Source organism: Homarus americanus, unplaced genomic scaffold (assembly GCF_018991925.1).
Source record: "Homarus americanus isolate GMGI-L3 unplaced genomic scaffold, GMGI_Hamer_2.0 scaffold52806, whole genome shotgun sequence".
Lineage (NCBI taxonomy): Eukaryota > Metazoa > Arthropoda > Malacostraca > Decapoda > Nephropidae > Homarus > Homarus americanus.
The window spans coordinates 5,511,968-5,584,056 of record NW_024720773.1 but is presented as its reverse complement, the minus strand read 5'-3'; the positions used below and the strand labels follow the sequence as shown (position 1 = coordinate 5,584,056).

The window sequence follows — 72,089 nt, the reverse complement described above, 5'->3', positions numbered from 1 at the left end:
ATATGACACTTAAAGGAAAGGAAGCACAAAGGGTAAACCAGCAAGGGCCCCAACACTGAAAGTGACTGAAGCAAATGATTCCATCTTTAATAAAAATACCTATCTAAGGAACGGGAAATCAACAAAAAAAACCTGTTATTACCAGGCAAAAACACTCACCAGCAATAGGTTTAGAATATTCGAAACAAAGCAAAAAAAAAAATCGCGACACATACAACTGAGACCACACAGGAAAACACTCCGCAACCCTCAAGAACTGGAAAGCAAATGAGTTAAGTAAGGGCGGATTAGGCGTGCTACTTAACTCCTAGGATGTTGGAGACGACAGAAAATGGATTGAGGGTTAACTGATACAGTTCTTTTAGTAGTTTAGCGCCTTTCCTCTTTTGTCTTTCAGCCACTAAAATGGTCAAATATGAAACTTATTTTATGTTCGATGGCCGATGCCTTCCAAGAACTGTAGGTCTTAAAACACCACTTTATCAAGTCCAGTATTTTCCTTACTAAGTTTAACCTGTTTATAACTTCTCCAACTACCTGATACCTCCCTGAAATTTGAGGAAAATTTAAAAATTGCTGAAGAGATGAATTTATTAACACTTACAGTTTCCAGGAAACTGCACACTACTTAATTTACTGTGAACAATAATATACACAATAGGGGAGTGGGCTGAGAGAACATTCGCAAATGAAACAGGCAGGAGCCGACCAGCAATAACAAAAAAACTGTAAAAATAGTTTCCCTGTTTAAAAACTTTTTATTGACCAAGTAATATTACATTTAATAATTTCCAGAGTTAATACAGTATTACACTTAATTCTTTCTGAGAGTAACAAATGAGGGTTAGAAAATCTTTGCGCAATATCAATCAAGAATGGTTATATCCAAAGGTATTTTCTTATATAACAAGTCTGTACTTTTCGGATTACCTGTTACCTCCCACGATATTAAGTGGGGATTAGCCCACCCGGGCACAGGTCACTGACCCACATCAGGGCCTCGGGGGCGATAATGTAATAATAATAATAATAATAATAATAATAATAATAAAGAACCATAAAGAAACACAAAAATGAAAACAAGATCAAAAGTGAGAAACAATATATGTATGTTGTGTTGTCAATAGTAAGAGAAACAATTGAGACCCAGCAATTGTGTGTAAATGAGGCAAAAAGTCAGATCAGCAACCTGAGACTTTGTCACAATTTTTGTGATGCCATGTGGCAGCAGAGTCTACCATTGACAATACATTATGCTTCCATCATCTTCCCAGGCGGTAGTACCTCCCTGTTTTGGTAGCTGCCTAATACCTACACGTATTAATGGGCAAAGTTGGGGGTAGTAGGGCCAAGGGAAGGCAGAGAGATACAAAACTTTGGAGGTTTGCTAAAAACAACCCGAGAACGCTTAGAGTGGAGGACTGTGGTCGCCAACCCTCAGATATTAGGACGGCACGCTGAATGGTTGATTGTCTTCAGGTAGCTCTTGGGCTTGTTCTAATAGGAGTTGGTAGTTTGTACACCAATCCGCACGCAACGTTGTGTGTCAGCTATACAGGTCAGACCAAGGTCACATAGTCAACGCACATTTGACCTGGCTTCACCTGAAGAATGTCCACCCAAGCGCGACCTGAGTACAGATTCTTCAGGTAATTCGTAATTATTTACGGTTATAATCTCATAATGACCTAAGACTCGGTATACACGGTTCCTCTGTGATCTCGACATCATGATGATTATTTTGACCTGAGTTAGCCGGGGGGCATCTCCAACCAACTTCAGGTTGCACTTCACCCACTAAGGCGGGCTACGAGTTTGTTTTTAATTGTTTTATTTATTTTTATTTTTTATTTATTATTGTTGTTTAATTTCGGGAGGCTTAAGAAAAGGAGTAGAAAATAACTGAAAATAAACTCCTAACCCGCCTCAGCTAGTATACAGTACTGTTGCTGTTTAAAATAGTTACTCAAGTAAAATTAAGAGTTAATACACTACAGTATTATATCCAGTACTTGAGTAGGTATCAAAAGTAAAGTATTAAACTACTGATAAAACACACATAAAAATCTTCATTACCTATGGTAAAGTTCTTCAGTCTGTCCACTTTAGTTTCAGCAATAGTTGATTTCCAAAGGTGACCGACCGCCCAAGCGGCTAACGAGCCGAACAGTGGTGAAGAAGATAAAGGTTAAAAAAAAAGTAAAAGCCCAGTGGAGCTAAACAACAGACCGTAACACAAGTCTGGCCTTGAATAGCTCACACTCGGTACCGTCACAACACTCCCCAGCAGATTGTTCCAAGAGTTCACAATTTCCTCCAAAATAAATTTACCTTTGTTACAGGACAGGAAACAGCGAGTGAGCATTAACGGCACAAAATCAGATTGAAGTAACGTCACTAGTGGAGTATCCCAAAGCCCAGTACTTGGACCATTATTATTTATTATATAAATAAACGACATAGATATCGGCAGAGACAGTAACATAAGTAAATTTGCTGATGACACTAAAATAAGGCGTGTAATTAAATCTGACGAGGACTCCGCAAAACTAGAGGAAGATCTAATTAAATTTTTCGAATGGTCTGAAAAATGGCAGATGAAATTCAATGTGAACAAAATAATGTAAAGTACTAAGAGATGTAAACAGAGAAGCCAGATACCTAACCTAACCTAACCTAACCTAACCTAGCTTAGTATGCCCTTAGCAAAGTTGTTTAACATGTCCTTAAAAACAGGTGTAGTACCAGAATCCTGGAGGATAGCGAATGTAATACCGATTTTCAAGAAGGGGGATAGATCATTATCTGCTAACTACCGCCCAATCAGTCTAACATCAATAGTAGGCAAATTACTGGAAGCAATCATTTCAAACTCTATTCGAAATCACCTGGAGAAGCACCGATTGATCAATGATTCCCAGCATGGCTTCACAAGCGGACGTTCTTGCCTAACTAATCTATTAACATTCTTTTCATCAGTTTTTGAATCAGTGGACGAGGGGCACAATTATGATGTGGTATATCTCGACTTTAGCAAAGCCTTCGACAGAGTCCCCCACGAAAGACTAATTAGAAAGGTAGAAGCTCATGGCATCAAAGGTGGCATCCTTAAATGGATTAGGGCGTGGTTACAGGACAGAAAACAGCGAGTGAGCATTAACGGCACTAAGTCCCATTGGAGCAACGTCACAAGTGGAGTTCCCCAAGGCTCAGTACTTGGACCATTATTGTTTATTATATACATAAACGACATAGATATCGGCATAGACAGCAACATAAGTAAATTTGCTGATGATACTAAAATAGGACGTGTTATCAAATCTGACGAGGACTCGGCAAAACTACAGGAGGATCTAAACAAATTTTTCGAATGGTCTGAAAAATGGCAGATGACATTCAACATCGACAAATGTAAAGTACTCAGTATAGGAAATGTAAACAGGGAAACCAGATACCAGATGAACAACGATGCCATAGAGAAATCCGACTGCGAGAGAGATTTAGGAGTAATGATAAGTAGGAACCTTAAGCCAAGTAAACAATGTGTTTTTGCTCGTAACAAGGCTAATAAAGTACTTGGGTTCATACAAAGGAGTGTTAGTTACAAGACTAGCGAGGTCATCCTAAAACTGTATCTTGCTCTTGTGAGACCACACCTGGATTATGCAGTTCAGTTCTGGTCACCGTATTACAGAATGGATATAGAATCCTTGGAAAGAATTCAGAGGAGAATGACAAGACTAATCCCGGGCATTAGGAACCTTGAGTATAGAGACAGGTTAAAGCATCTTAATCTGCACTCCCTTGAGAGACGTAGAGCGAGGGGCGACCTGATAGAGGTGTATAAGTGGAAGGCAGGGCTAAACAAAGGGGACATTACAAAGGTACTCAAATTATCCAACCAGGAGCGAACTCGTAACAATGGTTTTAAATTGGACAAATTTAGATTTAGGCGTGAAATAGGTAAACACTGGTTTGGAAACAGAGTAGTGGATGAATGGAACAAGTTACCAAATATCATCATTAACTCGAATACGCTGAATTGCTTCAAACATAGGTTGGATGCTCATATGAGCAATAGGGGTTGGGTGTAAACGGGACTGCCCAGTATGGGCCAATAGGCCCGCTGCAGTTTCCTCCATTCTTATGTTCTTATACCAGATGAACAACGATGTTATAGAGAAATTCAAAAAATTAAATCTAACCAATATTATGGGCATTTTGAGGCCATTTTGAAGCCATGTGCACACTTGATATTAAGAGATATTCTGAGGTCAATAGTAATGACTTTTATGTATACTAAAATCTTGCACAATAACCCCCCCCCCCTGTCCTAATTGATGAATTACTTTCTCTCGCTAGTTTTGGCACCTTAAGGAATTTATAGGTTAGGGGCTAACCTAGCCTTTACCCCCTCACATCTGTCCTGAACCAACATATAGTCGTGAGACATAAGAACATAAGAAAATAAGGAGTCTGCAATAGGCCGGTTGGCCTGTGCATGGCAGCTCCTGTCGAGAGTTACTACCACTCTCTATCATCCATGAATCTATTTAGCCTCCTTTTGAAACTTTCCAGAGTTCCCGCACGTACTACAAAGCTGCTAAGCTTGTTTCACTCGTCCACCACCCTATTTGTGAACCAGTTTCTTCCTATCTCCCTCCTAATCCTAAACTTATCCAACTTGAATCCGTTGCTCCAAGTCCTATCCTGCTCGGATATTATAAGAACTTTATCTATATCCCCTTTATTGATTCCTTTCACCCACTTAAATACTTCTATCATATCTCCCCGCACTCTTCGTCTTTCTAGGGAATGCAAGTTAAGTTTCTTTAACCTATCCTGACATGGAAGGTTTCTAAGTCCCGGAATCATTTTTGTCATTCTTCGCAGCATCGACTCTAGTGAATTTATATCCATTCTATAATAGGGGCACCAGAACTGAACCGCATAATCGAGGTGTGGCCTGACTAGCGCAAGATATAGTTGCAATAAGACCTCTGCACTTACACTTCTTGATATAAAACCCATACTCGCAGTAGCTCCTTTTACTGTTCAGTGGAGTAATCTCATTTAAGATTTTGGTTAATATTATGTCTTTAGAATAAAATTTGATTACGTTACTCTAGTTAGTACAGGTGATGCTAGAATTGGTCACCTACTGTCAGGGTAGTTTATCAATACCTGTCAGGTAGTGTCCTGGCGTTTTATTCTTTCAGTTCACAATTTATTTGTTTTTTACTCTACTGAAGGTACCGTCAAATGATTATTTTTTCATATTTCAGGGAAAGAAAGCATGAAGGAAGCCAGGAGGGGACGAACTGGTGTTAGCAGAGATAAACATGATAATCAAGAAACACACATTGTCAACACATGTTTTCATTTTGCGTATGTGACATAATATGTAATGTTTTCATGCAGCTTCAGATTTATTGCAGTAAGTGTTTTATGATGAATGTAAAATCAAGCATGAAAAAAATCGTGCTTGTATATTACGTAAGAGAGCAGACAGCCCATCCTGCTGAGATGGCCCCACACACAGCATCACTCCGCGACCTCCTGACAATGACACGATGCTTATCACCTGCATGCTGGCCAGATATTTTATAAATAATACTGATGTTATTTTGAAGGAATAGTCTGCCCCAGGCTTTAATAACACCATTTGTATTACACTGTTTAATTTATTTGTGCTTGACTCCTGCCAAATGCTACTGGTAATATTTATTGTACACAGGTACCTTCTGACAGCACTAGGAATGCTGTTGAAATTGAATTGACTAATGTTACGTCTGGACCCCTAGTCATGAATCATCCTGCAGCATTAACATTATTTCCCCCAAGACATGTATTCTAAGGCAATGTTCGACCATACTGTACAGTGTTACCAGATCACCTGGCTCATATCTTACATGTAGGGTTGGGGCGAACTTATGCCTTTGACTACACAAATTATATCTCAATAAGACTTATATATTTTTGTTGAAGTTTGGATTTCATTTTGAACCTCGAAATCAGAATCAACTCCTTACAGTCATGCCAGGAAGAGTAAAGTGGCACTGCTAGAAGTAATTCTTTGACAGATGGAGTTGCTATACAACTATTATCTGTCAATATACCAGGTCATACTCAACAAGGGTTTGAAAGGACAAAATGGGTAATTAAAAGAAAGTTAAGTGAGTAAAATGTCAGAAAGTTTTCATATTAACACACTATAATACAGATTTGGGCTTCAATGGCCAGCACATTATATTTCTAGCTAAAATGTATTCACCTGGATTTTTTTTAAGAAAATAAAATAAATATATTGGTTATGATCACAGCATCCTACAAGGTGCGTCTACTCATTTACAGAAACCTATCATTCACTTATCTTGTAAATATACACAAATATTTGTCACATAATAGACACGTCTCGATTGCGTGAGTCTCGTCGACGTCAGCAGTAACACTTCAGAGTTCGTTATCATCATGTTGTTCACACACTGTCAGCGAAGCCGTAGTCAGGAACGTAGGGAAGTTACCATGATCACAACATTGTTCCTCCCTGCTACATGTTTCCATTACTGCAGGAGGCGGACTTCTCGGTGTTGTGCTTCTCTGGCTGATAAGACACAATTTATGTATTTTACGAGTCTCCCGGCGCACCTCCCGTTTCTTTATCTCGAGTAGTATCTGGTCGAGAAGGTTCTTTATCATAACTCTTTCACGGAGAGATGTTTTCGTGGAGTTAAGTTTGTTTTCCGAAAGACGTTTAACCTTATTTCTTTCCCTCTTGGTTGGAGGAAATCTACGACGTGCGTAATTCTTACTTGTCAACATTTGGCTACCCATTGTTCGAAGCACTGTGTACACGAGGAGCTGTGCTGTACGGCCTGAGGGACGATCACCAAGAGACTGATGTAAAATGAGCAAACCCACATGCCTTATAAACTGTCCTTCTGTGAACGAGACATAGCACTGAACAAATGCGTCCCCCTCATTGGTTGGTGGCGAGGGTCAAGTGAGGTGAATACTTCCCGAGTTTGAGGTTATCAGGTCAAACGTATGACCCACCTGAGACGATCACGACTTCCCGTGGTTTCTGGTAATGTCTTTTTACTCACTTGACAATTAAATATATTAAAGATTTATTTAACTAAAGTAAATTCAATCTCATTAATGATGTTTAATTAATAATCATTTATTCCTCGCTTCAGTGCATCGGTACTACCAAAATAAAACAAGAGATTACCTTACACATAGTATTGTAAATCGGTAATATTTTCAAGCATGTTCAGGTAATTGGACTAATTTAATACTCAAGAAATATATCGACAACGAGTGTATCAGAGACCCTCCAGCTTGTCCTTAAAAGGGAAAGAAAAATAATGTTGGAAATCACCAAACAAATGGGTTTTATAAGGATTTAGTCAAGCTACCCCTCTGGTGTGTACCCATCATTACTTAGGTGCTCGGACAAGATCGAAGCGGTAATTCTAACATGGTACTACTTGTTGCATAATAAACGTGGTACTACATGTTGCTTAATAAACGTGGTACTACATGTTGCTTAATAAACGGGTGTCGGGAAGGGCGACGAAACTAATTTTCACGTCAGTCAATATACCTTAATTTTCATCTTCACAGAAAGTGTAAACAAGGACAACATCTAGTGCAATTATCACTTATGTTTACGACACTTGATCAACTTGAATAAATATATGAAGGATCACCTGAAGAACCATCACCTCACCCCCTAATGAATGTAAGCTGTATAGTTAGGTTAGGTTAGGTTAGCACCCCGGGTTAGATTATGCATGATCTAACCTACAAATTCCGATTGGATTAATATAAACTCAGTGGAGTCACCGCTGGATAATGGGAAAGGCAGTGTGGGACCTTAGCACCTCACCTCGCGGGGCGCTGTGCAAGGCCACTGGTTGGTAAGTAAACAGGACATTCAGGTAACTTAATTTTAACTACAACATATTCCTCTGTTCTGATTATTATTATTATTATTATTATTATTATTATTATTATTATTATTATTATTATTGTTACCTTGGTAGTTTACAAAATAATATTATAATTTATTTCATTGACAGTTCACATCGACAATATATTTATCCTGGCGTTTCCCGTTAAAAGTTTTATTCGCATTTGCATTGTATCATCTGCTCTTAAGTTTCATTGTTATTTTTCATCATTAATTCATGTTCTAGTTCATATAGGATCACCTGACGAATCATCACCACACGAGAAAGATTTAGGAGTGATAATAAGTAGGAATCTTAAGCCAAGTAAACAATGTGTATTTGCGCGAAACAAGGTTAACAAAGTGCTTGGTTTCATACAAAGGAATGTTAGTTACAAGACTAGCAAGGTCATCCTAAAACTATATCTTGGGCTTGTGAGACCTCACTTGGATTACGCAGTTCAATTCTGGTCACCGTACTACAGAATGGATATAGAATCCCTAGAAGGCGTTCAGAGGAGAACGACAAGACTACATTTGGTACCCTCCAGGATTCTGGTACTACACCCGCTTTTAAGGACATTTTAAACAAATTTGCTAAGGGCATACTAAGCTCTTCCTTACATTCCTTTAATACTCTGGCAAATATCTCATCAGGACCTGGCGAGTTATTAGGCTTTAACTAGTCTATTTGTTTACTAATGTCGTTACAAGTCACTACTAAGAACATAAGAACATAAGAATGGAGGAAACTGCAGCAGGCCTATTGGCCCATACTGGGCAGTCCCGTTTACACCCAACCCCTATTGCTCATATAAGCATCCAACCTATGTTTGAAGCTATCCAGCGTATTCGAGTTAATGATGATATTTGGTAACTTGTTCCATTCATCCACTACTCTGTTTCCAAACCAGTGTTTACCTATTTCACGCCTAAATCTAAATTTGTCTAATTTAAAACCATTGTTACGAGTTCGCTCCTGGTTGGATAGTTTGAGTACCTTTGTAATGTCCCCTTTGTTTAGCCCTGCCTTCCACTTATACACCTCTATCAGGTCGCCCCTCGCTCTACGTCTCTCGAGGGAGTGCAAATTAAGATGCTAAGATACTATCTCGCTTAATCTATTTTCTTCACTATCTCTGTATAGAGTCGGTGCCTCGGGTGCCATGTTCAAATTTTCGGTGGTGAAAACTGTTGAAAAATATTTATTCAGATTATTGCTCATTTCTCCGTCGTTATCAGTTAGCTCGCCGGTATCTGACTGTATTGGTCCAATCTTTCCTCAGGTTTTAGTTTGATACATTTGAAAGAATCCCTTGGGGTTTGACTTCGCCTCCCTTGCTACCTTCAGTTCATTATTCCTCTGCTTTTCTTATCTCGGTCTTAACCCTACCGGCCAATGCCTTATAATAATCTCGGAGGTAAGCTTCACCACGATTTATTCTTCTACCTATAGCCTTCCTTTGTCCAATAATATTCTTTAAATAATTATTTATCCATTTAGGGTCATTGTTGTCTGATCTGAGTTTTCTGTATGGTATGTTCTGCCTTTGTGCATTAAGTAACTCATTAATTAAATTGCTGTGGAACTCGTCAACCTCAGATCTCGTGATCAGGCCATCCTCAACCGCCATATTTTGTGAGGATATCGTTGTCAGGTCTCCAGGTAAAGTGAGGTCGCCCTCTGTGGGTACATCGTAACTTATACATACATACAGTAGTTACCATAGAAAATTGTACTACAATATATCGAGGTTGTCACTAATATTTGCAAAACCTCAAATGAAGGGGATATAAATTCACAGAAATTCACAAACAAATGAGTTTGTAACTGATACATTTGTGTGCAAATATAATTTTTTTAGATATAAAGTGTGAAGTATTATATAACTTGTATGTGTGTACAGTACATGGAACTCAAATATCCATGTACAGTACTGTACAAACGTACAAGTTATATAATACTTCACATTTTGTGCTTAAAAACTCTACTTCCAGGTAAATTGAATGAAAAATATGATAATTTCAAGAGTTTATTTATAATGAGATTCCAACAGGATAGTATTGGCCAATTACTGTATCTAAATTCAAATTATGAAGGATGTCAGCAAAGATGAAACAGCTCTACTGTGCATGTGTCAAATTTAAATTGAGAAAAAGTTTTACAACAACCCAATACAGTAGAAGTCAATATTCACTGGAGACAAAAATACTAAATGGGATAGTCTAAACTCTAAACCCTACAGTTAAAAAACACTCATGCCTTATTACTAGGTATTATATCTTACATTACAGGTCTCTGGTCACATCAACAAGCAATAAAATGTGGTGTTGTGGGATACAGGTAGACCCTGATTAACAAAAGGGCTTTCTTCCTGAAAGACTTTTTGCAAATTGATATTTCGTAAATCGAAGCAAAGTTTCTTATGAACTCCCATATCAAAAACTATGTTCCTACGAAAATAACTTCCACAAAATGTCTTAAAATGTCAGTAAACATGTTTAAAAAAAAATGGTGTACACAATGATTATAAGCCAATAATAAACATAAATGAAATATATGCAGTACAGTAGTTATAATTTAATAACTGTTACGCGAGTGAAATAGGACACGATTAGGAGCAAGTGAACAGTGTGAAACGTTAAGACAATATATATAATAATATTATCATAGTTATACACTGACTCCCATTATATAATTGAAGATTATGTTCACTATGTGAAAAATATCCACCCCTTATGAGTAACTTCATACCAAATCCAGTGTTGTGGGTACGTATTCTCAACACCTGCAAACTTTTCTTCACTTCCAAAGTGTGGACACTTTCTATTACAACTCTTATAACTGTATTGTACAAAATCGATGAAATTTAAGAGTGCAGAATAATTTTATTTTATATAATTTTCCACGTATTACATATGAGTAAACGGGGAGAATTTGGACAGACAACAGGCTCATTGACTCCGTGGTGGTGTGAGTAATGAGACTTCCCTGTACAGTACTTTCCCTCACGTGAGTTTGAGGAGTAAGTTGCATTATATGGTCATTGTAGGAGATTGATGATACATTGAAAGCTCATTTGCAGACTTAACAACATTGCAAGCATTGGGGAACAATGAAGTTAGTGATATAAATATGTATAATAGTAATGAAAAAGTGCCTTATTTTATATTATTTTCAATATTACTATTTTTTCGCATCTTTGGGGGTTTTGCTTGTAAATTAAAGCATGAGACTCTTTTTTTTAATATTTTCAAATGTTTGTAAATCAAACCCTTTTAATGGGGCCTGTCTGTACTATTAATAAATCATTCACACACGCAGTAACCCACTGTACTGCAGCCTGATCAGCTGCCCTAGGTTATGGGTCTGAGCACCACTATTGAGTGCAGTCATTCAATGATAGGTTAAAAGTAGCCAACAAATTATTTTTACATCTTTGCTGATAAATCCACAGTCAGCAATCAAAGGTGCAATGGGATCTGTATATTGTACCTCCGCTAGAGCTGTGTGGCAGTGGTAGCAGCTTAGTCATTAAAGAGTAAATGATAAGAGCACAAGAAAATGTCTCATTTATTGTCAACCAAATGTACATTCAGAATATCAACTACCTATTTGATTATCTGTACTAAATACTTCCCCAAAATTTGCTTCTCGTGATTGATGTATTTATTACTCGGGTAAGTTAGGTGGATACAACTTAGCCAGTTCTGGATGTGGCGAGAAGCACTCTTCCCTGATAAAAAATTCTAAGGTGACACAGTTGCCAATGTATACCTATTTTCAAGGGGTATATCTTTTAAATATAATTAAAAATAAGTGGGAACTTAGTCCAAAGTACAATAGTACTAAAATCCTCAAATCATATTCTTGGATCAGATTTGACATTTGTTGAGGATTTTGGTGAAACTTCTGGAGGACAGAAATTTCACCCCCCGAGAAGATAATGGATTCACATTAACTGTCAACATATGTGCAATTATGTTGCAAGTGTATTATGTACAGTAAATCATTTTCGAAATTCCAAGTGATCAATACTTACAAAAACCCAACCAAATATTTATACAGTATTTTTAATTATTTTCACATCTCACTGTGTTCAAGGTCAATAAAACCCTTGAACTCTACATACAGTACAGTGCTGGCTCGGTTACCAAACAAATGATGTAGTTGTCAGCTCCTCTAACACTGTATTGTACATTGCCTGTATTTAAAAAAATAAACAATCAGGCATTAAGGCACGTTGACTACTGCTATGTGTTCATGTTGAGTCAGTGAAGGTTTTAAGCAATCTCAGCACCTCGTCTGGCCTTTTTACTTTATGAAGGCAGCAGTAAGATTATAAAAATGCAAAACTGGAACATACTAAATGCACACAGTATTACACTGTTATGCACTTAAATAAAATTTATTATTTAAAGAAAAGTAAAATTTTATATATATATATATATATATATATATATATATATATATATATATATATATATATATATATATATATATATATATATATATATATATATATATATATATATATATTAGACTGTATCAAAAACTTCTTAAAAAATTAGCCACCAAATTTAGGTCACAGGTTTGACAGCCAACAAAATGGTAAAAGTTTTACCAATCACATATTTCCTGACAGACATTTATCATGCTGGAATTCCAAAACGCGAGTTTATTTTAAGTAAAGCTTTCACTAAGACACCAAAGTTTAAAATACTTTAAGAGTTTCATTATTCATTATTCTTTAACCTAGCCAATTGGATTGGGGCCTATTAGGACTGGTTGTCCTTAGGACTGGGGTCCATTAGCATTGAATACCATTACAAATGGAGCCTGCTAGGGATGTTTCCTGATTATAATGGTTAGGTTAGAATGAGGCCCGGTACGAAATCTATAAAAAGAAAGTATGAATTAAAACTTGCAATATCATAAGTGAGATTCCTTGTACACCTCACAAACAGCAAAGTTATATGCAGTACTGTTTGCAGAAATCATTTGCTGGAAAAAGCGCGTGTATAACACTTGGTAAAAATGCAAAAACATCAACATGAAGCAGATTGAAACCTAAGCTGAAACATGCTCTTATAATAAAGTACAGTTTTCATTTGTATTATCATTACACGTCGTATAAATGCCATGTAATTATACCTAAGCCAAAATGCTCATATATAAGAGTACAGTATCAGAAAATGTCTAACACTAACTCAGTTACAACTGATTCCAATGTTGCTGTATATGAACCTTAATAATACATTGAAGCAAATTCGTACATTACACACATTTTCTTGTTACACTCAGGAGAGCTCTGCAACCAATATCAAGAATGGCATTTGTAGTCTGAAACTACCAAGCAAATTATTCAGGAACATTTTCCCCCTCGAACTGTTAATAGAAGAACTGATTTTACACCAATAAGACGGAGCCCCATCATTCAAAAGAATTTACTATATACAGTATAATTATAATACAGTACCTATGGACTCAACGCCTACTTATTTGCACCAATAGTCAGCAATATTTTGTCTCAAGAATTGTAAAAATTAACAAGTGTGTTATAAACAGCACAAGAAATAATGCCATTCCATCCATCGGGGTTTTAGGAAATGAGCAAAGAATCTGCCCTAAAAACTATACAGTATCTCCAAATACAGTATATACCTAGAGAACATATCAGCATTAATTGTATATTGTACAGGCATCCCCCAGGTCATGGAAGGGTTCCATTCCTGAAAATCTTTCTGTGACGCGAAACCAATTTTCCCATACACAGCAGTACTTATATTATAAAAGTTGAGATGCATTCCTAAGGGTAGTTTTTGAGGTCCAAAAATGTGACACAAGCATATACAATGAGTCATTCATGATGTAACATGATAATAAATGAACAATACACTTGAATTTTACTTGCCAGAAACGAAGTTGAGTGCTGCAAGAAAAGGTGAGATGGTGTGGTCAAAGTTACTAGGAGTTACTCCGTAAAACATCAAGTTAATGTCCAATGCAATTCCTTTATGAAATCTTTTATCACCACTGTTTTCACTTGAACTTAATGGTCTTTTTCCACTCATCTTGAATAAGGGTTCACAGTAACAAAGATACATAACTGAACACAAACTGGGGAAAGAATTCTAACTGAGCATCGCCGTTGTTGTTGTGACTGCTACCAACTGGGCCTGGAGAGCTAAGCCAGAATCTACACAAAATTAATTTTATAATTTCGATGAAATTTTTGTTCTACATAGCGATTTCTTCTTTTGAAACTCTTAATAAATTAACCAAAATTCCATAAGAGCGAATAGAGTCCTGAACATAGACACATAACTGAACACAAGCTGGGGAAAGAATTCTAACTGAGCAGCGCCATTGCTGTGGTGAATGCTGTTAACTGGAGAGGTGGGCAACCTTCCAACCGCCTTGTGGCCGCCACAGATGCATTCACACATAATATTTTGTACTATTTTTGTAAAAATTTTGAATAAAAACCACGATTTTTTAAATTGTTGAGAATTTTCAAAAATTCCGTAGGGCGAATTTTTTTCCCCGGTAACCCGAAATTAAGGTCTAAATTTGTAAATTCCGTCAGGGCAAAATTCCGTCGCCAGAAATTCCATAACCCGGGGGGATGCCTGTACATATATAGCAGTTACCTGGTGCCTCAAATGAGAAAAAATACTGTATTTATTTAGTTCTACTCCTCAGGTACTTCAACTATCATAATGACTGTTTTTTATTTATGCAGGATTGTGTTATTGCTACACTCACATTTTGCACTCTGGAGCTGCTTAGATTCACTCCAGTCATAGATGGTTTAATGCTTACACCCAAACCATTACTAGTATTGAGTTACATAACGATACCTTTCCTCGTGTGTATATTTGTGTATATTCACATTAAGATGCCCCTAAGTTTATATCTGCAACTTGTTAATCAATATGAGGCAATGTGTTTAAACTATGTTGTATAATGTACTTTTATTTACCCACAACATGATGACGGTCATAAGATTAATAAAAAAATTATTGTCCCAAGTTATGAGAAACTGATAGGGGAAAGAGAGAACACATTCATGCCATGTAGTTTGGATTTATGATAGTCATGGGTACTGTACTACAGAATCAATGAATCAATATTTATGGCTGGGTAACTACAGTATAGTCGCAGTCAAAAGTAATCATCCACTCTACCTCCTAACCCCTGCGTCTGACCGGGTCCTTTCTGCACGGCAAGACACGTGGGGTGGAGAGGGGGAATGGTCGACTTGGTAGAGGGCCATTTGTTGGGGTGTGTGTGGGAGGGTGGTATACTTTACCTTTATCCTCTTCGCCACGGAGCGGCTCGTTAGCCACTTGTGCGGTCAGTCACGTCTCTGTTACACACTGTTGGAAAGTACTGGTCATGCACTGGCTCCTGAACGTATCTGAACCTGTTCCAGTGTTGGTCAAATCTGATCTTGTAAGAGCTCACACTCGGTGCCGTCACAACACTCTGGCAGGTTGTTCCAAGAGTTCACAATTCTCATTCCGAAAAAGTTTGCCATCACAGTTTTCTGGAATTATGGCTTCTTCAATCATGAGCTGTGACCCCTTGTGAGGCGGGCGTTCGCCAGCTCCAGGTATGGACACTCGACTGAGTAGTGCCCTTTGAGGTGTTTATACACCTCACTTAGGTCACCTCTTACCCGTCTGTAGTATAAGCTAGGTAGTTGCAAGTGCTCTAATCTCTCTGGATAACTGAGGTGCCGAAGTGCAGGCACCAGTCTGGTGGGCCACCAGACTGGTGCCTTTGGATATTTTTAATTAAGTGACTGTCCCAAGCGTATCTGGGAGACCAGACAGTCCTCCAGGAGGGGAAGCACCTCACTGATGAAAATCATTACGAGGGACGGGCCATCTAGATATCTGAACGATCTTCTTATGAGACCTAATAGTTTAGTTGCATGATTCACCTTCTTCTCACAATGGACCGAGAACTTCAGTTCATTGTGAGCATACACACGCAGGTCCTTTTCACATTCGAGCTCATTTAATGCAGTTTTTACGTCCTGCTGGGACATATGATACGCCTCCTTACCGTTGGTACGGCCCAGGTGGATCCTCTTACATTTCGTGACATTGAATCTTAGAAGACATTTCTTCAACCATTTTTGAAGCTCACAGAGATCTTCATGCAGCTCTCCGCAGTCTGTTTGGTTCTTAATTTCCCTGAATAATTTGGCATCATCTGCAAATATTTGTATGGAGGAGTGTATAGCTTCCGGCATGTCATTTACGAAACAAATAAACATCAACGGGCCCTGTGGTACCACGCTTGTCACGGGTACACATGGCGATTTCGTACCATTAATCACCGCACACTGCTTGTGATAATGCAGAAAGTTTCCGATCCACACTAGGACACTCCCGAATCCCGTACCCTTCCAGTTTAATTCTCAGCCTTTCATGGGGTACTCCTTCAAAAGCCATGGCAAAATCTAAGTATATATTATCGGTATTGCTACCTTTTTCCAGAATTTGGGTCCAAACATCCAGTACCTTGAGTAATTGTGTTAAGCAGGAGCGTCCCGACATAAAACCGTGTTGGCAATCATTTACAAGGTTGTTTCAAAGTAGATGTTCCATCACGACATCTTTTATAATGCCCTCAAGTACTTTACATACTATGCTAGTCAGGCTCACTGGTCTATAATTATTCGTGGAGTGACGATTGCCGTTTTTGAAAATAAGACCCACATAAGCCATTTTCCAATCACTGGGAACCTTTTGCTCATCCAGGCATCTACAGAACAGGATTTTAGGGGCTCAGTAAGCTCCTTGCACAACTCTCTTAGCACTCTGGGATGCACCATGTCAGGGTCGGGACTCTTATGAACCTTTAGCTTTGGGCAATTTATTTCCTATATTTTTTTCTGAGAACACAATGTGGGTCAGCACTGTGTTAAACCGTCTGTCCTCAAACGCAAGAAGATTGTTCGCTTCCTCTCTTGTGAGCACCGAGGAAAAGAATATATTCAACGCCTCCGCCTTGTCCTAGTTAGAATATACGTAAGTACCATCTTCAAGCCTCAAGTCCAATACGCCTATTCGCGTTTTTAATTTCGACATTGCGTCGAGGTAAAACGCTTTTGGGTTTCCTTTGACGCGATGCAAATTGCATATCAGAGAAGGTGGGAGGGTTGAAGAAGGCAAGAAAAATTCATGAAAGAAGGGAAGGATGGATGTAAGTTTTTTCTCACTACAGAATTATCTTAGGTTTACATGCTTGAAAGAGTATTAGATGATGACCCTTATTTTATTATTATTATTATAATGTGCTAACCATTTCCTTATTTATCATTATTTCAGGCTGCGGTTTGGGTTTTAAACAACGGTAATTAGATATTTACATATTGAATACGAGGGTGGAAATCACATTTAATTTTAATATTTACCGACACACGTCATACAAAATCTCAAGAGCTCTTGCAATTTTTAACACACTAGCTATAGCCAGCCGTTCACAAACCAATAATTTGCCTTCTGTACTTACTAACTTGGACAAGCTGATAAAAGAAGAACATTTGAAAGACCTGCCTGAAGCACTAGTAAGTCAGAGATTATATTTCGGTGTGATGTGGAAACCTCTCTCCTAAACTAAGATTTGTTTCCTTTACTTACCAAAGTTAATGGAAAACTACCTCATAGTAAATTAGTAAAGTTACGAAATACAATATAAAGAATTATAGATTTGTTATTGAGGAGAGCCATATAAACGTTTAAGTTCATTTCCATGCGCGAATGATCACGTAATGACACGAGATGGAGATAGACGCCGACACAACGTCATATGAGCGAGTCACAGTCAGACCAGCTTTGCACTGAAGAGAGCAAGATGCCTCCAAATCCAACAGACGTATTGAATAATTTCATAATGTTTTAATATTCCAAAGCCTTCAGACAATCAGTATTAAGTCTACATTAGTTTATTTCTTCTGTGTACTGTATATGACATATTAGAAGAATGATCACCAACCAGCCATCTGAAGTAGTAATGGAATAAAAACATCGTCACCCAGCAGTTCATAAACCTGACTGACTATTGTATTATCACTGGTGCTAATTTGCAGGGACAATTTAGTTGGGTTATTGTTTTGGCCATAACTTTAAGGTGGTACAGTATAAAAGAATCCTCGATGTATAACACAATATAATTAGGACTACTGTACATTCAACGCCATCTGTCATCCAGCAACGGTTAGTAACAGTTAAATTTTATTAGGGCCCTTTCGTTATTTGCTTATGCGAGAGTATTCCATTGAATCAGTACATAGACTACTCTCTTTTAATAATTATATAGAAAGCGTAATTAATTTTCAGAGGTTTTGATAGTGTGGCAGTGGTGAAATTACGGGTAAGTGATTTTTTTTTTTTAAGAATGGTGGTAGTGGGAGGTGGAAGTGATCAAGCAACAGCCTAGTTTAGTGTTACTGATGGTGAGCAAGGCTGAACGCAAAGCCACGCACTCTTATGTTGTCGAATCAGGGGGCTTTCCCTCGTGGAAGATAGACGCCTTATCAACCCTAATGGCACAATTCCTGCCAAAACCTCACTCGCATTGCTCCCCGGAATCTCAAGTAAAGGCACAGATAACTAAGGGAAAGTTAAGTTCATATGACACTTCCCCGTCGACGTCATGCTATATTCTAAGACCACATACACTCTCATTACATATTGACTTGAGTCCTCCTACCTTACTCGGTCACGTAGAAAGGCCTAAACTTGTGGGTATGGTATAAGGAGGGCTTGATGATTACTTTTAACTGTAACTGTACACATAAAATTTCGAGGAAGGAGAGAAAGCTGTATTTCGTATTTGTACACTTAGTAAAGGCACGTAGTGTAGTGGATAGAAAGTTTGGGGTCAAGGAGTGTTCTGTACAAGTTGTTCTGGCATTGTATTCTACTGATCACATAAGTACATGACAGCTATCTATCTGTAAGACAAATGGGTCATGAGGTGCATGAATATGAACGTGGAGGCAAGGAGAGTCAGAAGCAGGGCAAGATTGACAGGTTGTGAGTGATGATCTCAGAGATAAGAACCTGACAAGAGAGGCTGGAGGAATCCATACAGTTTGGAGAGCTGCCGTCAGGTAACCTCGGCTAATCTACGCATTCATGGAAATTGGCTGTAAGACAGTGATGATGACGATGAGCTCATCTGTCCAACAGAAATGAAATTGTTGTACTGTACAGCTTTCTTGCCTCAATTTCCATGGTGAGACGATATACTCGTATAAAGTATTTCACTAGAATTAGCAGATATATTAGATATTCCACATCATTTTTATTACCTTTGCCAATGAAGTCATGCCTGCAACTCATTCACTATCTCATTGTTGGTCATCGTCCCAATGCTGCAAGATGGGATTACAGCTAGGTAGGGATTATCTGTGCCCAAACTATATATATTTACTGCATTTAGTTTTTTAATTTCTTTCCTGAAACACCACATTTTTTTAGTTTATACCTTTATAAACTTAAAAAACACAGTACAAAATATTGTAAACAAGTCATTCACAATGGCATGTAAAAATATTCAAATGTGAAAGTGGTTTAATGCAGATTACAACCTGCTAAATTATATTCAAGAAAATTTAAATACCACATGCACAATGAGTTAGCTGTTTATCCTACCCTACTTATCACACCTGTTAGTGATGGCTATTCACAAATCATTGACTCAAGAGAACGTACAACGATCATCTCTAAGCTTACAATTTGCATTTACTGCCTCTTCCAGTTGTGACATATGCTTGCTATACTCAGTAGAGCCATATACAATAGTAGCATGAACCAGATCCCTTAATTTGCTGAGTGCTAGCTGAGCTGACATGCCCAAGTCGTTGTATTTATCATTAAAATGACAGTACAGTACTGCACTTGCAAATCTACCAGAGACATAACAAAGATCTATGGGAGAATTGAGAGAAATGGATACTGAAATGCATAAAACTGAAATACATAAAAGTCCTGAATGATTCATAAATTACTGAATCTCGAAAAGACGTTTTAGTGGTCCAAGTTATGTTGACTATCAGATGATTTTGGAAAGGTGTGGTTCAGTTTTTAATGTATAAGAGTGAAGTGTGAGCCAATTACAGTACGTGATACAGACTAAAAGAATGCTTGCACTAGTGAGGTAGTCCTTGAAATCTGAAGTGGAGAAGAGAATGAAGACAAGAGTGTCATCTATAGAGTGGATACAGTGATAAGAGTAAACAAAACTGTGACTCAGGATAACACACAGATGTAACAAGAGAGAGAGCTGACCGTCAATCATGTAAGGGATGAGCGTGGCATGAATATAATACAGTAAATATTTAAGAGGGAGGATAGTGTTCACATACTATATCAGGAATTGGCTGGGAGGAATGTGTTCCATCACAGACCAAAATGTTTTAGGTCCTACATTTTTTATTGGGAGGTATCACTGTCACACTCTTATACTCAAACTCTTTAGAAGTATTCAAATACTTATGATGAAATTAGTTCATTTTCCAAACAGAATATTGCATACCGTATTTAGTATAGGGTTGCCATATCTGAACATTCAAAAAAGAGGACGCTCCCGAAGACATCCCCCCCCGGCACACACAGGCTAATATACAACATACATGGTATAGAAATCTTAAAAAAAAATTACCTTTGCTTAAGGCTGAACATCTTCACTCCCTTAGCTGCAGTCTTCTTCCCCCACTGTGTGTGTGACTTGATGTGCCTATGCATACTTTTCTGTAGATCGGACCTTTTTCAGTATTGGCTGATTGCTCTTTAGAAAGGTATAGAAGTCACTGCAAGGTGTTTCTCGGAAGTTGTACTGTACGGTCAGAATGCCTTTCATTGTTTCAACACTCAATTTGTTCCTTTCCTCTGTCCATTGACTTTGCATCAGTGAAAAAACTCTTTCTACATTTGCATTGTGAGATGATATAGCAAAGAAGAATTGTGCAATTCTGAGTGGCATTCAATGTTCTTTGATTTTTCAAAGTATCTGGTCTACTTTTTATGTGTTGGCAGATTACTAAATTCTTCATCACTCTTGCAATTTTCCACAAACTGCTTCAGGTTACTAACTTGGTCAAAACACTTCATCAACTTCTACCTCCTTATCAATCAAATATTTGACAGCTAAGTTGACAACACCTACAGGCGTACAAGTGACTTATCAGCTGACGAAAACTGAACGAGATCTCTACGGTTTCCACCTCCCCTCTCTCTGTCTCTCTCTCCCGTCATTACAGTTTCATGTTTTTTTTCCGTGGAGAAAATGATGGAAGCTGAAATTCCGGACTTTTGAAGAATTTTAAAAATTCCTTCCGGATGAAGATTTCGAGACCTAAATGGAGGACATGTCCGGGAAAATACGGACGTATGGCAACCCTAATTTAGTATATATAATGAAAATATTTGTACCATTTATATTAATGCCTGTATATTATAGATTATTATCATTATTTGTTTAAAAAACAATAAAGTTCTTCAAATCCTCCTATGCCATTGAGGAAAAGAAAGTACATTTAGGTAGAGTAAAAAATATATCTACTATTAACTGTGTTGATGCTATTCATCATTTCACCTAAATATAACTTTTCTTAACTAAAGATATATGAACACTTACATAGACTTTTAAACTTAACAGAAAGGGACATTTGTACCATGCCAAAACAATTGAAAGATTTTCTGAACTACTGTACTACTTGCTGCATTACAAATTGGTCATGTCAATAGCAATCGAGACAAAATGCACAACAAAATTAATCTTCTTTAAAGTATCTGTCAAAAGATCAATTTATTTTACCTCTTACATTGAAGCCTCGCAGGATCTTTCCATACTATTCTCCAAACTCTTATCCAAGTCACTATCCGAGAAGACTTTCTCCTCTCCGTTGTCGAGAGGACATGGGGAGTCAGAGGAGACAAAGGTGACGGAGGAAGAATCGTGTGTTCTTAGTTTAGACACTTCCTTCATCTCTACTTTCCCATGATCTAAGTCTTCCATGATGCTCAGTCGATACTTCATTTGACGGGTCAGTGGCGGGACAGAGTTACGCGGAAGAAGGAAAGTGCTCAAGTTGAATAAGTCAAGGAACACCTTATAACGATCACTGCAACAAAGAAAATAGTACACGTAAGAGCTTGAAAATTCCTTTATAAAATATATCAAAATTATTTTTAATTGATAGCACACAGTCAGAAGAAAAATAAAAATTATTGCGAAATTCACAAGTACAGTTCATTGAACTCCTTTACCTCTCCACATATGAAAACTGTAGTCCGAATTAAAATATTCTGCACTTACAAAGCTGTCTTTCTGCCCATACAAATATGATACCATGGGGAGAATCCGCTACCTGACTTGCTAGTTTTTCTCATGGCGGGTTTTATAAAATAAGAATCACAAAATTAATATGGACCTTTGAAACACTAAATTATCTTAGAAAAGCTGTAGGGACACAGAAAGATTGGTACTGAATAATTGTGGATGCTAAAGACAATGTGGGAGATTAAAGCTTAAGGCTTGGATGGAGAAGGAGGGTGTGCCGAGAATGAGAATACGACTGGCCACCTGACTAGCAAGTGAGCCAACCACTGAAGAAGAGGATGACAAAGTAAGCATGTATTGTACCACCATTAAATATTCACAATGTATATTTGAATAAAATTTTGGATATGATTAAGTACATGTGGACTGTTCCTAATTATTCTGTCAGCCTCTTCATTTCACTTTCTACATTCTATTTCTTGCCTCAGTCACTTTCTCTTAAAATTTCACCCATTTTTTATGGTACCTTTTCTCTTAAAGCACCCCCATGAGAGCTGAGGACTAAAACAGGCTGTTGGACATACAGACAGATCGATTCCATGTGAACTGAAGCACAGAATGTGTATATTAATGACTTACCTGAGTGTCGATCGAAGGTACTGATACCCAGAAGACCCGCCAGTGCCAATCTGCTGAGATCCAATCATCCGTTGTACCAACATTACATGATTGTCTGCAATGGACACATTACAAGATAACCATGAATTGAACTAGATGCAATGTTGATGATAACTTTTCTGGTACATTAAGAAAAGGCATGACAAAACTTGCCTAATATTCAGATATGCCATCTCAGAATCCATCCTCCCCTCTCAGTATCTCAATTTTGTCTCCCATCTGATGCATCTACACTCCCCAGGTAGATAAATTTATCCAATGGCTTCAACAGTTGTCCTCTCATTACTGTCTCTTGTTGGTGGACATCCTCCTTATTCCTGTAACTTACCATAACCTAACTATTCTGTGTACCAATGTTAATCTCAAAGTTTTGTGTCTGTCTCCATCACAAGCAACACCGCCCAAGATCTGTAAGAGTCTTTTGTTCTCACTCTGACCCCCTTTCCTCACTCTCTATCACTCACGTCATTTTCTGGAGGCTCTGAATACTGTAGAGCCTCAGTGAAAGTTCACACCCGTCTCACTCTGTTCTCTTCTCTAAACAAGTCGTTGCTGTTTTTGCCATGACAGTGTTGAGAATCTCCATATGGCACTGGGATTTGGGTTGTTTGTTGTTGGGTTGTTTATCAGCCCATGTTCAAGCTGCTCTCTGAAAGCATGTGCTACCACTGGATCCTCCAGATGCTTAGTACTAAAACCTCTTCTGGAGGCTTGGTGCCTTCGCCGTTTCGGGGCAACGTGAAGTGAGAGAGCTTGGCTCTGACGAGCCGATAATCAGTGTCACAGTGGTCTGAGCCACGCATAGCATAGGTGATGAGGACATCTCGGCAATCTCTTTCTCTGACAATGATGTAGTCAATGAGATGCCATTGTTTGGATCGTGGGTGTTGCCACGAACCCTTGAACTTGTCGGCCTTCCTAAACAAGGTATTAGTGATAGTGAGATTGTGTGCAGCACACTTGCTGAGGAAGAGTAGGCCGTTGGGATTACACTTGCCTAGTTCATTTCTCTCTATGGTTCCCTGCCAAATGTCAGTATCTCTGCCAACTCTGGCACCGATGTCACCAAGGAGCACAACCTTAATTTCTCTGGGGATAGAAGGTAGCCCTCTGTCGAGGTCGGCGTAAAAGGCCTCCTTGATGTCATCCTCTGCATCCAGTGTTAGGGCGTATGCACTGATGAAAAAGGCATGACGTGAGTGATTCAGTAGGACTCGGAACGTCATGAGGCGCTCATTGATCCAAATTGGCATTTCAGCTAGCCTGTGTAGGATGCGTTGGCGGATGGCAAAGCCAACTCCATAAATGTGGTTTCTCTCTGCAGCAGGCTTACCCTTCCAGAAGAAGGTATAGTGTTCTGACCTCACTAGGGGAAAGGTCATGGCAGGGTTAGCTCCAGAGGGATAATTATCAGATATGGCCAGCGCTATGTGTGGTCTGGGGTCTGCGAGTTTGTTGGCCAAGCTGGAATGGACCATGGAAGAATTGGAGAGGGCCAAGGAAGAAATAGAGAGGGCCACGTTGGAGAACCTGAAATTAAAAGAAGAGATGGCGAGATTGAAGGGGGAGGCGGGACAGGGAAAGCCAGTGTCTGACGAAAATTCAAGAAAGCCAGTGTCTGACGAAAATTCAAGCGAGTGAAAGGTTGTAAGGAAAGGGAAGACCAAGCTGGTGATGAAGAAACACACCAAGGATACATCAACAACGACATCAGCAGCTAAGTGTACCAACTCGTTCAGTCCCTTGATAGACGAATTGGACATTAGTACAGTCAGGGAAAGGGCTGACAAGGAAAGTATAACAACTTTAATTGTTGGTGACTCACAGGTAAGGTACTTGGACAGGGCTTTTTGTGGTAAAAACATAAATAGGATGAGGGTGTGTTTGCCAGGAGCTGGGGTGGGGGATATAACTGACAGGATGGACAATATCTTGTCTGGTAATGGGAACAAACCCATTATCTGCCTCAGTGCAGGAGGCAATGATATTGGCCGGTGTAGGAGCGAGGAGCTTCTTGATAAGTTCAAGGCAGCTATAGATCATATTAGGAGTAAGGGAGGGATCCCTATCATATGCGGTGTCCTGCCTAGAAGGAGAGTTGGCAGTGAATGGTTGTCAAGGACAGTTGGTGTCAATGACCGTCTTGACAGATATTGAAAGTCAATATCAGTCCCATTCATTGACAACTGGGACAACTTCTACTGCAGAAGGGACCTTTATGCTAGGGATAGGGTGCACCTGTCTCGGGAGGGGGTGGCAACCCTGGCTGGGGCTCTAGAGGGGGCAGTTCAAAAGATATTGAAGTCTTTAAACTGCTAGGAGAACATATGAGCACGGGGTAGAGGAGACTGCAGTGGTAGCGGGTAAACAAAGTGAAAGATTACAGGGAAATAGTGTTAGGAATGATGACAAAACTAAGGTAGACAGGAGTTTAAAACTAAACGCGGTAAGGGGAAGACTCAGAACACGACTAACTTAAATGTATACTATGCGAACAGTAGAAGTATGAAAAACAAAATGGATGATATTAGGGCCTTGGTATGTACCGAAAAAATCGATATAATAGCATTCACTGAAACAAGGATCAACCTAAACTCACGTGAGTTACTGGTCGAATACCAAATTGCGGGTTACAAACTGTTCCATACCGATAGGCAGACCAGGAAAGGAGGCGGGGTAGCAATCTATGTTAGGGATAATCTGAAGTGTGAAATAAATAAGGAAATACAAACCGAGCGGAATACAGAAACAATTTGGATAGACTTAATCGACGGTAGGGAAAAATTAATCACAGGAGTAATATATAGACCTCCCAATCTTGATAGAGTCAATGAGCGACTTATCTGGGATGAAATGCGCAGGGCTTCCATACACAACAAAGTTTGTATAGTAGGCGACTTTAACCTTGGCCAAATAGATTGGACTGACCTTACAGGTAACTCAGAATCAGAGGATTTTCTCGAGACGATCCAGGACTGTTTTCTAAGTCAATATATCACCGAACCCACCCGGGGTAATAATATACTCGATTTAGTTCTGTCAAACAGAAAAAACCTCATTAGCAATGTCAAGGTAGGGAACGAACTTGCAAACAGCGATCACAAAGAAATTAGATTCCAGTTAGATTTTCAGGGCAGACGTAAGGAAAATTCCACTGAAGTACCAGATTTCAGAAGGGCAAACTTTGACAGTTTAAAGAGGCAGCTGAGAGAGGGGGCGTCGCGCTTGGCCGTGAACCTGACAGATGACACCGACCTGATAACAAGATCTGAGATTGCCGAGTTCCACGACAATTTAAATAATGAGTTACTTAATGCACAGAGGCAGAACATACCATACAAAAAACTTAGATCAGACAACAATAACCCTAAATGGATAAATAGTTATTTAAAGAACATCATTGGCCAAAGGAAGGCTATAGGTAGAAGGATAAATCGTGGCGAAATTTACCTCCGGGATTATTATAGGGTATTGGCGAGTAGGGTTAAAACCGAGATAAGGAAAGCCAAGAGGAATAATGAGGTAAGGATAGCAAGGGAGGCGAAGACAAACCCCAAAGGGTTCTACCAAATGTATCAAACTAAAACACGAGAAAAGATTGGACCAATATGGTCAGATACCTGCGAGCTCACTGATAATGACAGAGAAATGAGCAATAATTTGAATAAATATTTTTCAACAGTTTTCACCACCGAGAATTTAAACATGATACCCGGGGCACCGACTCTATTCAGAGATAGTGAAGAAAACAAATTAAGCGAAATAGTAGTGACTAGTAACGATGTTAGTAAGCAAATAGACAAACTAAAGCCTAATAAGTCACCTGGTCCCGATGAGATATTTGCCAGAGTATTAAAGGAATGTAAGGAAGAGCTTAGTATGCCCTTAGCAAAGTTGTTTAACATGTCCTTAAAAACAGGTGTAGTACCAGAATCCTGGAGGATAGCGAATGCAATACCGATTTTCAAGAAGGGGGATAGATCACTATCCTCTAACTACCGCCCAATCAGTCTAACATCAATAGAAGGCAAATTACTGTAAGCAATCATTTCAAACTCTATTCGAAATCACCTGGAGAAGCACCGATTGATCAATGATTCCCAGCATGGCTTCACAAGCGGACGTTCATGTCTAATTAATCTATTGACATTCTTTTCATCAGTTTTCGAATAGGTGGATGAGGGGCACAATTATGATGTGGTATATCTCGACTTTAGCAAAGCCTTCGACAGAGTCCCCCACGAAAGACTAATTTGAAAGGTAGAAGCACATGGCATCAAAGGTAATATCCTTAAATGGATTAGGGCGTGGTTACAGGACAGGAAACAGAGAGTGAGCATTAATGGCACTAAGTCCCATTGGAGCAACGTCACAAGTGGAGTTCCCCAAGGCTCAGTACTTGGACCATTATTATACATAAACGACATAGATATCGGCATAGACAGCAACATAAGCAAATTTGCTGATGACACTAAAATAGGACGTGTTATTAAATCTGACGAGGACTCCGCAAAACTACAGGAAGATCTAAACAAATTTTTCGAATGGTCTGAAAAATGGCAGATGAAATTCAACGTGGACAAATGTAAAGTACTCAGTATAGGAGATGTAAACAGGGAAACTAGATACCTGATGAACAACGATGCCATAGAGAAATCCGACTGCGAGAGAGATTTAGGAGTAATGATAAGTAGGAACCTTAAGCCAAGTAAACAATGTGTTTTTGCTCGTAACAAGGCTAATAAAGTACTTGGGTTCATACAAAGGAGTGTTAGTTACAAGACTAGCGAGGTCATCCTAAAACTGTATCTTGCTCTTGTGAGACCACACCTGGATTACGCAGTTCAGTTCTGGTCACCGTATTACAGAATGGATATAGAATACTTGGAAAGAATTCAGAGGAGAATGACGAGACTAATCCCGGGCATTAGGAACCTTGAGTATAGAGACAGATTAAAGCATCTTAATTTGCACTCCCTCGAGAGACGTAGAGCGAGGGGCGACCTGATTGAGGTGTCTAAATGGAAGTCAGGGCTAAACAAAGGGGACATTACAAAGGTACTCAAACTATCCAACCAGGAGCGAACTCGTAACAATGGTTTTAAATTAGACAAATTTAGATTTAGCCTCGAAATAGGTAAACACTGGTTTGGAAACAGAGTAGTGGATGAATGGAACAAGTTACCAAATATCATCATTAACTCAAATACGCTGAATAGCTTCAAACATAGGTTGGATGCTTATATGAGCAATAGGGGTTGGGTGTGAACGGGACTGCCCAGTATGGGCCAATAGGCCCGCTGCAGTTTCCTCCATTCTTATGTTCTTATAGCCAGACCCCTGTTCTGTGAGTTGACCCTCGTCTGGGAGCTGGGACTCGCTAATGGCTACTATGTCGATGTTAAACCTAGCTAGCTGTTTTGCCACAACGGCAATTCTTCTTTAGGACGCTCATTTGTGTCAGTATCCAGAAGGGGCCTCACATTCCATGCAGCGACCATAAAGGGTTGTGCAGTATAGTTTGTTTTTGATTGGATCTGTGATTTTGATTGTGTTTTCGACAGCATAAGGATGACCTTACTGGGTGCGGTTTCCCCAGTCAGGTTGGTCTTTCAGGCAGGCTATGCTTAGGGCACCTTTTCTAGCCCCCTCCGCATGTGGGGTGAGCAGAGTGGCTCCTCGAAAGGGCTGCTCAGTCGCACTGACAGGACCGGTTTGCACTGCTGCCTAGATCCCAGTGCATAAACGACCATCTTATTTCTGCCGCCCATGTGTAGAGTTGTAACTAGAAACTACCGGCAGTCATCTCTGCCTGTCCCCGTCGCCACTCGTCCGTCGCCATAAGACTTTGGGGGTATAGGGGTTCTGATGGTGATGAGAGGTATGATGAACCGGATGATGGTTGTGTGTGAATTGATTTATGTGGTGAGGCAGGAGCGTAGGCTGCAACCACACATCATGGCTCTCCCTTTTCCTGATCCAGTGATGCAAGTGTTGCAATGACTGGGGAGAGGAGAGTTGCAATGGACTGTCGATAGCCCAGTTTGTTGGGTTTCGCCTTAGAAGCCTGTCCCTCAGGAATGCACCTTCGTCCAGGTGTAGTCGTTGGGTTCCCATGGTGGTCACCTCTTCCGCCTCTACCGCCGTTGGGGTCTTGTTGGAGCTCTGTAACATGTTTGCCTGATGCGGAGCTCCATCGCAGATTTTTCTTTTGGGGTTTACTTCCATAGCCTTATACCTGCCAAGATTAATCCGCAAGGCAGCAGGGTAATGGCTGGTAGGCGCCAGAACGTGTCCACATACCAGTGGGCCTATGCGCCGTCCCTCTGAGGCCCACTGCTACTCTTTAGCCTGGGCCCACGAGGCACCCAGTTACTGTGTGTTGCCAAGAGGAGGCACAGCAGGAGTCTTGATGGTAAAGAGGCTGTTTACTGGCAGGGGAAGACTTATGCATGTTGCTTCCCTGTTCGCCACCAGTGCCAGCTAGCGGCGGTAGCTGAAAGCGAAAGGAACAAGCAGTGCTTGCACTTCAATACTAACATAATGCTGCCAAACTAGACGCATTTCACCACCCTGTGTGTGAACACACTTAGTAGGATCACACTGAATAACATCCTTTCTATATCTGTCCAAGACCTGGACTTGAACGTAGACATACTAGCGAGAGATACACAGATTATTGCTGCATCACGAAAACTATGAATGCATGAATCTGACAATGTGAACAGATGGTTGTGTATCCAAATGTGATGACCTTTGAGAAAAGACTGGACAAACACTAAGCAGATTAAGATAGAGGTGTTCAACCAGAAGTACTCTCAGTACAGTATATAGTACAGAGCACTAGTACAGTACAATACTAGCTTATAATAAAGAAGCTGTAGCGCCTTCAAATGCTACTGAGTAACTATAATAGCCAAAATAATCAACTGTGTTCTTGGGAAGATGGAAGGATTTCCTAAATTGTTCCAAATTACTTACACCTCCACTTAGTCATTAGAGAGTCAACATCCATGAGTAGTGTGAGTAACTGGTGGGGCTGGTTGAAGCGAGGTTCTTCCCGATAGAAGGAAATCATTAGGGCCCCTTGAAGGCCTTTGTGAGTGAGGCGTCGTTCCCCACGGGCCATCAGGGCATTATGGACCCTGACGTCAAATATGCTGTTAAACATTTCTCGACGCTTCTTATGCTGACCAGTCATATATGATCGGAGGTTCTCACTCTCTTCTGCCTGAGGAAAGAAATGGCACGATTGAAAAACTAGTACTGTACTATACAATAGAAATGTTAAAAATTTATGAATTTTATTGCGAGAAAAACAGGAAGGCTGATAAGAGAGTAAGATGATACCAGTAATAGTTTTTTATTAAGGCAAAATTATACTGTACCATCATAATTATTACAGTATATATTTTTCTGAACAATACTCTAACAATATAATTACCTTCACTTGGTTCTATAATTTGTCATTATAATAATGTTGAGTACTTGAGCATAACCAGTTTTTTTACAGATATAATGATTGATAGCTTACCTCAGCATCCCGGAGTTGTTCGTCAAGAATGTTGTCTACAGCCAATTTGTACTTATCCCAAAAGTTGAAGCCTCGTTCCTCCAGACCTGGTGTGCGTTCAGCGGTTCACCAAGTTCTGTAAAGACGGCTCCTCTTCTGAGGTCTTGATTGCCTTATACACTTCTGGTTCATCACCAAACACCTTTGAGTAGTTTTCTTGGTTGTATCGGACTCGCAATTCCTATGGAATAAGAATTTTAATTAAAATTTGGGTTATAGTAAGTATCATAATCAAAACTAAATATTAGCACCATGAAGACAATTTACTTTAACAAAGCATCAAGAGTGCCACCATGTGCAAAGCAGACATCGTCCTCACTAGCCAACAACAATTATCAGCTCAAGTCTTGGCGACTCAGCTGCAGAATAGGTACCCCTGTCTTTAACAGTGGGAAACTGATGGGCAATGTGTAGTACCAGTCATAATATATCCCTGTCTCCTTGGTCTTCACTGTTTTACTTACCTATCTCCTTTGCCACTGTGATGTATCCATGATGCATCAAATGGGACTTCAAACATATGGGACCCACTTGCACTACCTCCATCAACTTCTAGTTCTCTTTACTTCACAATAATTGTTACATAGAGTGTCATATCAACTCATTTGTCGTGGCTTCTTGCAAACAACTACAAAAATATTACATAAAACAAGTGACAGACTTCGCTTCCAGATTACAGTACGTGTACAGTATCGTTAATAACTAAGTATTTTTCTCTCTCTTAGGTCCTAGAACTCACCCCTTTGACCCCAAGCTTGTTCTCAAGAAGCCTGAACTGGTAGCTTTGAAATCCTGATGCTGGAGAGAGGTAATCACGAAACTCCATGAAGTCGAGAGGTGTCATGGTCTCCAGAATGAGGAACTGGTCCACACACAGCTGTAGAGAAAGACCTTGTGTTACCACAGGATAAAGTACTCATACAGTATGTATGCTCGGTAAACAGTATCTTGTAGAGACAGGAACAGAAACATAATGGAAGTCTTCAAACCAAAATATGATATACTGTGAGGCCAAAGGAAAAGAAATGGCAGTGATCAGCCCATATTAAAAAAAACGACCAAATTTGGATCAAGAATCTTCTCCTGTGGATCCAAGGGATAAGAAAAAACACAGAAAACTGCCAACTATTATATGGATGTTAGATGTGGGTAAGTTTGGTGGAACTTTGTATGCTGGAGGGTTCAAGATAGAAGGTTTTGTGTGTGTTTTAATGGTCAGCAAGCTCGCCTCGCAAGCGAGCTGACCTGGGTTCGATCCCTGGGCAGGGTGAAACTAAGGGCAAGTTTCTTTACGTCATTTGCCTCTGTCGACCCAGCAGTAACTGGGGAGAGTCCAGTCTTCTCGGGCTACAGTATTCCTTGATACCGGGTCATGCAACTCGTTAACTTAGGGTGTGGTTGTTGTGTTGGCGACAACCTACACCTTAAACAAATTCACGCCAAGGTGACCATAGGGCCGGCCATCCTCGTTACATGAGGGGCAAACATTAGTGTGTGTATGTGCGGGAGGGGGAGGTGGTGGACATGATCTTGGTCACGTGGTGGTAAGAAGAGTGGCCAGGAAGCCCCAGATGTGGCTGTTTAACCCTCAGCCCTGATGTCTCAACACCACCCCGTCCATCCTGTCATATTTTTACACATTTTCTCCTGCTATAAACTTATAAGTAATAAGGTGGTTTTGTAGAAAGTTTTGTTGTTATTACAAGATATATTAATTACATTTAGTACAAGGAGAGACTCACGATTGTGAGAACTTTAAATCTGGAGGAGTACTAGCTTTGGTGTGAAAAGTAACACGACCCTGTTGTCACACTTTTATCTGGTGCTGGGGGTCACAGGACCTCCCTCCTGCTGCTGCCGTCAAATGGCACCAAAAGACACTTTTTCTCTTGGTTATCTACTACTGGCACAAAATGCCCAGAGCTCCTTCAGTATGTCTTAAATGCCAAAGATGCCACGGTTCAACTTAAGTGTGAGTGTGACCCACTTAAAGAATGAATTTGATCCACCTTAAGAAATGGTGTAATTCATCTTAACTTGCACCTTGATTATTAGCCTGAACCATCTCGACTACAAGCAGAACCCATCTTTTGTCCGTGTTACACACCTTGAGTATGAGCGTGACCCTCTGCATACGCTTGACAATCTCCAACATTTTGTGTTCGTCGACCTCCTCTTGGCTGAAGATCTCTCGTACGGAGTCGATCTCGAAGATTATCTGTTTGAACCACAGCTCATAGGCTGAGAGGGAAATAAACTAGCATCAGTACTGTATTCTATCTAGCTTGGAGAGAGAGAGAGAGGGAGGGAGAAAATGTTATACCTACAAAGTAAACATAAAAACACAGCATGTCATTTGTGCACACAGCATATATAGAATAATTTACCAGTTACAAAATGAAAGTTGGCTTAGGAACTCAAATGAAAACACGGGATTTTAATAACTAAAGAGAGAAAACACAAGAGAAAATGATGCTGGTGTAACCTTAAACATCCTTTACCATGACCACAACGACTGCCATGATGAACACATATCATTTTGATATACAGTACAGCACAGCACAGCACAGTACAGTACAGTACAACACAGTACAGTACAGCACAGTGCAGTACAGCACAGAACAGCACAATATAGCACAGTACAGTATAGTACAGCACAGTACAGTACGGCACAGTACAACACAGCACTGCACAGTAGAGCACAGTACAGTAGAGCACAGTACAGCACAATATAGCACAGTACAGTATAGTACAGCACAGTACGGCACAGTACAGCACAGTACAGTACAGCACTGCACAGCGCGGTACAGTACAGCACAGTACAACACAGCACAGTACAGAACAGCACAGTACAGTACTGTACAGAACAGTACAGTACAGCACAGCACGGCACAGTACAGCACAGTACAATACAGTACAGTACACTACAGCACAGTACAGTACAGCACAGTACAGCACTGTACTGTGCTGTGCTGTACATGAACTGTACAGCACAGTACAGCACAGTACAGTACTGCACTGTACTGTACTTAACTGTACTGCGCTGTACTGTACTGTTCTGTACTGTAACCACAGCCAGTATAGTACAGTACAATACTGTACTGCACTGTGCTGTGCACAGCACAACAGTGCAGTATCGTACAGCACTGCATAGTACACGTACAGTACAGTACAGCACAGCACAGCACAGTACAGCACAGCACAGTACAGCACAGTACAGCACAGTGCAGTACAGCACAATACAGCACAGTACAGCACAGTACTGTACAGCACAGTACAGTATAGTACAATACAAGAACTGTACTGTACTGTACTACTGTGCTGTATTCAAACCAATCACAACGCAACACAGCACCACCCACAGTACAGCGCAGCACAGGCACCGCACAGTACAGCACAGTACATTACAACAGTACAGTACAGTACAGCACAATACAGCACAGTACAGATCAGTACAGCACAGTACAGTACAGTACGGCACATACAGCACAGTACAGTACAACACAGCACAGTACAGCACAGTACAGTACAGCACAGTGTAGTACTGTGTACAGTACAATACAGCACAGTACACTACAGCACAGTGCAGTAAAAGTACTGTACTATACTGTACTGTGCTGTACAGTACAGATATAGCACAACACAGTACAGCACAGTACAGTACAGCACAACACAATACAGCACAGCACAGTACTGTCACAGCACAGTACAGTACTGTACTGTGCTGTACTATGCTGTACTGTCTTACTGCTATTCTGTACAGCACAGTACAGCGCAACACAGCACCGCACAGTACAGCACAGTGCAGTACAGCACAATACAGCACAGTACAGAGCAGTACAGCACAGCACAGTACAGTACGGAACAGTACAACAGTACAACACAGCACAGTACAGCACCGTACAGCACAGTGCAGTACTGTACTGTACTGTACTGACCACAGTAATACAGCACAGTACAGTACAGTACAGCACAGTGCAGTAAAGTACTGTAGTATACTGTACTGTGCTGTACAGTACAGAATAGTACAGCACAGTACAGTATACTACAGTACTGTACTGCACTGTGCTGTACTGTGCTGTACTATGTATAGCACAGAGGTATAGTACAGTACAGTACTGTACTGCACTGTGCTGTACTGTGCTGCACTGTACAGCACAGTACAGTATACTACAGTACAGTACTGCACTGCACTGTGATGTACTGTGCTGTACTGTACTGCATAGCACAGTACAGTATACTACAGTACAGTATAGTACAGTACAGTACTGTGCTGTACTATACTGTACAGCACAGTACAGTATAGTACAGTACAGTACTGTGCTGTACTATTATAGCACAGTACAGTATACTACAGTACTGTACTGCACTGTGCTGTACTGTGCTGTACTGTATAGCACAGTACAGTATAGTACAGTACAGTACACTGCTGTACTATACTGTACTGTACAGCACAGTATAGTATAGTACAGTACAGTACTGTGCTGTACTGTACTGTATAGCACAGTACAGTATACTACAGTACAGTACTGTACTGCACTGTGCTGTACTGTATAGCACAGTACAGTATACTACAGTACAGTACTGTACTGCACTATACTGTACTGTGCTGTACAGTACAGTATAGTACAGTACAGTACTGTACTGTACTGTACAGCACAGTACAGTACAGCACAGTACAGTCCACATCAACCATTTCCCCACTGAATAATCACCTAGCCTTGCCGAAAGGTTAGGTAAAGTTACAGTTACCTTGATGGATGATAATGAAGAGGTGCTCATCGTGGACCGTAGACAAGCATTTCTGGGCACTGAGGAGTTGGTGAAGCTTGAGGTAGGAGGTGTAGGTGATACCGCCGAACTCCTCCACGAGGTTCCTCCCGTCTTGAGCGCTGTCCACCCTGCCGGACACAATACATTATTTTCTTCCGCAGGAATGATCATACTCACCAGGAACGAACTCATGACCATGACCCTCCAGCACCCTAATCTTGACACTAGCATTGAAACATAAATCCCGTGACCTCAGTCTTGACAGATACCAGTGAGATAGAACTCGTGACATTTTTCAGTTCTAAGTCTCGGTACTTCGGTCAGTCTCGGTATTGGATTTTTGCTGAAGATTTTTCGAAAATCCTCTATTTAATTATTTCCAGGTCTAATGGAGGGAAGTAGTGAACTGGTTAAATTTGGGTTCGGGTCACCTCACCTACCTGGGCCTGGGAATAGTTGACCATAAGCAGGGATATCCTTCGTTTTGACACATACCAATATATGACCGCCTCTAACTACAGTCTCACCCCATGGCCTCACGAGACGCCACAACCTGGTCATGTATTGACGTTGAGGCTCTACGCTATCCCCTGTGTACCTTGAGGGCTTCTCATACACTACACTACTGTCTCCTCACTTTCCAGGCTGAACGGAGAAGGTAGGGGCGGGTAGGAATGGATGGGAGGCTAAGAGGGGGCTGAAAGAGTAGTGCAGCAAAAAGGAGAGAGAGAGAGAGAGAGCCAACAAAGAAAAACAAAACACGCAACACTGCATTTACCACTACGGAGTATTTAAGTTTCTGGTTTCTTCACCAAGACAAATCGTGTGTGTGTGTTTAGATACAATGTCAACAAAGCTACAAAAGAGAATAATCTAGTATGTAAGAATATAATGTGGGGCTTCCTTTCGACATACACTATATATTATTACAGTAAACTTTGTATATTTTATGGTAAGGCTTGTTGTAAATCATCTATTGGCGTAAATTATAACTCAATAATGAAGCAGATTCGAAGAAAACACAAGGCCAATAACTGTTTAACAAGTACAATATGTCCTTACTAATTGGCATTATTCGCAGGTTGCCTCAATTAATCTAGGAGTTTGTTTGTTGAATGTGATATTTTTTTTTGGCTTTTGTTTTCTGTCAACCAGGTTGCTTTGTTCTTTGTATGGTAGGATAGTATCACGCATTTGATGATACTTGACTTATGTTCTACCGATGATTAGTACAGTACCAATACAACAGTGGTTAAATTCTAAGAGGGAAAAATTGTGAGAGTTGTGTCTGTTGACTGTTAATGTTATAATGTATTATTATGCATCAACAATTAAGATAACCAAATACATACACTAGTCATTAACAATTAAACACAGTGCGACATAAACTGCGATGATAAAATGTAAGTCGTCATGAGTAAAGGTTTTCAAGGGGGTTTTACAATTGTGAGTAAGTGAGATTTGTCTGTCATGTTATGCGTCGAAAACAAGCTTAAAATATTTCCTTACGAGTTTATTAATAACGCAAGACCAGCTGGAGGCAGGCGCACACACACACACTGTCAGCATTCTGTGATAAACTCGTCTTCCACCACACAGCAGAATTTAATGCATGGTAATCACTGGCCCTGAAGTAGTGGATTCAATTCAATTTCAATTGTTTATTCCTTGATAGAGGAAGCGGGATCCTAGTACTGTCACTAGGTACCCCTGTACAATGACACCAGAAGCATCTGGCAAGTGTGACAAGTATATACAATATAAATATTATAAAGGGGCTTACTAAAGCCTAAGGAAGGAAGGATATTCCTTTAACACATAATCAATACTATTTACAAATTATCTGGCCAGTATGGGGAGGATCATCGTGTCTCCGTCAGGGGGTCGTGGAGTGGTGGTCCAGCAGGCGTCACGGAAGCGTTGTGTGTGGGGACATCTTAGGAGGTAGTGGAAAAGTGCTGCTGTCGGGTCTTCTGCATAATGCACAAGAGCGTTGCTCAGGGGATGCGGGGATACCAATCTCCCAAGCAAACTCATACCCAATGATGATACGGGCAGCAATCACGTCCCCTTTCCGCGACCCTTTCCCGTAGACGTACGAGAGGTCAGGAAGTTTACGGAGGACATCGTACCAGGTGGACGGGGAGTCCAGGGGGATGGCGGCTTCCCGAGCTTCTCTCTGTTTGCGAGTAGTGAGTTAAACTTGAGGTAATACCGGCTACCGTACTTTAAAGGAGTCATAAGTACTGACACCATCATCCACTAGTACTGACACCATCATCCACTAGTTCTGACACCATCATCCACTAGTACTGACACCATCATCCACTAGTACTGACACCATCATCCACTAGTACTGACACCATCATCCACAAGTACTGACACCATCAACCATAAGTACTGACATCATCATCCACTAGTACTGACACAATTAACCACTAGTACTGACACCATCATCCACTAGTACTGACACCATCAACCACTAGTACTGACATCATCATCCACTAGTACTGACATCATCATCCACTAGTACTGACACAATTAACCACTAGTACTGACACCATCATCCACTAGTACTGACACCATCATCCACTAGTACTGACACCATCATCCACTAGTACTGACACCATCATCCACTAGTACTGACACCATCAACCACTAGTACTGACACCATCAACCATAAGTACTGACATCATCATCCACTAGTACTGACACCATTAACCACTAGTACTGACACCATCATCCACTAGTACTGACACCATCAACCACTAGTACTGACATCATCATCCACTAGTACAGACACCATTAACCACTAGTACTGACATCATCATCCACTAGCAGTGACACCATTAACCACTAGTACTGACATCACCATCCACTAGTACTGACACCATTAACCACTAGTACTGACATCATCATCCACTAGCAGTGACACCATTAACCACTAGTACTGACATCACCATCCACTAGTACTGACACAATTAACCACTAGTACTGACACCATCATCCACTAGTACTGACACCATCATCCACTAGTACTGACACCATCATCCACTAGTACTGACACCATCAACCATTAGTACTGACATCATCAACCACTAGTACTGACACCATCATCCACTAGTACTGACACCATCAACCATTAGTACTATCATCATCATCCACTAGTACTGACACAATTAACCACTAGTACTGACACGATCAACCACTAGTACTGACACGATCAGCCACTAGTACTGACACCATCATCCACTAGTACTGACACCATCATCCACATGTACTGACACCATTAACCACTTGTACTGACATCATCAACCACTAGTACTGACACCATCAACCATTAGTACTGACATCATCAACCATTAGTACTGACATCATCCACTAGTACTGACACCATTAACCACTAGTACTGACATCATCATCCACTAGTTCTGATCATTAACCACTAGTACTGACCTCATCATCCACTAGTATTGACACCCTTAACCACTAGTACTGACACCATCAACCACTAGTACTGACACCATTAACCAATAGTACTGACACCATCATCCTGTAGTGATGGGTTGTCAGACCGCAGCTTGCATCTTAGAGACAGTCCAGTCTTGACCCGACATTAGGGAGGTCAAGTGTAGGGTAACTCTCACGGTTGACCAAGGGTTATAAATCAGCCAGGCTCCCCTTCCCATGTCACACGGCCAACAAACATGTAAGAAGGCACCAGCCGACTCTCTCCCAATATACACAATATCCTACACCGCAGAAAGAAGTCCAGACCTGACCTCACATTAGTCAGGTCAAATGTAACTCTCGAGCCCAACTCAAGGGGCCACAAATCAACCAGGGCCTCTCATGTCACGGCCCCACCTGATGACTTCTCCAGAAGATACAACTTATAGTCTCTGAAAAAGTCCAGACCTGACCCTACATTAGCGAGGGCAAATGTAAGGAGACCCTTCGCCGCCCCCCCCATCAGCTCAACCTGAGGGCTCGCCTCCCAATATATAGGACATCCTAGTCCTCCCTCGGCAGAGAGAGAGACCAGAGAGAGACAGAGAGCCAGAGAGGGACAGAGAGAGTGTGTCTTGTAACCAAGAAGGACCAGCTACCACGTCCCGAGTCCTGCTCGAGTGAAGTCAGGGGCCGGAGGCAAGCCGCCTCCGGTCGCCTCCAGTCGCCTCCGGTCAGGACCGAGACTTCCCTCCGGCGCCAGCTAAGCAGTCTCCCATAGAGACAACCCAGGACCACCTGCTAGGCCTCCCCTAGGTCACGTGAGTGTTTGTCAGAGCTTTCCATGGGATGAGTTACTTACGTGGGAAGTGTATTCATTTCATGTTCGTGTCCGAGAATCAGAGTGTCTAGTAACATAATATGATGTCCTAGTAACGTAAATATAATATCCTAGTAACTTCAATAGAAGGTGTTATTAATGTGTCCATGTCATGTTCGTAATTAATAAAGAGTTGTAACGAAGCGGTGTTTGAGAAGTCGCCCTTAAGACGTAATAGATGTGTATTGACGTATAAGATACGAGAAGTGTAAATAACTATCACTGCCACGCTACCAAAAAAATTCCTCTCTTTTACTCTCCTACTAAAATATTCTACCTATATATATATAAATATTCTTCATGCAAGATCCGTCTCATTACAATGGTAACTTGTCTCATTACAATGGTGGCAGCGAACTATATACGTTAATCCACGCCTTCCTCGCTTAGTTATTACAATCCACTAGTACTGACACCATCATCCACTAGTACTGACACCATTAACCAATAGTACTGACACCATCATCCACTAGTACTGACACCATCATCCACTAGTACTGACACCATCACCCACTAGTACTGACACGATCAACCACTAGTACTGACATCATCATCCACTAGTACTGACACCATCAACCACTAGTACTGACACGATCAACCACTAGTACTGACACCATCATCCACTAGTATTGACACCATTAACCACTAGTACTGACACCATCAACCACTAGTACTGACACCATCATCCACTAGTACTGACACCATCATCCACTAGTACTGACATCATCATCCACTAGTACTGACATCATCAACCACGAGTACTGACATCATCATCCACTAGTACTGACACCATTAACCACTAGTACTGACACGATCAACCACTAGTACTGACACCATCAACCACTAGTACTGACACCATTAACCACTAGTACTGACACCATCAACCACGAGTACTGACACCATCATCCACTAGTACTGACACCATCATCCACTAGTACTGACACCATCAACCACTAGTACTGACACCATCAACCACTAGTACTGACACCATCATCCACTAGTACTGACACCATTAACCACTAGTACTGACACGATCAACCACTAGTACTGACACCATCATCCACTAGTACTGACACCATCATCCACTAGTACTGACACCATCAACCACTAGTACTGACACCATTAACCACTAGTATTGACACCATCAACCACTAGTACTGACACCATTAACCACTAGTACTGACACGATCAACCACTAGTACTGACACCATCATCCACTAGTACTGACACCATCATCCACTAGTACTGACACCATCATCCACTAGTACTGACACCATCAACCACTAGTACTGACACCATTAACCACTAGTATTGACACCATCAACCACTAGTACTGACACCATCATCCACTAGTACTGACACCATTAACCACTAGTACTGACACCATCAACCACGAGTACTGACATCATCATCCACTAGTACTGACACACCAACCACTAGTACTGACACCATCAACCACTAGTACCCACCATTAACCACTAGTACTGACACCATCATCCACTAGTACTGACACAAATAACCACTAGTACCGACACGATCAACCACAGTACTGACACCATCAACCACTAGTACTGACATCATCATCCACTAGTACTGACACGATCAACCACTAGTACTGACACCATTAACCACTAGTATTGACACCATCAACCACTAGTACTGACACCGTTAACCACTAGTACTGACACGATCAACCACTAGTACTGAACCACTCAGTACTGACACCATCATCCACCTGACACCATCAACCACTAGTACTGACACCATTAACCACTAGTATTGACACATCAACCACTAGTACTGACACCATTAACCACTAGTACCACGATCAACCACTAGTACTGACCATCATCCACTAGTACTGACACCATTAACCACTAGTACTGACACGATCAACCACTAGTACTGACACGATCAACCACTAGTACTGACACCATCATCCACTAGTACTGACACCATCATCCACTAGTAGTGATACCATCATCCACTAGTACTGACACCATCAACTACTAGTACTGACACCATTAACCACTAGTACTGACACGATCAACCACTAGTACTGACACCATCATCCACTAGTACTGACACCATTAACCACTAGTACTGACACGATCAACCACTAGTACTGACACCATCAACCACTAGTACCGACATCATTAACCACAAGTACTGACACCATCAACCACTAGTACTGACACCATCAACTACTAGTACTGACACCATCAACCACTAGTACTGACACCATCATCCACTAGTACTGACACCATCAATTATTAGTACTGACATCATCATCCACTAGTACTGAAACCATCATCCACTAGTACTGACACCATCATCCACTAGTACTGACACCATCAACCATTAGTACTGACATCATCATCCACTCGTACTGACACCATCAACCACTAGTACTGACACCATCATCCACTAGTACTGACACCATTAACCACTAGTGCTGATATCATCAACCACTAGTACTGACACCATTAACCACTATTACTGACACCATCAATCATTAGTACTGACATCATCATCCACTAGTACTGACACCATCACCCACTAGTACTAACACCATCATCCACTAGTACTGACACCATCATCCACTAGTACTGACACCATTAACCACTAGTACTGATATCATCAACCACTAGTACTGACACCATTAACCACTAGTACTGACACCATCAACCACTAGTACTGACACGATCTACCACTAGTACTGACACCATCAACCACAAGTAGTGACAAGATCAACCACTAGTACTGACACCATCAACCACCAGTTGACCACGTGACACCACAGCTATGAAAGTGAGTTTGAATGGACCAGCTTCACCAGGACACAGGTCGTGTTAGCTTTCATTCACCAGACGAGCCCAGAGGCCAAGAGAGACGGCGTGGTGACCTCTTAATTAATAGTAGGGTTCGGGAGTTATAAAGAGTCAACGCCCCGCGCCCCATCCCGCCCCGCCCCGCCACATCCCAGCCCCACTGACACCGTCGAGTAATGTCTGAATGTCGATATATGACTCCAGACTTAATGAGAAAATAAAGGAAAAAAAGGATGCCAGATAACGCCCCCCTCCCACCGCCTACACATTCTTGGTCATCTACCCGTCTGGCTCCCCTCTCTCCCTGACCACCAGCCATTGGGTTCTTTTCTCTCCGTTTCATCTCGTTCTCTCGCACTCTCTCTCCTCACATCACCCGCACCCCTTCCTCTGCCAGACTACTAAGACGACACTGACCTCTCAAACGTCCTACTAAAGGGCTTCCACAGCTCAGAAAATGTTTACCCTGAAAGAACTACTCGAATTACCCTTAATATATATATATAACATACAATATATAAATCTCAAAGGTATATATAATATATAAAAAGTCCTCATTGAAAGGATAACACTTGAAAAAAAGAATGCATTATTAATACTGTGAAAGTGTTTATCGAGTTTACTAGCTAAAGCTAAGGCTTCAAGGGGTTACTGTATATTGTATCGTTATGTAAGCGACAGCTACTATAGTAATCATGTTTATATATTGATGCTTTCAGTATTCCATGGAGCTTTAGTTCTGTTCAGATATCTAGGCTAGGAAATCAGATACCATAGCCCTTATTTGTAGAAAAAGTGGGGAAAATTTTACAATAATTGTTCCTGGTCTAGATAAATGACTGTTTCCAGGGAATTTTGAAGACAACAAGGCTAGTTGAAACTTATTTCTTTGAAAATAAAAATAAAAATTCTGTAGATTGTACTTAAAAATGAAAATTAAAAGCCCAACCTCCAAGGACCAGGGATCAGAAACTCGCGCACTCTGCTACCAACAAACCACTAATGTATATAGAGGCATGCTAGAGATGTTTTCTCAAAGATACCTATCAATGAAAATGACTCAGAACATTACAGACAGCCCCACTAAGAACATAAGAATGGAGGAAACTGCAGCGGGCCTATTGGCCCATACTGGACAGCCCCGTTTACACCCAACCCCTATCACTCATATATCTATCCAACCAATATTTGAAGCTACCCAGCGTGTTCGAGTTAATGATTAAGTTCGGTAACTTGTTCCACTCATCCACTACTCTATTTCCAAACCAATATTTACCTATCTCACACCTTAATCTAAATTTGTCTTGTTTGAAACTATTGCGACGAATTCGCTCCTGGTTGGATAGTTTGAGTACCTTTGTTATATCACATTTGTTTAACCCTGACTTCCATTTATACACCTTGATCATCGAGGGAGCGCAAATTAAGATGCTTTAATCTGTCTCTGTACTCAAGGTTCCTAATGCCCGGGATTAGTCTTGTTATTCTCCTCTGAATGCTTTCTAGGGATTCTATATCCATTCTGTAGTGTGGTGACCAATAGTGAACTGCATAATCCAAGTTAGGTCTCACAAGCGCAAGATATAGTTTTGGGATAACCTCACTAGCCATGTAACTAACATTCCTTCGTATGAACCCAAGTATTTTGTTAGCCTTGTTTCAAGCAGACACATTATTTACTTGGATTAAGATTCTTACTTATCATTATTCCTAAAACTTTTTCACAGTCGGATTTCTCTATAACAACGGTGTTCATCTGATATCTGGTTTCTCTGTTTACATCTCCTAGGCTAAGTACTTTATATATGTCCACATTAAATTTCATCTGCCATGTTTCAGACCATGCGAAAAAAAAATTTAAGCTCTTCCTGTAGTGTCGTCAGCAAATTTACTTATGTTGCTTTCTCCGCCGATATCTACCTGTATGTCGTTTATGTATATAATAAATAGTAATGGTCCAAGTACTGGGCCTTGGGGTACTTCACTAGTGATGTTACCCCAGTCGGATTTAGTTCCGTTCATGCTTACTCGCTGTTTCCTGTACTGTAACCACGTCCTAATCCATTTTAGAATATCTCCTCCAATTTCACAAGCCTCCACTTTCCGTATTAGTCTTTCGTGTGGGACTCTGTTAAAGGCTTTGCTAAAGTCAAGGTATACCACATCACAATCGTGTCCGTCATCTACTGATTCGAAAACAGTTGAAAAGAATGTTAATAGATTTGTCAGACAAGAACGCCCACTTGGGAAGCCATGCTGGGAATCATTGATCACCTTGTGCTTCTCGAGGTGATTTCGAATAAAGTTTGAAATTATTGCTTCCAGCAATTTGCCTACAATTGATGGTAAACTGATTGGACGTAGTTAGAGGATAGTGATCTATCTCCTTTCTTGAAAATCGGTTTCACATTTGCTATCCTCCAGAATAGCATAATAAACCCTAGCACTATAATTTGTAATAACATATTATTATTTGAGATAGAGAGTGTGTCCCGAACACCTGACCTAACTCGACCACTACACCCAATTTAGAATGGAATGAACTGACAGATATTTTACAAATTAAAATTGAGGGCAGTACACTCACTGCACGTCGCGCAACTCTTTACTTGCTTGACAGTTCTCAGTATTGCTTCAGATATAACAATGGTATGTGACTGTGTTGCTAATTTTCATGTTATAGCCTATACTGTATGCATGAGACCACACATGGTTTCATTTTTAGGCAGTCTCTCTGTGATGTTTTAGTTAAATTTAATTTACTAAAGAGTCTTTCGACCTCTGCATTTGATAAAAGGCAGAGACAAGATGCGATAAATCATAGTTCTTAAATTAGGAGAGTAATTAGTAATTCAAGCTGTATTCGTTTTGCTAGAAACCTTTTTTCCACTACTCCAGACAGGACATCTGCTTTGATAAATCATCAATCGCAAAACAACCCTTCCATTCATCAATCTAATTTTTGTTTGTCTAGAAATTTAGTCAGGTGAGGTAAAGCACTGATGACACCTGCCAGTGATCTAGGTCTGAGTTCGGAAGGATTTTCAGGATCTATATATGAAATAATTTAAAAGGGAGCCATTAAATTGAAATCTTTCTTCAATCTGCAAGACATATTCAATGAGAAAGGCCAGGCAGGAATTATAGAACTTATCAATCTCTCCTGTATTGGCTTGCGTCTTCATAGTCTCAGTTGCAGATACACCAAGATAAATATCATGAATAATACCCAGGTTATTCTTGGCAGTGTTGGAAGCAGGACGTAGCTCACTAATACTGGCAGACTCCACCGCCTCCCTCCGCCCCACTGCCTCCACAGCCCATTGAACCCGCCTGGATAGATTATCTAATACTTTGGAAGGGACTCTCGGCCCTAATTACCCAAGAATTTACATCCATTACCATAAACTCTACCCTAACAAGGTCCTCATTACCCTTAAATGGTGGAAGCACTGTGACCAACGACTTCATCGTCCTCCTCTCAAGATACCAAAGTGTCCACCATTGCCTCACCGACGTCCCACAGTTCCAGTGCTTCCGACTGCTACTTCTACTGTTGTAATCCTCTCGTGTTTGTATTACTCCTAATATAAGTCAACACTGAGTTTAGCTCTTGTCCTACTGTTCTTGTCCAGGTGTTACTTACACTAGTGCCGACTGATAGACCACTAAATGATTAGTATCACAATAAAAAAATTATCATGAAATTAACCTACTAAAGTACGGAATTAAGGGACACTTGAAATGTAAGATAGATGTAAGAAAACTGGCACCCTCTGAACTAATAAATGGCTGGCTTGATTCTGGAGCACTGCTAGTCTACCCAGTAAATTTGGCACTAATTTTTCAATTAAAGATTTGAAGGCGGTGCTGCAGTGCCGACCAAGCTCTCGCCTTACTCTCCCAGTTCCTGAAGGGTAGCCATGCCTAGCACCCTATGAGACCCACTTTCAATTTCACCTGCTAAGGGGCGACCGTTTCCAAACACAACGATTCATAATCTATCTTTTACTTATAGTCATAATTATCATCTGGTACTTACATGTACAGTTTGCTTCTTGTCCTGGGTAAATGAGTTAGAAAGAGCTGGTTAACAAAATACTCGCATACGGCTCCAAATAAATGAACCTAACCGGTTAACTTCAGCTAAAGCAAAAAAATTTTGTCCAAGAATAGTATCAAAGACTCGACTGATAGCTACATACATTCATAACACTATTCGCTTACAGAATCTCGGGGAATAATATGTACCTGTACTGTACGTTAATTTTTGTCCCCTAGCTAAGTGAAGATCTAAAATTAAGATGATCTGAAGTGTAGTTTCTAATGCTATTTTGGGATGTAATTCTTGTGCTTCAGCTTAAGAGAGCCAGTTAGGTGCATTCTTGCATCTTCAGTTACGAGAAATATTTATCGTATGAACTTCTGAGACTCCAGCTCATGCACTGCTGAACTCACACAGGTGAAGCCCCAACCCGTAGCTGGCGGCCAGCGGAAGCGTAGCAACAACCTTCTCACCACACACTGCTGCAGGAGCCAGGAACGCTAATCCTTACTTGATGTTTTATAACTTCTCAGTTTGTGTGGACTCCATTCACAGCCGCTATTACTCAAGTGACATAAGGTATTTGAGCGTCATAAATGATATTTTGGCATGTTTCATTCTCAATTGTGCTTTTTTGTGTACAGAATTTGGTTGATCATTAAACGGATGTGCAGGGTTTTCTCTGAATTAATGATTATCATTAATATAATCTTTAGTAGCATAAGACTTTTCCCACTAATTATTATTATTATTATTATTATTACTGGCGGACATATTTTTTATCGCATTTTGTTTTGTTTTTCTCGTCTAAGTGATCGTTCTTGGAAATGGGCTGCGGTCGTGTGAGCCTTGCAGACACCCATTGTCGTCCCTATTTCTACCGGCCGGGGCAGCGTGTGTGTAAGGTCTGAGGACATCGACAGTTCTCCCCATTGTCTCGTGTGCACTGTCCAGTTAGCTCTAGTTGTTGGTAAGTAATTCGACTACTCATGTTATGTGTTTGGGGGCAATATAGTTTTAGTTGCTGAAACAATTCCAAAATTCAGTGACAAAAAAAAGTCCTGCCTAATTAATAAGACCCTCACTACCTCTATGGGCTATCTTGACACCTAACCTAACCTAACCTCGCCACACACACACACACACACTAATAATGATTTGTGGTGAAGAAATGTCATCGAATGTTCATGATTTTCTTCCCGTCAAAATATTCCAATGTTAACTTGACTTATTGTGACCATAAGGTGACTCAAATAACCTGCTGGCATTGTGACTTTATCCATGTAAGGCGACTCACACAATTCATAATGCATATCATTAACAGTCGTACACATCAATTTCTTTACGAAAGGGTTTCTGAAATGTGTAAAAATAGAAAGAAATGTGTTTGTTTACTTTCAGAATATATGTTTATTTTATCTGTATTTGCCAAACTTCAATAAAGAGTAAACTGCTGAGAGCGTCATGCCACTCACAGATCCTTCAGGCAGACAGATGGCCAGACAGACAGACAGACCCGTGTATGGCTTCAGAGTGGGGCAATGTGTGGCATGTTGTCTGCCTGATGGAAAGATGATTACACTGTGACCTTCAGAGTTAGCGGTTACAGTATAATCTACGGCGCTTTCGTGCGAATTCACTTTAAGAAAATTACCAACACAAGACAGTTACGTTCGTCTTAATTCACAGCGTAGCAAATTCGGTGGCGGAGCGAGGAGAAAATAGTCAAGTATCATTAAGAAGCAACAAATAGACTGTGACCTTCACCACTTTGCCGATGTGAATAAAATATTATCACAAACAGACCACTGAGTGATATATACTTGAATCCGGCAGCGCTCAGTGATTCGTTCTCCCTAAAATCAGGGACACTTCAGTAATGTGTTGTTTTATTTAACATGTCATGCGGATTTACATTCTGCAAATTCTGTAAGACTCCCACAAGAAACAAACAGTTCTTAAACCGTTTACCCGGGAGATGTCAACATTACAACCAAGAGACACTAATATCAATCGTGTCAGCTGTGGACCATTAAGGCAACTCTTACACAACGTACAAAAACTTATCTCAGTTAGGGAGACATTAGCCATTTTTTCCAACACTCGGGTTAAGACGGGTATTTGGTATAGCCCTTATACGGTCACATGGTCAACATATCACTGTCCTACTAGAACAGTGGGGGAAGATTTATGTTGCCAAATGACTACAACCAACCCAATTAAATCCTTAAATATATATCTATAGGTAGTTTCATAATAACATATTATTTTACTTGAAAATAAGGAAAGTAAAATATACATCCATGATGACACAGAAACTGCGTCCAAACAATTTTTAAGAGAATATAGTGAACTGTATTTGCTAAGCATGTTCATCATTATAGAGTCAGCAACTATGGTCACTGCAAGTTATTTCACTCTGACAAGTTCTCTGTTGTTTTCTAAGTTTAAAAACACTCTGATCAAAACCAAACTGTATCTTTCCAGGGTCAACCAAGAGCGAGGCGTAGCGAGGAGGGTCCGGGGCCACCAAGTGCGTCAACACTATCACCATGGGGTCAAGTGAAGTGCGCAGTGAAAGTGAGAGGCCAAATCATGAGGAGTCGACACTGAACGGGGGAACATCCTTATTATCATCAGTGACAGCCCTTCTATGCTACCGAGGCTCCTCTCCCTCCTCCCCTGCCGCTATCGCCGAGCTAGAGCAAACTGATGCCATCCGTGTCAAGTTTATCTGGATCCCGTCACATATACTGTAGGAATAACTGCCTGTGACACGCTGCAGAATGAGAAGCATTCGACGAACACTGGGCACACCTGAAACATCGGGGAAGTGCTACACTGCGCTACTATGACGCAGTAACCTGTGATGACAACCGCCACTACAGAGAGTATCAACCTATGACTCGGTCCCAACAGATTGTGTACAAGAGACAGCGCCTATGGGAGTACATTGACAACCCTGAGCCTGGCCGCAACATTTGTAAACTTTGTGGCCAACCCGACTCTCACACCCTCTCTCACTACATCCTCACTTGCCCTATGACCTCCCCCTACAGGTCCCCAGCCGTCACCAACACCTCGTCCCTCCTTGTCTAGATATCCCTCCTCCTAGAGACAGCCTGACACTTGACATTATTAGGGAACTGCAACGCTTTTCCATAAACAGATGAATTGTATCGGATACCCATGGCCCTTCAGGCACTTGCGTCCTTAATGCACGAGTCACGAAGGCAAGCATGAACTCAGCTTGCTTCCCTGCGGGGCGCTGTAAACGCTTTTGCGCTGCGTTGCCCAGGATGCACGGGGGTGCCAAATAAACTAGCCCCCACGCGGGGCAAATCTGAAGAAAAAGTCTGAATCTAACGCTTCAGCAGTTCACGAAAGACTTGAAAGACGAGAAAAAACGTCTTGATGGCGCTCAGAACTTATGTAGAATAACTTATTTATTTATCATTTCACCACTCACCAGCTTACTATATAGCTCGGGCGGTTGGTCTGTTATTTGTTACTATTTAATGAAGCTTATTGTCCAGTGTTAGTTCATGATGAAACCGGAGTACCCGGAGACCTGCAAAGTTTGGTTGTATCACACTGGATAACATCCTTCTAACATCTATCCAGTTTCGGGGATCGAACATCTATCCAGTTTCGGGGATCGAACATCTATCCAGTTTCGGGGATCGAACATCTATCCAGTTTCGGGGATCGGACCCACGACACAATACTAAGAGATAAGCGCGATATCGTTAATTGTACCACCATTTGTAACAGTCTACGCAGAGCCGTCTCGAGGGGGTGGCGAATACCCCAGGACGGCTGCCCTGGGCCTCGCACTTTCAGGGGCCTCGCGCTCTCCTGGTTAGTAATTATACAGTTCAAACACAACACATAAACTAGTGAACGAAGGCTGTGGTGATTGGAACTATTTTAGTGAAAAACTAAATTATCACGAGTCATCCATTGAACACTTGCTCAACTAAACCAAATAGATGGAAGTGAAAAGAAGGCTGTGTTCAATGATTACCATATATACACGCATGTTACAAGACTTGAATAAAGAAAAGGAACATTGGCGATCGGTTCTAACACGTATTATAGCAGCTGTGCAGTACCTAGCTAAGGACAATTCTGCTTTGAGTGTTGGAAATTCTAACGATATTGAGGAAGCCGAGTTGCTTTCAGAGCTTCGAGTACTCCGAGAACTCATTCCCAAAGAAATAAAAAAAATGCACTCCAAGTCTTGCAAATTCTAAAATCTCTCAATGGTTCCTTCCCTAATGCAGAAATAATGTACAGGATTTTGTTGACAGTTCCAGTCACAGTGACATCAGGGGAGAGGAGTTTTTCTAAGCTCAAATTGATAAAAAACTATCTAACGACAACTATGTTTTAAGAGAAGTTGAGTGACCGGGCAGCAACTCTGTGTTATCAGGAACTGATAGAAGAGTTTACTGTAAAGAAAGCAAGGAAGGTTAATTTTCCCAAGTAGGCTGTTTCTGCTACTTTCCAAATGTTTTATGTGATGCACTAGTAGAGTAAATTAGTTTTTAGTTATTATTTATGTTGCCATGAAACTTTTCATTACATTCAGACTATTTTATAACATTTATCTTGTTTATGCCTGCGATAATAACACCAGTTCTTAAATGTTGTTTTTCTTGTGTATTTCCGAATCTCATTTTTAAGTATTTTCATAACTTCTAGAAGTTATTCCGTACGGTCTACGGGTCGCAGATTTCTTTCACTTTATTTCCATATTTTGTGTTGCCATACCGTAAAATTACTACCTGTAATCCATTAGTTTAATTTAGTAATTATTAAAATAAACCGAGAAATTTAATTTCATGACCGCATGCATGATATATATATATATATATATATATATATATATATATATATATATATATATATATATATATATATATATATATATATATATATATATATATATATATATATATATATATATATATATATCTTTTTTATTATTATTATTATTGCTCTCTCTCTACATTAGACAAGGAACTTAAGTTCTCGGGCTATTGTGAGAAGGTGTATCAAGCAACGAAACTAGTATATCTTATAAAAAGGTCGTTTAGATATCTGGATGGTTTGTCGCTCATCACAATCTTCAAGATTGAGGTGCTTCCCCGCCTGGAGTATTTTCACCCCGTCTGGTCCCCGAGGTATGCTAGAGACTGTCAATTGAATGAAAATGTCCAAAGGAGGGCCACCAGACTGGTGCCTGCTCTACGGAACCTCAGCTACCCAGAGAGATTGGAACGCTTGCAACTACTCTGTCGAATGTACAATCAAAGACAAAAGTCGTGTCGCGGTTTTGTCCCAAGATTAAATATAATTCGTGAAACATTTTGAGAGCCCCCTACCACAAGGCAGAGCGCACCAAAAGTTTAGCCCTTTGGCATATGTTTTCATAAATTTCACGACACGACTTTTGTCTTTCATTGTACATACCTGGAACTGGTGGATGCCCGTCCAACAAGGGGTCACAGCTCAAGGTTGAAGAAGCGGCAAGTACAGAAAACAGTAAGGGCAAACTTTTTCGGAGTGAGAGTTGTGAATTCTTGGAACACTCTACCAGTGTTGTGACGACACCGAGTGTGGCCTCTTTCAAGGCCAGACTTGACCAACACTGGAGCTGGTTCACATACATTCAGGGGCCAGTACATGCCAACAATGCGTAACAGACTTGACCGACCGCCCAAGCGGTTAACGAGCCGATCAGTGGCGAAGAGGATAAAAGAAAAAGTGAAAAGTAAGACTCATAATTTATCCACTATATGCTGGAGGTTAGGAAAATTTATACTAGTAGATCACATTTGAATAACCATGGAAAAATTAGATCCAGTCACACGAAAGTCTGGCCACCCCGGCTCTCAGTCTAGACTTTGTTCTAGTCCTCCTGGACTAAATAGGGACCTTAAAGAGCATCTTCAAAAATCAGAGGGCTTCCAGGTCCTTCAAGGCCGACCTTAAGATTCTTATAAGTCGGGAAAGAGACGCAGTGTGGTTAAACGGCACCTGAGAGGCACAGAGAGTTTCAATTAATATACCGTATGGCAATTTGAGAACCTATGACGATCCTTATGTCTGCCAGAACACACGGGACTCCCAGGACATGCTTCAGATAAGATAACTAACAGTTATGGCGAGGCATGAGCAACAATGGTGACCAGGAGGGCCATGTGCAAACCACAGGAGCGGTGTGTGGTGTGGCGGTGGTCTGGGCCGTGGTCGTGGGGTGGTCCGGCAGCGGTCTGGTGGCGGTGATGGGGTTGGGAAGTGGAAGGGTCAGATTCCTGAGGGATGGTGTGTCGCAGGTTACACTCCTTGCCTTACAATAAATTCATGTTGTAGGAGGCGCCGGCGGTGAACTATCCATTGCCGGGTTCTTCAAACCGTCATACGGCCGGACATGGCAACGCGAGTTTATTCAATGTTTAGTTATAGACTACAGCAATGTGTGGGCATAATGGTCCTCCACTCCTTGTCTGATAGGCTTAGAAAGTGCAGATCAATGACCATTTTTTTGTGTTTCAAGTCGAGTTTACTTTAATTTCTCGATGAAAACATTAGGTTCTCCTGATCGTGTTTGAACGCCCTAAAGGCGAATCATTTACCTGATATATCCAAAAGAAAGTCGTTTGATTGACCTATTTTATTGTACAGTCATCACACGTGTACAATAAAATACAGTATGAGTAAAAACAACATATGGTATAATATAGTACACATTATAGAACAAAGAGTCAAGACATTTCCACTGTGGTGTTGAGCCGCAGACCAAGCACAGGTGTTGGCCTCCACCACACCGGTTGAGAAACATTAACAACATGAGACGGTCCGCTCTTATGACATACCATTATATATCACATTTCTCTTGGTCTCGGGTGGCTGCAGAACAATAGTCTTATCAAGATCTACTATACTTCAACACATAAACACGATTTTATTCATACTAAAGTCCTTGAGAGTATATCGTATAACCTTTCGGAGAGTCGGGGTGGCCTTATTTAATTCTGTTATATATACTGTACATGACGGTATAAATCATCTCTTAAAAATATATATTGTCTAAGTATTAATATTTTTTTGTAATACCTTCTTTATATTCCTGCTTTTATTATACCACCAAAACCCTTTATGGAAAACTGTCATGTAGATAGATAGAAATTATCATTGCAATAAATATATTTGCCGACTAGACATGATACTGACAGCTCTGTCCTCTTGTTCCACCTTAATACAACCCATGTTGTACTGCTTCCCTCCCTTATTATATTAATGTATATCAACTCCACTGTAAAATGCACTGTATATACTAATAATATAAATGTAAAAACAAAAAATAAAATAAATAAATAAGTGATAACTGTGGTAACATTCTGATATGTTCTTATTACCACCATGTTAAGTGTACTATTCCAGATGATACTAAATGTTACATAATACTTCCTTGAGATAAATGTACAGTATATATCAGGTGCCTTCAAGAGAGCTCAGGCTCTCAACTGCCTCAGCCATGTTAATATCGTTATTATTGGTAGAAGCACATGGCATCAAAGGTAATATTCTTAAATGGATTAGAGAGTGGTTACAGGACAGGAAACAGAGAGTGAGCATTAAAGGCACTAAGTCCCATTGGAGCAACGTCACAAGTGGACTTCCCCAAGGCTCAGTACTTGGACCATTATTATTTATCATATACATAAACGACATAGATATCGGCATAGACAGCAACATAAGTAAATTTGCTGATGACACTAAAATAGGACGTGTTGTTAAATCTGATGAGGACTCAGCAAAACTACAGGAAGATCTAAACAAATTTTTCGAATGGTCTGAAAAATGACAGATGAAATTCAACGTGGACAAATGTAAAGTACTCAGTATAGGAGATGTAAACAGAGAAACCAGATACCAGATGAACAACGATGCCATAGAGAAATCCGACGGCGAGAGAGATTTAGGAGTAATGATAAGTAGGCAAAATGTAGGCCTAAAGCATTCTTATGACATATAATATGTCATAAGAATGCTTTTGGCCTACATTTTGCAATTATATAACTGATGGACTGTACTGATTTACCTTATACTGTACAGCTCAGCTCAACTACAGCCACTTGAACTGAATGATTGAGATTGACTGATTGTAATATTACTCCTAGAGTTAAAAAATTACTCACATGTTCTCTCTAAACATACCTCACTTAGCAAGTAGAAAAACCCACAATGGCACTGTGGCAGGCGAAATATTTCTTCTGGGTAGTTTCGGCGACAAATTCGACAATTGCTGTCAGTCTGTCACCCTCCTCAGTGGAAATACAGAGTGGTAATGTTCATCACCGACAAGGCAGTTTGTTTATATACACCGTGATGTGACCCCACCCCGCATATCTGCACCCTCCCAATTCCTGCCCTCCGGGCCTCACCTCACCTCAACTCACCCATGCCTGCATCTGGCGTGCGGCGCGCCCATTGCCTGAGTCACTTGACTCACTTCCTGGTTTTGGGAATGTTTTTGGAATTACAATTTTGAGAATAAAAAGTGCGGGGGGCCAACCCAGGGGCCAGCCCAAAATCTGGGGGGCCATAGCCCCCCCCCCGTAGAATCGCCCCTGGGTGTTAATGGGCGTCTTGACAAATATTGCAGGTCAAAATCAGTCCCATTCATTTACATCTGGGACAACTTCCACAGTAGAAGGGACCTTTATGTTAGGGATGGGGTGTATTTATCCAGGAATGGGGTGGTAACCCTGGCTGGCTCTCTCGAGAGGGCAGTTCAAAAGATGCCAAAGTCTTTAAACTACTAGGGGAACATGTGAGCACGGGGTTCGAGGAGACTGCGGTGGGCACAAGGAGACAAATGAAAGGATACATAGAAATCAAGGTAGGAATGATGATAAAGTTAAATAAGGCAGAGTTAAAACCTAAACGTGACAGTGTGAGGAGTCAAATCATGACTAACTTTAATGTCTACTACACAAACAGTAGAAGTATGAGAAATAAAATGGATGAAATCAGGGGGTTGGTATGTACCGAAAAAATCAATATAATAGCATTCACAGAAACATGGATAAACTTATTCATGTGAGTTACCTGTAAAATACCAAATTAAAGGTTATAAATTATTTCATACCGATAGACAGATTAGGAAAGGAGGCGGAGTAGCAATCTATGTCAGGAATAATCTGAAATGTGAAATAAATAAGGAAATAAAAACTGAACTGAATGCATTAACAATTTGGATAGATTTAACCAATGGTAGGGAAAAATTAATCACAGGAGTAATATATAGACCTCCTAATCTCGATAGGATTGAGGGGCAACTTATTTGGGATGAAATGCGCAGGCCATTCAGACGTAGCAAAGTCTGTACTTTGTGTGGCCTTAACTATAGTCAAATAAGGTTGGACTGACCTTATGGGTAACTCAACATCTGAGGATTTTCTTGAAACAGTTGAGGACTGTTTCTTAAGTCAACATATAGCCGAACCCACCCGGGGCAATAATATACTAGATTTAGTTCTGTCAAACAGAGAAAACCTCATTAGAAATGTGGACGTAGGGAACGAACTAGCTAATAGTGATCACAAAGAAGTGAGATTCAAAGTAGAACTTAATGTCAGTCGCAAGGATAATTCCATTAAAGTCCCAGGTTTCAGAAGAGTAAACTTTGATAGTTTGAAAAGGCAGCAGAGAGAAGGGATTTCACGTTTGGGGGTTAACTACAGTATATGACCTCACGTGAGGTGACCTCACACAATGTACCCACAGAGGGCAACTTCACAACGATAACCTCCCAAAATATGACCGCTGGGGGTGAACTGACCACGAGATATGAGGTTGACGAGTTACATAACAATTTAAATAATGAGTTACTTAATGCACAAAGGCAGAACATACCATACAGAAAACTCAGATCAAATAACAATGACCCCAAATAGATAAATAATTATTTAAAGAATATTATTGGACAAAGGAAGGCTATAGGTAGGAGAATAAATCCTGGTGAAGTTTACCTCCGAGATTATTATAAGGTATTGGCCGGTAGGGTTAAGACCGAGATAAGAAAAGCAAACAGGGATAATGAACTGAAGGTAGCAATGTAGCACCTCGATTATGTGGTTCAGTTCTGGCGCCCTTATTATAGAATGGATATCAATTCACTGGAGTCGGTGCAGCGAAGAATGACGAAAATGATTCCGGGACTTAGAAACCTTCCATATCAAGATAGGTTAAAGAAACTAAACTTGCATTCTCTAGAAAGACGAAGAGTGCGGGGAGATATGATAGAAGTATTTAAGTGGGTGAAAGGAATAAATAAAGGGGATATAGATAAAGTTCTTATAATATCCGAGCAGGATAGGACTCGTAGCAACGGATTTAAGTTGGATAAGTTTAGGTTTAAGAGGGAGATAGGAAGAAACTGGTTCACAAATAGGGTGGTGGACGAGTGGAACAAGCTTAGCAACTTTATAGTAAGTGCTGGAACGCTGGAAAGTTTTAAAAGGATGCTAGATAGATTCATGGATGATAGAGAGTGGTAATAACTCTCGACAGGAGCTGCCATGCACAGGCCAACCGGCTTATTGAAGACTCCTTATTTTCTTATGTTCTAAGGGAGGCGAAGTCAAACCCCAAGGGATTCTTCCAAAGGTATCAAACTAAAACACGAGACAAGATTGGACCAATACAGTCATATACCGGCGAGCTAACTGACAACGACGGAGAAATGAGCAATAATCTTAACAGATATTTTTCATCAGTTTTCACAACCGAAAATTTAAACATGATACCCGAGGCTCCGACTCTATACAGAGATAGTGAAGAAAATAAATTAAGCGAAATAGTAGTGACTATAACGATGTTAGTACGCAAATAGACAAACTAAAGCCTAATAAGTCACCAGGTCCCTTTGAGATATTTGCCAGAGCATTAAAGGAATGTAAGGAAGAGCTTAATATGCCCTGAGCCCTGTTAACATGTCCTTAAAAACGGGTGTAGTACCAGAATCCTGGAGGATAGCGAATGTGATACCTATTTCCAAGAAGTGAGATAGATCACTATCCTCTAACTACCGTCCAATTAGTTTAACATCATTTGCAGGCAATTTATTGGAAGCAATAATTTCAAACTCAATTCGAAATCACCTCGAGAAATAAATTGATCGGTGAATCCCAGTATGGCTTCACAAGTGGGCTTTCATGTCTGACAAATCTATTATCATTCTTTTCAACTGTTTTCGAATCAGTGGACGACAGACGCGATTATGATGTGGTTTACCTCGACTTTAGCAAAGCCTTCGACAGGGTCCTCCACGAAAGACTAATACGTAAAGTGGAGGCTCATGGAGTTGGAGGAGATATTCTAAAATCGATTAGGGCGTGGCTACAGGACAAGAAACAGAGGGAGCACTAATGGCACTAAATCCAATTGAGGTAACGTCACTAATGGAGTACCCTAATGCTCAGTACTTGAACCATTACTAGTTACCATATTTACCATAGATATAGGCGTAGACAACAACATAAGTAAATATGCTGACGACACTAAAATAAGGAGTGTAACTAATAAATCTGACTAGGACTCGACAAAACTACACAAATACCTTTAAAAAATCCACAGATGAAATTTGATGTGGACAAATGTAAAGTACATAGCCGAGGAGATGTAAACAGAGAAATCAGATATCAGATGGACAACGTTGATATTGAGAAATCTGACTGTGAGAAAGATTTAGGAGTAATGATAAGTAGGAATCTTAAACCAAGACAACAATGCATATTTGCTCGAAACAAGGCTAACAAAGTACTTGGGTTCATACAAAGGAGTGTTAGTTACAAGACCAGCGAGGTTATCCTAAAACTATATCATGCGCTTGTGAGACATCACTTGGATTATGCAGTTCAGTATTGGTCACCGTACCACAGAATGGATATCGAATCCCAAGAAGGAATTCAGAGGAGAATGACAAGCATAATCCTGGGCATTAGCATCTGAATTTGCACTCCTTCGAGAGACGTAGAGTGAGGGGCGATATGACTGAAGTGTGTAAATGGAAGTCAGGGTTAAACAAAGTGATATAACATATGTGCTTAAATTATATATCCAACCAGGAGCGAACTCGTAGCAATGGTTTTAAATTAGGCAAATTTAGATTTAGGCGCGAGATAGGTAAACACTGTTTTGGAAATAGGATAGTGGATGAGTGGAACAAGTTACTGATCATTAACAGATATATGAGCGCTAGGGATTGGGTGCAAACGGCGCTGCCTAGTATGGGACAATAGGCCCGCTGCAGTTTCCTCCATTCTTATGTAAACTAGTTGACTTAAGTTAAATTCGCCTACTTTAACCCTATGAAGGTTAAGGGGGTCTAAATATTATTCCTATGAATAATTTTACTAACCATTGTTTTATTGTATCTAAGGTATTCTGAATATGTTTTAGTCTTAATTTCCTTGTTGATTCCACACTTCAAATTATCCCTGACATAGACTGCTATCCTGCCTCCTTTACCAATCTGCTTCTCAGTACGAAATTCTTTATATACTTAGTATGGTATTTGACAGGTAACTCACGTGAGTCGAAGTTGATCCACGTTTCGGTGAATACTATTACTTGTGTATCGATTTTTTTTTCAGTACAAACCAAAGCTCTTATTTTACCCACTTAATTTCTCATACTTCTACTGTTCACGTAGTACATTTAAGTTAGTCGTGAACTGAGTCCTCTCTCTGTTGTATTTTGGGTTTAACTTTACCGCCATCCCTAGCACGATTTCTAGGTTTCCCTTCGTTATGTTTACCTGTGTCAACCGCAGTCTCCTGTCGCCACGTTTAGTTGTTGGTCTGTCAGCATAAACGACTACACGTGAATTGTGACTTTTTCTACCGAGACACCATCATTTCTCTAAGTGGCGAAGGACTTAGCATAACATTTTTCTTGGCTCGTGAAACCACTGAAATTTCTCCACTTGTGTCAAAATACGTTATTTTAATGTTCGATGCATACTGTACTATTGGTGAATTTTCTTGTACATATCAGAAAAAATGCGTGTCTAACAATTAAACCAAAAATTATCCTAAAATAGCAAGCAACTTTTCCTATACAGTCAGGAACAAAGGTCGACCTGTCGCCTCCCTTGCTGCTCCACAAACCCCGGGGTTCAGATTCGTAAACCCGAATGATTCAGATTCAAGAATCTGAATCTCGGAGTTCGTGGATTCGTAACCACAAGAATTATTTATTTTTTAGGTCGCTGCGTCATTATAATGTCCACAGTCAAAGCGTCCCACATTGACCTTTACAGAGTGAGTAGTAAGAGCTTACCATGACCAGCTGTTTTCTGCCGACATCAAACATTTTTAGAGCATTTGTCTGTTACATGGACGGTCTGGTGAATGAACTCAGTGGTTTTAACCTTGTCATTCTAGACCCCGCCGTCGACTTTGTAACTACTTTACCCCAAAAAATCGTACCTTTAGTTTAGTATTGGTTTTTTTTATAGTTCACGAATATCATATTTATTTATTCTATTTCGTTGACTGAAATTGAAACTAAAATGGCTCACTAGGCTTTACAGTTTGTTAGTTCCATAAATAAGTTTAATACGAGACGGAGACAACCTCGAATCTTAGATAATTCTACATTAGTGAGAAAATTTCAACCGTAAGTTTAACACCAGTATGACTGAACACAAACAATTCAGTGTCGTGATGAATACAACATTAAAAAAAATTAAGCGACTTACATAAATTACTTGGGCGTTTCTTCTCTACTAAAAATATCATCACGAGTTAGCCCCGAGGAGGTTGCCACACCCACGGGTCAAATTATTGCACCAAGGCTTATTACAGTCTCTTGTGACAGTCTGTTTCGAGAAGTCTTTAACAAGTTGTGTATCTAATTTTAACATCACCCAGCTTCTAGTTTTGTTTGTTAACTATTTAAGGAAATAAACACCCGTACAAAAATATTATAGACATATGAACTCCCCTCTAGAAATAACAATAATCTATACTATATTTTATAAAGTACTTAAAATTCTTGTTTTTACCCAATCTTCGGTAGGTGTACAAAACACTCGCAGTACATTCCATGGTTATTTACAAATCCTTATGATATTTATGATTTCTCGTTTTGTTTAAAATTTTCTACTGTCAAAGAATGGGTGATGTCTATTGGTCATTCTCAAGGTTAGCGCTAGGCCGACGAGGGTGACTCAGCCACTCTGAATTAGGTCAAGCTGGTGTTACTTTCATAGAAACCGCCACCAGTCCACCTCATTTGATAACACTGGGTTGGCGTACTGGTCACCTGAGTGTCTGGGGAGTGGGGTAGGGTCGTCCTAACCAAGAAAATATCTTCGATTCCCCTCCCCATCACATTTTATTATATTTATTTTTTATTAAGTCTAATTTACAAAACTATATTACCAAATATTTACTATAACTGCAAAGTATGTAAAATGTGTATTGAATGCATGCCAATACAAGATTAGCAGTTCGGTGACTGTTTAGGCTCATGGCACACTGTTAAATGTGATCACTGAGAAACTGAAAATAACGTGTCCTAAGTCTACAACTCCTTAATATAGTGTTCTTCCTTCTTTTGTTTTCCTTTTTTTTTGTTGGTGTGATTATGTAGCTACATCTCGTTAACAATGATGTCTGTGTGTTAGTCAGTCAGTCTTGCAGTTGCATCTGACAACTCGCAGTAGAGCTTCTGGCGCTGCAGATAAATTTAATTGGTTGCAGCTCAAGGCGATCATGAACTTTCATCCAACCCCATTCTAATCTTCCGGGTTCAAGGTGATTTCCTCGACTATCCACTGCTGAACTGTGATAGTGTGTGCTGCTGCTCAAGTTGGGGGCAGCCTGATATAGTATTGTCATGATGTAGGTCAGTCACTGTTGTTCACTTTCTTTCCGATATGTAAGATTTTAAGATATTAGTCAGTATTTTCTTTAGAAGCTCTTTCATACAAGACTCATGCCGCTTCTCAGAATGACAATCAACCAAGTCCGTTTCCAAGTCCTGGGTGAGACTCAGTAATTAAGTCTTTTCCCAGAGATGGAAAGATGACTAATTTCCCAGACATTGATACAACTGGGAGTTTCGATGATGATAATAGCATAAAACGCCAAAAATTTGGAAAATCTAATATACTTTAGGAATAGCGGTGTGTCTGTGTGTGTGTGTGCGTGTGTGTCTGTTCTGGGCAGCCGAAACGGCACAATCGTTTTTCATCAAACTTGGTGGAAAAATCCCAAAGAATTCGTAGAGTGGAAGAAACCTGGTCCCATGTCGATGGTTTCTTTAGGAAGGCATTAATTAACCATTTTATTTACGCTGGAAAGAGATGCAAGTCTACGGACTTGGCGCACCCTCATTCGCTGTACGCTGTCAGCCCGACAGCGGTTGCGCGCTAGCCAAGCACGAGCATTCAAACTTTCGCCAGGCACGAAGGGCCTTCGATCACTTGTATACACTATACCCTCGTTAATTCGACAAAAAGGAGCTCTGGGTCACTCGAATTACCGAAAACCCGAATTAACCAAGTACGGAATATTTTGACATTCGACAATCTCCGAATTTTTGTGTTCGATTTCTCTTCAGTTTTTGCACCCTGTCTTTCCTATCACACAGTAATAATAAAGTAAATAATATGGTCATAATTATATTTCACACCGCGAGGTGAGCTGACGAAGCGAGAGAATATGTAGAAATATCTGCAGAGGGCTGGTACAATTACTCTTATATAATCTGGGATGAGGTCCATACTATCGACGAAAATGTCATAGGAAAAAATGTCTTGGAATTGTCTACACCATCGGAATAACATGTTTTTTTTTTTTTTAATTACCAAAGCGATTATAGACCGTAAGAAAAATAATACCCACTTGGCTTTAGAGATCCAATAAGTTATCAAACACTGACTATGGATTGTATAACGATTAGCCTCCACTACTCCAGCTACCTGGGAGTGGTGCACCTTTAAACCGCCAGAGCTATTCATTTAACAAGTAAAAAAACGTTTAAAATACCTTACAGCCTCACTCACAGTCAGTATGAGGAATACTTAAAACGTAAATTATTTGAGTGTAATAGTCTAGTAAATTACTTGGTCTAGAAACGATCACACTATTAATCAAGCTATCTCTTACAGCTGTGACGTCGCGCAGAAATTTTAACCCTTGAGTAATAATTTTAAATGGGGAAAATGTTACTTACCCGTTTTCCCTCGCGTAAGGACAACTCATCTCGTGAACTGTTGTGTTGGTATCAGCTTAAAACACTCCCACAACTGAGTTCTCTTGCCAGCGGTTTGTTTGTAAGCACACTTAAGTATTTATCTTCAAGTTTGAGCACAATATTTGATAAGTGTTCAGGTAGGCATACAGACGAGTGAGGAAGGCGGGTACCCCTTTCTCGGTCACTGCAGGCGGTGGTGGTCGTGGATATAGGGAGGGAGCGAGTCGTGGAGCCGGGTACAATCAACGTGCGCCTTCACCACCGTCTTACTGTCAACTGAGGAAACCTCAACTTCTCAACTCTCCCGACTCCCAACTCTACTCATCTCTCCCCCCACCCCCGCCACCACCTCCCCACCCCTTTAAAGTTTAATGACAATCCTCACTCCAAAGTCACTGCCTATAATAATACTGTACACTGTCCCCAGGTGTGTGTGTGCTATGCTTTGTTTTGTTTTTGTCTTTTCACGGGGATTAGCCCACCTTGACACAGGTCACTGACCCACATCTGGGGGCGAAAATATAATAATAATAATAATAATAATTCATAGTAAATAAAATTTATAATAAAAAAATAAAAAATCTTAAATAAAATAATAATAATAATAATAATAATAATAATAATAATAATAATAATAAAGAACCACAAAGAAATACAAAAAATGAAAAACAAAGATCAAAAGTGAGAAACAATATATGTATGTTGTGTTGTCACTGGTAAGAGAAACAATTGAGACCCTGCAATTGTGTGTAAATGAGGCAGAAAGTCAGATCTCCAACCTGGGACTTGGTCACAATTTTTGTGATGCTATAGAGTCTACCATTAGGCAACACATTATGCTTCCAATATCTTCCCAGGCGGTAGTACCTCCCTGTTTGGTAGCTGCCTACTACCTACTACACTTTATTTATTGGTTTATTGGTTTTCATCTTTCTTGTTTGCTTGTCCGGGTGATATCGCGTCCTGTTTTTGAGCAACGAAGCTAAAATTTTAACACAACATTGAGCCTTTTTTTTTCAAATTACCTTGTACACTGCCCCTTCCCTCGCCCTATTCCGTCTCTAGGTGTCACGCGAAGTGCGGGCGGTTTACATTGAACTTACCATTACTCGTTCTTCAAAAGAACTCACCTGCAGGGGCGGATCCAGGGGGGTCCTGGAGGTCCGGACCCCCCATTTCATCAGAAAATTCCAATACTTTTTTCTCTAATGCAGTATTGTACTTAGGTGTTTTTGCATAGTAAAAAGTCATTACTATTGACCTCAGAATATCTCCTAATATCAAGTGCACATGGCTTCAAACTGGCCTCAAAATGACCATTAAATTGGCCAGATTTAAAAATAATAATTCTTGGGGGTTTACAGCGCCCCCCAAAATAAAAATAGATGGGCTCGTTGTGCTTACCATGTTCCCCCACCCACAACTTTTTGACCCCCCTTTTGGTATTCTTGGATCCACCCCCTGACCTGTGGAGAACATAATGCAAAAGCCAAATAACAAATAACTATCAGTGACCTTGGGGTCTGTAAGGGCAATTGGTTCTCCTTTTTTTATAGTGAATGACGTCACAACAGCAGATTTAGAAAGTAATTTAAATGTCGCTTCTAGGCGAAAGGAAGCCCGGTGTGGATATTTATACCTCCATGATTGTGGTATTCCAGTAAGACGATATACAGATACAAGGACTGTTGTTGGCTGGGGAGAGGACAGATACACCAAGACCTTGACTACCGTGCAGCACACACTGAGGACAGACGCCTGGGTCTATTATCCTTATAAGGTTTATTTGATTTCGGAGATGAAACGGCCTGAGGATAATCAAACGTATGGTAGTGACATGTGCTACATCCCAAGGGCCGGATGCTCAAAAGTATTTACAATGTTGTATCTTCCGGTACCCAAAACAAAATATCCGCCATCTTGTGACGTCACTAGATGTACTTGGAGACTTTAACTTACAGGACATTCAGAGCTCCTGTAACAGAATAAACCCCGACATAGCGTATGTATTTCCGGATTGCATAAACAGTATATGCCTTCTATGCTATAATAATTTTTAGTAAATCTGTTTTATCAGAAAATACTTCAGAAAATAGGGAAATGATCTTACAAACAGCAGCTGTGTTTGTTTATGTTTTAGCAGGCATGATGGAGTTGATCGATGTACTGTATATTTAAACGATCAAGCTTTGGGACGTGAAAGGAGGTACAGAGACCCATTGGACCTTCACAAAAGTAGTGATCAAATTTTGAAGCCATGTGAGGAATGAGAGACCTATTTCAGGGCGGAGAGCGAAGAGGTCATGGCTAGGCTGTAGCGACTCACATCCAATTGTTATTAATATTCGTACTTTACGTTTTTTTTTATATTATTGTAATTGACAGTGGTAAATATTATTAGTTTCAATTTCTTAACCATTGCCTTCGGACTATCTATTTTGGACAAACACATCTGAGATCCTGGCAAAACATAGAGCAGTTCCCGGTATTTACATACTGTACATGACTGACAAGGGTCGCGACCACAGCCACAGTCTGGCACATTATTGGTTTATTCCTTGTTGAATAAGAAAGAATCCCAACGTGACCCATGACCCACGTGGTACAAGTCTACCCAACATACCACGTGACCAAGTTCCCCATCTCCTTGCATGTTATCAAGCGGGTATTACTTCATTTTAATTCAGTTGGAAATATCGTTGCTGAAGTCAAACTGCAAAAATTAGGAGCGTTACAAGTTTTTGTTCCCAAACTAATAGTCTTGTGAGTCCAGTCATGGTTTAGACCCGATGTAAAACTGGTCAGTGTAAGCAGGTGGTGGTGCCCGGGGCGGGATACTACACCTCAACCCAGGGCCCAGACACGCAAAACCTCCTCAGCAGTTACAGTACACACTCAACTCAGCAATGTTGTAACCGACTTACGGTAGTGAAACTTACACACTGTTAACAATATTGTAAGACCCTCATCCTCAAAACTGTTTTGCCATGTTGATGGGTATTGTAACTCAAATGTAAACACCGAGAGTGAGTCTTCCGGCAGACCAGTCGGCCAATCACATTTACGCTTTCAAAACAAACCGACAAATTACAATGACACCCATAGTCTAGTTTTTATCTAATCAGGTCTTATACACCGTTAATAATGATTTCCTATCGGCCCACCATGTTGTAGCGGAGCGGCTGTGTATATTTTTGAGGGAATCTTGCAAATGGTGATACAAGAATGTAAATTATGTAAATTGGTATGAATATTCAATATGAGTTAAATATCAAATCTACCTGATTGGACATTCAAAATTCCAAAATGGCGGCCATTTTCCAAGATGGCCGACAAATGTGGATGTCAGATTTTTCTTTTAGGGTAAACAATGTGTTCATCAATTCAGGTGATTTCAGTGTTACTTTCCATGTTTTGGGATATGTAGAATCTGAGTATTGTGTTGAAAACTCTGAAATGGATAGTGTTACCGCCACAGTAAAAAAGCTAGAAGAGAGAGAGAAAGGGAGAGAGGAGAGAGAGAGACAGTGTTGACAACGAACTTTGCTGAGGTGTTAATTGTGCGCGCCGGCCACATGTTAGGTGAAGAAACTGTTTACAACTCAGAATAGCTTACTAAGCGAGTTGGAGCTGGTAGCAGCTGTGTGACTGCCTGAGGGGCAGACTATCGCCTTCTACCGTAGAGGCAACACCTTGATTCTCGTCAGCCAACATCTTCCTGCAGGACATTATATTTGTTCTCGTTGGTCTAACCCAAGACCCCAAAACTTGAGGGTGATTGTGAACTGTTGAATCCTCTGAGAACTCTAAATAACTTTAATAAGAGTAATTATGTACTTTATATTGATCGTATTAATCAAACTGTGTCCTGATGTACCAGCAGTTGTTATATGTGAATTGTATTCAACAGGTTTTGACCGAATTATACTCATCCCGTCAACGACAAGGGTCTTATTGTCCTGCACAAACCAAAATCGCTCCTATGAGCGATTACAGATAACATTCAAAGGAATATGAGAAAAATACAAAGAACCCTGACAAAAAAGATGTATATCCACTGGCATTTCTCTGAATTGGTGACATACTTCAGTGAGACAAAAACTGCATGTGAAGGTTCTAATCGAACAATATAATCGGTCCTGTGCGTTAGTGAGGTGTGTATCTTTTTTTTCTCTCCAAGTGTCAGCAGCATTAACACTGAAAGAAGCAGTTATGTGTTGTCCTCTCCTATCTGCAAAGCAATGTCGGTGTTGTGTCCAGGAGTCAGTGATAGAAGGGCTACAACGTAACCCTAAAGGTGGCCTTTTTTTTTCAAATCAACGTATCAAGGCCACCTTTTCGGGACAACGGGATAATAAGGCGGTGAAATAAACAGTTTACGCCTCTGCTTGCGGCTGTAACAGATCACTTCAGGTAGCGCTGGTTTTGTTCATATAAGCTGTGGAATCGAGAACAGTGCTGGGCTAGACAAGACGGAGGGATCAAGAACAACGGAGGGATCCTACAGAAGCAAGCCACTGCCCTCCTTCCCTTGGCCTGGCCACCGCTATTAATATTACATGTGTCAGAACCAGCTAAAACTATTGTGTCAGAACCAGTTAAGAATATTGTGTCAGAACCAGCTAAGAAAATTGTCAGCACCAGCTAAGAATAATGTGTCAGAACCAACTAAGAACAGTTAAAATACACGAGCCAGAACCAGTTGAAAAATGAACCTGGAAACAAGTGAGTCGTCGGTTATGTGGTCTTGATGTATAAGAATCGGTTAACAGTGAATGAAACACAGGAGGACTGAGGTTGAAGCGGAGAGAAAATCAGTGAGATCAAATAATTAACAGCGGTTGAAACACAAACTCTCAACCAGCAACTTTAGGAACTGAGTATCATTTTATCAAAGTCTCTACGGCCCACAATTACCACACAGTGACCGGGTAAGCAAACACCACAAAAGTGTACGTGTTTGGGAATAACCTGTGTTGTTTGCTCCGTTCATCCAGGTTATGTTGTAGTTAAGGCTCACCAGCTTGTCTCTCTTTGCAGTTCTCGGTTCTGTATTTTTCTTTGTTATTCTAAATTCTTTCGTGTTTATTTTTTTTAATTATTCGCGGTACAATGGTTGTATAAACCAGGTTGTTCTCTGAACCAAATCTCTCCACCCAGCCTCTCCTTATCTCTTCCCGATGACTGAGAGCCAGTGTACTGTACAAATTGTGTGAAAGGCGCCTAATTTGCCAACCAGACAAGAGCCACCGCCTCTCCCGCGCTACAGTAAGTATATTGCCCCACACGTGCAACATCCGTAGACGACCCAGTCGGTCCCACATCGGCCTCTCGAGGCAACTCAGAGCTCACCAGCGAAGGTAACATTACTAATAATTCATAGCATTGTGTAATCACTGGGTAATCGTCATACCCGATTCCCGTGTGACAACAGCAGCAGCATGTAGGTTTAACGGACCGACGGACATCTTTGCTGCCTTACGAGTGAAGTTTCCCATATACTTGTTAACCCCTTGAGTACGATGATTTATATGGCAAAAAAACCAACCTCAGACATTTTAAGGGTTGTGTAGGTGGCTGTTGGACATGGTTGAAGTAGTATTAGATAATAGGCTACCTGCAGCTTCCTTTCATTACCGTACTTTGCCACACCTCCTTACTGAAGATCTTGTATCATACCTTCTTCTTCCTCCTCCTCCTCCTCCTCCTCCTCCTCCTCCTCCTCCTCTCCTCCTCCTCCTCCTCCTTCTTCCTCCTATTGGGGTCAAGGCGAGACACTAACAAGTTAACTCGAAATTAATCTTCAGTAAATTGTCTCCATTATCCAAATAAACTTGAGGGACATAAGACTGATATCTATTCAAACATGGTGTGATAGGACTTGACTGTCAGGTAAATCAGGCAGGTAAAAGCATCCTCTCTAAAGAACACTCCTTACTCCTGCCACATTCTTCCCACCACACCCTTCACTGCCCATCTCCTGCCTTGCCTATTAACATTCATTTCCCACCTCCTGTACTGCTCATCACCCCTCACTGAGGAGATTTCATTTCATTTAATACAGATTATATACTTCATATTTTGTGAGGGGATGGGGGACAGTATTTCTGATTCATGCAGGATTTGGGACGAGTGTCCGGTCGTCTTACCAAGCAGTATTTGGGACGAGTGTCCGGTCGTCATACCAAGCAGTATTTGGGACGAGTGTCCGGTCGTCTTACCAAGCAGTATTTGGGACGAGTGTCCGGTCGTCTTACAAAGCAGTATTTGGGACGAGTGTCCAGTCGTCTTACCAGCAGTATTTGGGATGGAGTGTCCGGTCGTCTTACCAAACAGTATTTGGGATGAGTGTCCGGTCGTCTTACCAAGCAGTATTTGGGATGAGTGTCGGTCGTCTTACCAAACTGATATTTGGGACGAGTGTCCGGTCGTCTTCCAACAGTATTTAGGACGAGTGTCAGTCGTCTTACCAAAGCAGTATTTGGGACGAGTGTCCGGTCGTCTTACCAAAGCAGTATTTGGGATGAGTGTCCGGTCGTCTTCTGCAAGCAGTATTTGGGACGAGTGTCCGGATATTACCAAGCAGTATTTGGGACGAGTGTCGGTCGTCTTACCAAGCAGTATTTGGATGATGTTGGTCGTCTTACCAAAGCAGTATTTGGGACGAGTGTCCGGTCGTCTTACCCAAAGCAGTATTTGGACGGTGTCGGTCGTCTTACTAAGCAGTATTTGGGATGAGTGTCCGGCCGTGCACAAGCAGTATTTGGGATGAGTGTCCGGTCGTCTTACCAAGCGATATTTGGGACGAATGTCGGTCGTCTTACCAAGCAGTATTTGGGACGAGTGTCCGGTCGTCTTGTACTACAGCAGTATTTGGGATGAGGTCCGGTCGTCTTACCAAGCAGTATTTGGGATGAGTGTCGGTCGTCTTACTAAAGCAGTATTTGGGACGAGTGTCCGGTCGTCTTACCAAAGCAGTATTTGGGAAGAGTGTCGGTCGTCTACCAAGCAGTATTTAGGACAGTGTCCGGTCGTCTTACCAAGCAATATTGGGATGAGTGTCGAGTGTCCGGTCGTCTTACTTACCAAGCAGTATTTGGGACGAGTGTCGGTCGTCTTACAAGCAGTATTTGGGACGAGTGTCCCATCGTTACTACAGTATTTGGGACGAGTGTCCGGTCGTCTTACCAAAGCAGTATTTGGGACGAGTGTCGGTCATCTTACCAAGCAGTATTTTACAGTGTCCGGTCGTCTTACCAAGCAGTATTTGGATGAGACCAAGCAGTATTTGGGATGAGTGTCGGTCGTCTTACCAAGTAGCATTGGGACGAGTGTCCGGTTTGAGACCCCGAGTGTCGTCGTCTTACCAAGCAGTATTTGGGACGAGTGTCCGGTCGTCTTACCAAGCACAGTATTTGGGATGAGTGTCCGGTCGTCTTACCAAAGCAGTATTTGGGACGAGGTCCGGTCGTCTTACCAAGCGAGTATTTGGGACGAGTGTCGTCGTCTTACCAAGCAGTATTTGGGACGAGTTGGGACGAGTGTCCGGTCGTCTTGCAAAGCAGTATTTGGGACAGTGTCCGGTCGTCTTACCAAGCAGTATTTGGGATGAGTGTCGGTCGTCTTACCAAGCAGTATTTGGGGACGGTGTCGATTCGTCTTACCAAAGAGTGTCCGGTCGTCTTACCAAGCAGTATTTGGGACGAGTGTCCAGTCGTCTTACCAAAGCAGTATTTGGGACGGGTATTAAATTGATCTTACCAAGCAGTATTTGGGATGAGTGTCCAGTATTTGTCGTCTTACCAAGCAGTATTTTGGGATGACCCAGTCCGGTCGTCTTACCAAAGCAGTATTTGGGACGAGTGTCGGTCGTCTTACTGCTGCGTCGTCTTACCAAGCAGTATTGTCCGGTCTTTACCAGCAGTATTTGGGATGAGTGTCGGTCGTCTTACCCAAGCAGTATTTGGGACGAGTGTCCGGTACCAAGCAGTATTTAGGACGAGTGTCCGGTCGTCTTACCAAGCAGTATTTGGGAAGAGTGTCCGGTCGTCTTACAAGCAGTATTTGGGACGAGTGTCCGGTCGTCTTACCAAGCAGTATTTGGGGACGAGTGTCGGTCGTCTTACCAAGCAGTATTTGGGACGAGTGTCGGTCGTCTTACCAAGCAGTATTTGGGACGAGTGTCCGGTCGTCTTACCAAGCTTATTTGGGACGAGTGTCCCGTCGTCTTACCAAGCAGTATTTGGGACGAGTGTCCGGTCGTCTTACCAAAGCGTATTTAGGACGAGTGTCGGTCGTCTTATATTTGGGACGAGTGTCCGGTCGTCTTACCAAGCAGTATTTGGGATGAGTGTCCGGTCGTCTTACCAAGCAGTATTTGGGACGAGTGTCCGGTCGTCTTACCAAGTCTTACCAAACAGTATTTGGGATGAGTGTCCGTCTTACCAAAGTCGATACTTACAAGCAGTATTTGGGACGAGTGTCGGTCGTCTTACCAAGCAGTATTTGGGATGAGTCGTCCGGTCGTCTTACCAAGCAATCCTTTGCAGTATTTGGGACGAGTGTCCGGTCGTCTTACCAAGCAGTATTTGGGACGAGTGTCGGTCGTCTTACCAAGCAGTATTTGGGACGAGTGTCGGTCGTCTTACCAAGCAGTATTTGGGACAGTGTCGGTCGTCTTACCAAGCAGTATTTGGGAGGAGTGTCGATGCGTCTTACCAAGCAGTGTTAGGACGAGTGTCCGGTCGTCTTACCAAGCAGTATTTGGGACGAGTGTCGGTCGTCTTACCAAACGCGGTATTTGGGATGAGTGTCCGGTCGTCTTACCACAGTATTTGGGACGTGTCCGGTCGTCTTACAAGTATTTGGGATGAGTGTCAAGTCTTACTAAGCAGTATTTGGGACGAGTGTCCGGTCGTCTTACCAAGAGTATTTGGGACGAGTGTCGGTCGTCTTACACCAAGCAGTATTTGGGAGTGTCGGTCGTCTTACCAAGCAGTATTTGGGACGAGTGTCGGTCGTCTTACCAACAGTATTTGGGATGAATGTCCGGTCGTCTTACCAAAGCAGTATTTGGGACGAGTGTCCGGTCGTCTTACCAAGCAGTATTTGGGATGAGTGTCCGGTCTTACCGCTACAGTATTTGGGATGAGTGCTCGGTCGTCTTACTAAGCAGTATTTGGGACGAGTGTCCGGTCGTCTTGCAAGCAGTATTTAGGATGAGTGTCCGGTCGTCTTACCAAAGCAGTATTTAGGACGAGTCGTCTTTTACTAAGGTCGTCTTCACCAAGCAGTATTTGGGACGAGGTTG

The 72,089-nt window shown here is 40.9% G+C and overlaps 1 protein-coding gene across 1 annotated transcript; it reads right to left on the bottom strand.

Annotated features, from left to right (window-relative positions):
* Positions 1 to 21,323: 21,323 nt before the first annotated feature.
* On the bottom strand, positions 21,324 to 63,043 carry LOC121860929 (tryptophan 2,3-dioxygenase-like). Its single transcript, XM_042358307.1, is given in 9 exon segments — positions 21,324 to 22,107; positions 22,905 to 22,998; positions 29,925 to 30,174; positions 30,478 to 30,577; positions 30,579 to 30,697; positions 31,256 to 31,393; positions 32,624 to 32,757; positions 35,269 to 35,417; positions 62,759 to 63,043. Coding segments are annotated over 9 exon segments (1,317 nt in total). The 5' UTR covers positions 62,788 to 63,043; the 3' UTR covers positions 21,324 to 21,803.
* Positions 63,044 to 72,089: the final 9,046 nt, after the last annotated feature.